This window comes from Bidens hawaiensis, unplaced genomic scaffold (assembly GCF_021521415.1).
Source record: "Bidens hawaiensis isolate Kalapana, Puna unplaced genomic scaffold, B.hawaiensis_p1.1 tig00000566_1, whole genome shotgun sequence".
Taxonomy (NCBI): domain Eukaryota; kingdom Viridiplantae; phylum Streptophyta; class Magnoliopsida; order Asterales; family Asteraceae; genus Bidens; species Bidens hawaiensis.
In genome coordinates this window covers 1,988,746-2,060,834 of record NW_027491035.1, presented here as the reverse complement: position 1 = coordinate 2,060,834, position 72,089 = coordinate 1,988,746, and positions in this window count along the sequence as shown.

Here is a 72,089-nt window from a genome sequence, read left to right as displayed (position 1 = left end):
GGTTAACAGTGTCCCCAGAGGTTATTAAATGTATTTCTGGGTTAACAGTGTCCCCAGAGGCTATTAAATGTATTTCTGGGTTAACAGTGTCCCCAGAGGTTATTAAATGTATTTCTGGGTTAACAGTGTCCCCAGAGGTTATTAAATGTGTTTCTGGGTTAACAGTGTCCCCAGAGGTTATTAAATGTGTTTCTGGGTTAACAGTGTCCCCAGAGGTTATTAAATGTGTTTCTGGGTTAACAGTGTCCCCAGATAATATTATATTATGATATGGATTTATCATGGTTTACTAAAATTGTGAAACTCACCAACTATTCGTAGTTGACCCGTTTTCTCATATGCTTTTCAGGTACAACTAAGATAAAGTGATTGATTACGTGCTAAGTGCTTGATGTGTGTAAGGTTTGCGTGCTGGACGTTAGGATACATTATAACAGATAGAATTATGAACCGTATTGTATGATGTGTGTATCACCTAGACGGTAATGAAAGATGAGATAATGTAATTTTGAAGTATATTAATGCATTCGGTTTTCTTTATAAACAATGTGATTGATATCAGAGGTGTCTGTCGCATCCCGTTTACGTTTCCGCTGCGGTTACGGGGTGTTACATCGGCTTCTTCCCATGTGCCCAGATTGTCTGGAGCTCCCTCCAGACATAGTTGTTGGTTCACTTCTAAGTCTCTATGTGTCTCTTCATCTGCATTAAGAAGTCAAAAATATCATCGTTAGACATAAGGATGGGTCTCGTGCTGGGGTCTTTGGACTGGCACGGCAGTAGAAGGCCAAGTTGTAGGAGGAAGCATGTTGCTTGATCCTCCACCTCCTGTTTTGTTAACGCTGACGTTAGTCGTCTTCCTTTGGACCGCATGTGGAGTGGAGGTGGTTGAGCGGCTTCGGAAACTATGGACGACATGGATGAAGATGTAGTATTTGACTAAGAGGACATTTTAGAGTGTAGCTTTGGAAGGTAATGGTTTAGGATGGATTTGAGTATGAAAAACACCACTTGCCCCACAGCGGGTGCTAAACTGTTTTGGTCAAAAATCACCAAAGGAATAACTGAACAAATTCTTCAAGTGAGGTAGAGTGTTCTTCGACAATTAGGTAAGAAAATGCGATAAAAATAAAGGTGGAAGTAGCGATAGGGCGAGAAAAAACCAAGGATCCCGGTGAGGATCTTCCAAAAAAAACCTTGGGAGGGGAAAATTATCCCGTGCCTCAATTTATTAATAAGAAAAATGGGTTACAGCTCAAGAACTGATTGAGGACAAATGCTAAGTACAATAGTGAGTGTTGTGTGTGTAGAGAATTGTGTGTTCTAAGTGTTCTCATCAACTAGTGGTGTTCAACAAGAGTATCCTTTGGGAACCCTTCCTATTTGCATTAGCTTTACACCCATCATTCATCGGGTATGAGATTGTTGCAAGCTACTTTTCCATGCATGGTACTTAGATGATGGCAAAACTATAGGAGATGCCATTGAAGTGGCTGAAGCCTTGGATATTATTAAGTCTAAGGGACCATGTTTGGGGCTTGATCTCAATAGTAAAAAAAATCAAGTTTTTTGGCTGTTTTGCGAAGCTACTTTTCCATGCATGGTACTTAGATGATGGAATAACTATAGGAGATGCCATTGAAGTTGCTAAAGCCTTAGATATTATTATGTCCGAGGGACCATGTTTGGGGCTCGATCTCAATATTAAAAAAAAAACTGAAGTTTTTTGACCGTTTTTTTATGATCTAAAAATAAAAATAAGTTTATTTTCTAGCGGGATTGGGAGGCCAAAGCTGGGTGTGAAACTCCTAGGGGATGTGGTTAGCCGGGACACCGGTTTTATCGGGATCTTATCCTTTAATAGAGCTTCAAACGCAGTGGACCTAATGAGATGCCTTACTCGTCTGCGTGACCCTCTATGTGAGCCCATCTTGCTTCTCTATAGTTTGGGGGTTTTTAAATTTTTATTCAGTCTCCGAATATGACGGCCAATGTTTGTTAAGGATGTCGTCTGTATTTTTGAAAATGGCCTCCGAGAGGTGATCGAGGATATTGCGGTATGTAGGGGTCTATTTTTTGGGGATTTTCAATGAAGGCTAACCTCGCTCCCAAACCGTTTTGGGGGCTTAAGTTTATATTCAGGTGAGGATGTTCCGACATATGCTTTCGTATCATCAAGAGCACAATCTTGGAAGTTACAGGACCACATTTTGCGGGATTGTGGTATTGATGGTTTGGATTCGGGTTATAGGTGTGCGTTGGATTGTTTGCATAGTTCCCTTTGAGATCTTGATCTTAATCTTGGTGGGTTCACTAATAAGAACAACCCTCTCCCCCCTAAAGCCCAACATGCTTTAACGAGTGCCTTTTTATAGTAAAATCAACCATAGTTTGGGAGAGGAGTTTAACTTATCAACTTGCTAGAGAGCGGTGTTAGAATGCTTTCATGCTCCATATGCTCAATATTTCTTGAACGGCATCCCCATCGAAGGGTTAGGTAGCACATGTATTGGAGTACCAGGCCATTCTTAAATATCGTTTAATGATCCCATTGTTCCAAGTTGTTGAGCCATACTCGATGTGCCGTAAATTTTGTTTGGAAAATTTGGTGAACGTGTCATTCATTGCAATGAGATTTCGGGTTCTAAATATAGATATGATTTTTTTCATAGATGTCCTTTGTGATGTATTAAAATGAGCAGGGATCTCGGCAAAAAAAAGAAGCTCCTGTGAATTTCCTGTCGGACCCCCATCAAGGGTGGGAGGTATACTCTTCGGACATCTTTTATTTGGATGGGCACGAGGAAGCATGCTTTGTATATACCTTACTGGAGTATTCCCCCTTATTGGATTTCGGGATACCGGGTTTGTTGTTAGGCAGGTTGTGTTAAAGACGGAATCAGGAAAAATTGCTAAGCATGAGAAAGCATGTGCTGAGAATCAACAATTCTTCATTCCTATTTCTTTTGATACATTTGGGACCCTTACCCCTGAATCTATTACTCTACTTAAAAAAGTTCAACGGGTCGTGCACATTAGCTTATCGACACCAAAGAACTATAACTTTGTTTTCAGTATAATCGTATTTGCCATTCAAAAGGGGGTGGTGGCACAGCTTTTTGCCCGCTTACCTAACTATTGTAATTGGATCCTTTTATTTAATATATGTAGATTATTAGGAAAACAAATAACAAACTAAGCTACAAATTAGGAAACCCTAGCTATGTGACCGTTGCAAGACTCATTCTTCTTTCACACGTACTCTTTAACTGAAACTCTGATATACGAGTGTTTTGGATAAAAATCACCCAAGGATAATGTATCCAAATCTGTAATTATGAGGTATAGTGCTATGATATCAACAGTGATTGTATGAACGAAATAAAGCTGTACACCGTGATTTGATCACGAGGGAAAAAACCCTTGATTATGATAATCTTACTTCGGTCAAAAACTAGCAACGTAATCTTTGGTCAAATTGCTTCGGTCAAAGATTAACAATGTAATCTTTGGTCTGGATAGTATGTGATTATAATAATCTCCGGCACAAAAAACCCTCGGACGGTGAAAACTGTCACCGTCAAGTTTATTAATATGAAAAATGAGGATACAAGGTTGGAGATTATGATCAGTGTTTACAATAATTCTAAGTGTGTGTGTATTGTTGTTTTCGTTGAGAGAGCAGAGTGTATTGGGTGTGTTTTCATAGCTGATCATAGTCTCTATTTATACATAAAAGATAATAACTCTATTGAGTTATGAATAATAAAGACTATTAATTAATAATCCCTAAAAATCCGCCATTGCCTTCAATATAATCGTAACTGCCACTTTGACCACGTTCTCCATCATTCAGGCTGCGAAATAGGGGGTAGACCAAGTCTTGGAGCCGTTACACTTGATAAATATCAGCCTTCATATAAGAAACAACCGTTAAAAGCACCAAATATCGAGGATCCATGATCCTGACATAGCTCTGGAACTCTTCAGAAGGATAATTGATCCAGACATGTCAATATCTTCTTGACTGCAAGTTAGTGGATAGACTGAGTCTTCTAACCGTTATACCTGCTAAATATAAGACTACACATGAGAACAACCGTTAATAAATAATAAGTACTGTGGATCCTTGATCCTGACGGGATCTGGAACACACGCTAAGGATAACTGATCCAAAACATATGCCAGGATAATATATCCACAGTGTCAAATTTCTGTGCACTAACAATTGCCCCCAAAATGGCGGTTGTGATAAGATCACAGTTGTCATTTTGCCTTTGAATTCAAACTTCCTGTAAAAACATATGAGATTTGACAAGCTGGATATAATTGTCACATATCAATGGAGTTTCCATGGGAACTTCCCTTCCGGCTGTATATCCTTCTCCCTGCAAATCATGAACAACTAGTAACACCTGATTAACCAGGGTAGATGGTCCATCTTTCGTACGGTGAAATCCGGGCTAAGGATTTTGGATATGTCCAGGTGACTTATGTTTAATAACAATCCAAAACTTTTGACTATTCGCTTGTTACTTGTTATTTTGAAAGTTTGTTTGATAAAGATTTATACTTGTTGAAAGTTTTGAGAAATATTCTTTAGTAAAAAGTTTTTAGGATAAAATATCCTTGCAAAAATAAACCAGGATCTTAAATCCTTATAAAAATAGATTGAGAATAATGAATCCTTATATCTATAAAGATATAAAATGAAATCAAATAAGTGTAAACCGATAAACAGAAATCATACCGTGAGGTCTGGTTAGACCTAAGTTACCATAAATATTGATCCTTTTGCAATCCTTATAAAATTGAATTAAAGGATTTTGAATCCATAAGTATTGATCCTTCGGTGATCTTCATAATCTAATTTATGATACCTGATGCAAACTGGGGACAAGCCCGTGCAACTGGAGACAAGCCCGTGTAACTGGGGACAAGCCCATGTAATCTAGGGACAAGCCCGTGAAATGGGGACAAGCCCGTGAACTGGTGTTAAACTGGGGACAAGCCCAAAAACTGGGGACAAGCCCAAACTGGGGACTGGCCCAAGGATACGGATGTTAACTGGGGACTCGCCCAAACCGGGATTTAGCCCAAACGTGAGTGACGTGAAAACGCCAAAACCTTAGCTAACATGAAAATGTTAGAAACCTTTGTCTTGAGATAACGTTAAAACGTTATAAACCGGTGGTATGGTACGTCTACCATAAATCGTAGGATTCTCCATATAGCCGAAGACAACGAAATTGTCAGCCACTAAGCGTGTACTAGTCCCGCTGCCCCGGACTATACGTTGGATAGCGTGCGCTCCAGGCGAGAGTGTAGAAACTCTAATTTATAAGAAAGGTGAAAACCTTTAAACCTTGGAGGGTATTACCATCGGGGGTCATATCCAATCGTGGTCTAGGCCAAGGAAAATATCAATGTACCTTAAGCGTGAGGGAGAGGTGTCCAACCTCTTAGACATTGAACCTTATATTGAAATCTGCATTGTTACTTAAAAACTTGGAACATAAAACGTTAAGAATATATTATCCTTGAATTAATAATAAGAAATTGAAAAGAATAAGTGATCAGATAGATATTACCAATTTTAGGATCCTTGACCCTTTTAGGATACTCGATCCTCTGAGGATACTTGATCCTGACTATAAAAAGTACTTCTTGAGATGGATAGCATTCCATGTTCTTGGTAACCTGTTGCCTTCCAAGGTGAGCAAATGATATGCCCCTTTCCCTACTTCTGACTCGATCAGATAAGGACCTTCCCACTTGGGTGCTAGTTTCCCATCTGCCGGATTAGTCGTGTTTTGGAAGGCTTTCCTCAAAACTAAATCTCCTTCTTGAAATCTTCTGATCCTTATATTTTTATTGTATGCCCCACCTATCCTTTGTTGATAGGCTGCCAATTTGATCTTGGCAATGTCTTTGAGTTCTTCAATAGAATCCAAGTCTTCGAGAAGGATTTGTTCATTGGCCTCAGGATCACGGATCCTTGTTCTGGCTGTAGGAACCACCATTTCTGTAGGGACTACTGCTTCTGATCCAAACACCAACGAGAAGGGTGTATGTCCTGTTGCATTCTTGGGTGTTGTCCTGTCAGCCCAAAGGACATAAGGTAGCTCTTCAGCCCACTTTCCTTTCTTGGATCCTAGTTTCTTCTTTAAGTTGGTGATGATTATCTTGTTGCTAGACTCCGCATGACCATTAGCTTGAGGATGTACCGGTGTGGAATTAATCATCTTGATGCCCCAACTGTCACAAAAGTTAGTGGTTCTTTTCCCGATAAACTGGGAACCATTGTCACAAACAATTTCAGAAGGGATACCAAATATAGTTATAATATTCCTTTTAATAAAGGATATAACTTCCCTTTCTCGGACTTGCACGAATGCTTCTGCTTCAATTCATTTAGAGAAGTAGTTGGTCATAGCAAGCATTAAGACCTTTCCGCCTGGTGCCTTTGGTAGCTTGCCTACAATATCCATTCCCCATTTCATGAAAGGCCATGAAGAGGATATAGGATACATAGGTTCTGGTGGCTGGTGAAGAATCTTTCCATGCCTTTGGCAAGCATCACACTTCTTTGAGTATTCCATAGCATCCTTCTTCATTGTTGGCCAGAAGTATCCAGTCCTAAGTATCCTGGAGAATAATGCTCTCCCCCCTGTGTGGTTGCCGCAATCGCCTTCTTGGAAGTCTGGAAGCACCTCTTGTATTTCAGGATCCTCAATGCATCTCAGATAGGGACCTACAAGAGATTTTCTATACACAATATCTTGTAAAATAATGAATTGTGATACCTTTAATCTGAAAGCTTTAGGATTTTCCCCTGTAGGGATCTCTCTATCTTGGAGGAATTTTTTGATTGGAAGGATCCAAGATCCTACTTTTGAAGAGGATGAAGGATCCGTATGTTCTCCTGTGCAATCCACTGTTATCTTCACAGATTCTTGTTCTCCAATTGTCGGAGACAATATATGAATGATGGGTATCTTTACATCATCCGGGATCTTCAACGATGATGCTAAGTTTGCTAAGGAATCTGCCCCAGCATTCTCTTCCCTTGGTACCTGTATTATACTAATCAATCCGAAGGATTTTGCCAATTCCTTCATAATTTCTAAATATTTGACCATATTCTCACATTTCACAGTATAAGAACCGTTAAAGTGGTTAGCTATTAACAAAGAATCTATATATATTTGAAGATACCTGATCCTCATGCTTTTGGCTAATTGCAATCTTACGATCAGAGCTTCATATTCTGCCTCATTGTTGGTGGCTTAGAATGCACATGCAATGGACTGAGGTATTATGTCCCCGTGTGGCGTTTTTAGTAGTATGTCCAAACCTGTTCCTCTTACATTAGACGCTCCATCTGTGAAGAGGATCCAAGGATCCTTGGTTTCTTCAAGTTGTTGGACCTCTAGATCAGCTTCATTTTGCATATCACTACTAAAATCAGCCACAAAGTCTGCAAGCGCTTGTGATTTAATGGTTTTTCTAGGCTCATACTGAATATCATATGCACTTAACTTCACAGCCCACTTGGCCATCCTACCTGACATTTCTGGTTTTCTAAGCACATTCTTAACAGGATAGTTAGTTCTCAAAATAATAGTATGAGTTTCAAAGTAATGTCTCAATTTAGTATAAACCATAATAAGTGCAAGAATTAACTTTTATAAATGAGAATACCTGGCTTCTGCATCTAGAAGACTTTTACTTACATAATAAACGGGATGTTGTTCACCTTCATGATCCTTTACAAGGACACCACTTACGGCATTTCCTGAAACAACTAGGTACAGATATGAGGATTCTCCATCCACAGGCTTCATTAGAGCTGGAGCTGAGGATAAGTAATCCTTGAGCGCAGCCTCATGCTTTTCCGTCCACTCAAACTTCTTATTCTTTCTAAGAATGTCATTGAAGTCTTTGCACTTCTCGGAGGATCTTGAGATGAACCTATTGAGAGTGGCTATTCTTCCCGTGAGCCTTTGGACATCCTTAGCATTTGCAGGAGACTTCAAGTTGATGATGGCTTCAATCTGCTCGGGGCTTGCTTCAATCCCTCTTTTGGTGACCATGTACCCTGGAAACTTTCCAGCCTTAACACCAAAATGGCATTTTGACGGATTCAGTTACATATTGTATTGATCCAGGATGTTGAACGCTTCTTCGAGATCCCTGAGATGATCCTCAGGTTTCTTCGATTTCACCACCATGTCATCTATGTAGACTTCCATGGTTTTGCCTAACTGATCCTTGAACATCATATTCACCAGTCTTTGATATGTTGCCCCTGCATTTCTTAGTCCGAACGGCATAGCAGTATAACAATATATGCCGGTAGGAGTCATGAATGTTGTATCCTCTTGATAAGATGGTTCCATCTGAATTTGTTGAAATCCAGAGGAAGCATCCATAAAGTTAAGCATTTCATGTCCTGCCGTTGCATCCACCATGGAATCTATATGTGGTAACGGGAAAGGATCCTTGGGGCATGCCTTGTTTAAATCAGTAAAATCGACACACACCCTCCACTTTCCATTCTTTTTAGAAACAACAAACACATTAGCTAACCATCGAGGATACTTAACCTCTCTGATCATACCGGCCTTAAGAAGTTTTTCAATTTCTTCTTGTATGATCGCGTTCCTCTCAGGAGCAAATTTCCTTCGCTTCTGATGGACGGGTTTAATAGATAAATCAAGGCCTAATTTGTGATTAATTACCTCCTTAGAAATACCTGTCATGTCTGAATGTTTGAAGGCAAACGTGGATTTTCTTCGCTTTAGGAAGGATATTAGATCCTCCTCGATATAGTCAGGGATACAGGATCCTAGGAACACCTTCATGTCTGGATCTTCAGGATCTAAAGATACTTCTTTTAGGTCCTGCTCTCGAGCTTCTAGTACATTCCTAGGATTTTGCTGTAATTGCTATGCTATCGTCTGTTTATCTGTCGGCTTCATGGATGAAGAATAATAATTCTTGGCCTCCACTTGGTCACCATCTATCCTTACTACTCCCCAAGGAGTTGGTAGTTTGATGCACTGATGGTAAGTAGAGGCTACAGCCTTCATTCCATGTATCCAAGGCCTGCTAAGAATAACGTTGCAACAAGAAAGATTGTCAATAACACAAAACTTTTGGTAGGAATTTAACCCTTCAATGTATATTGGAAGTTTAATCTCCCCCAATGTTTTCTTGGTTTCACCACTGAAATCCACTAGCACCGACGTTCTCGGGATGATTTCCGAGTCTGGGATGTTCATTTTCTGCAGTACATCATGTTGGATGATGTTGACCGAGCTTCCACCATCGACTAGGATCCTGCGCACATAATAGTTAGCAATAAATAAAGTTATAATCAAACCGGCGTGGAGAGGATCTTGGATGCTTGTCTTATCTTCTTCATCAAAGAAGATTCTTTTGTCAGTCGTCAAAGTAGTGGATATGACTAGTCATTCCCCGTTCTCCATCTTGGTTTCTTTGGCCAGTCTCTTAGCTGCGGAGAAGGAAGTACCACATATATCCGAGCTGCCGGAGATGAAGTTGATTACTTGTGCATCTGGTGGGGGCGGAGTTGCTTTTTGCGGGATATCCTCAGGATCCTGGATCCTCGACTTTTTCCCCCAATAGTTCTTTGAAATCGCCTTTGCTTAGGAGGTATCCAATTTCCCTCCTTAAACCAATACAATCATCGGTCTGATGGCCAAAGTCTTTGAAGGATGTTGTTTTCTCAATTTTCCGAGGCCACCTTGCTTTTTCTCCAAGATCCTTCATGGCACAAATCAAATCATGAGTATCAACAGAGAAGCAATATTCAGAAATACTTGGGTAGTCCTCATCATCATCTCCTTCTTCAACTGCCCAGACGTTTTGGTTGTTGAACTTGGAGTAAGGCTTCGAGTTATTGTTCCTAAATGAGGATCCTTGTTTCTGGTTAGGAGATTCTTGCTTCGTTTGGGCCCCTAATCGTTCTTGGATCCTCTTGTCATCCTCCAGCCATATGAATCTTAGTGCCCTGTTCCTTACTTCGTCTAAAGTCCTGCAACGAATCATCACAAGATCATCATAAAATGGGGAGCCCCTTTGAAGTCTCATCTTGAATGCTTCAACAACCATAGCCATATCAAGATTAGGTATTTCTAGGGCATCCCTGCCAAACCTTGTAACAAAATCCCTTAAGGATTCATTATAAGGTTGGACAACTGTATATTAAATCACTAGTTAACTTCTCAAATTTCCTACTATAAGAAAACTGGCTGTTGAACAAGTTAACTAAATGTGAAAAAGATGTAACAGAATAAGGAGGAAGACTTAGCAGCCATTTAAGTGCAGATCCTGTTAGTGTGGATCCGAAACCCTTGCATAGACAAGCTTCCTTAAGTCTTTCAGGAATTGGATTGATCTCCATCCTTTCCCTATACTGAGCCACTTGTTTTCCGGATCAGTGGTCCCATCATACACCTTCATGTTGGGGGTTTGAAAGCATTTTGGGATCTCCGCATCGCATATCGGTGGAGCAAATCTGGACAGCTTGTGGCTCCCTTCTGGTATTTCAGGAATTGGACGGACCACTCCTGGCACGCTGGATATCATATCCTTATGCTTCTGAAGTTCCCTAGCCATAGCCTGATTGATACCTTTATCATGCATAGAGCCAAGGTTAGTGTCTGAGGATATGTGATTATAGGCGTTACCTCTTGGATAGATGATCGTGGCTGAAAGAACGAGGATCCTTGAGTTTGTTGACCCACGGACCCTGGTTGAAGGATGGATGATCCTTGCTGAAGGATCGAGGATCCTTGAGTTTGTTGACCCACGGACCCTGGTTGAAGGATGGATGATCCTTGCTGAAGGATCGAGGATCCTTGAGTATGTTGAGCCACAGATCCTGGAGTAGTGAAATCCAGCACCCTAGGCATCAAGGGAGTCTGATCCTCCGCTGGCCTCTTTCTTTTCTTGAGATCTTCAATTTCATGTAGGATCCTCTGGTTTTTTTTGTTCTGCTGCTCCATGAGGTAACGCTTATAATCACATATCCTTATACACTAACCTTGGCTCTATGCAGGATACAGGTTGATATCAGGCTATGGCTAGGGAACTTCAGAAGCTTAAGGATATGATATCCAGCGTGCCAGGAGTGGTCCGTCCAATTCCTGAAATACCAGAATGAAGCCACAAGCTATCCAGATTTGCTCCACCGATATGCGATGCGCAGATCCCGAAACTCTTTCAAACCCCCCAACATGAAGGTTTATGATGGGACCACTGATCCGGAAGAACACGTGGCTTAGTATAGGGAAAGGATGGAGATCAATCCAATTCCTGAAAGACTCAAGGAAGCTTGTCTATGCAAGGGTTTCAGATCCACACTAACAGGATCTGCACTTAAATGGCTGCTAAGTCTTCCTCCTTATTCTGTTACTTCTTTTTCACATTTAGTTAACTTGTTAACAGCCAATTTTCTTGTAGTAGGAAATTTGAAAAGTTAACTAGTGATTTATATAGAGTTGTCCATCCTTATGATGAATCCTTAAGGGATTTTGTTACAAGGTTTGGCAGGGAGGCCCTAGAAATACCTAATCTTGATATGGCTACGGTTGTTGAATCATTCAAGATGGGATTTCAAAGGGGCTCCCCAGTTTATGATGATCTTGTGATGACTCCATGCAGGACTTTAGATGAAGTCAGAAACAGGGCACTCAGATTTATAAGGCTAGAAGATGATAAGAAGATCCAGGAGCGGTTAGGAGCTCCAGCAAAACAAGAGTCATCTAACTAGAAACAAGGATCCTCATTCAGGAACAATAACTTGAAGCCTTACTCCAAGTTCAACAACCAAAACGTCCAGGCAGTTGAAGAAGGAGATGATGATGAGGACTACCCAAGTATTTCTGAATATTGCTTCTCTGTTGATACTCATGGTTTGATTTGTGCCATGAGGGATCTTGGAGAGAAAGCAAGATGGCCTCGGAAAATTGAGAAAACAACATCCTTCAAAAACAAGTCCAAGTGGTGTGCATTCCATGATGACTTTGGCCATCATACCGATGATTGTATTGGTTTAAGGAGGGAAATTGGATACCTCCTAAGCAAAGGCCATTTCAAATAACTATTGGGAAGAGAAAAGTCGAGGATCCAGGATCCTGAGGATATCCCGTAAAAAGCAACTTTGCCCCCACCAGATGCACAAGTAATCAACTTCATCTCCGGTGGCTCGGATATATGTGGTACTTCCTTCTCCGCAGCTAAAAGACTGGCCAAAGAAACCAAGATGGAGAACGGGGAACGACCAGTCATATCCACTACTTTGACGACTGACAAAAGAATCTTCTTTGATGAAGAAGATAAGACAGGCATCCAGGATCCTCACCACGACGGTTTGATTGTAACTTTATTTATAGCTAACCATTATGTTTGCAAGATCCTAGTTGACGATAGAAGCTCGGTCAACATCATACAGCATGATGTCCTTCAGAAGATGAACATACCAGATTCAGAAATCATCCCAAGAACATCGGTGCTAGTTTGTTTCAGTGGTGAAACCAGACATTGGGGGACATCAACCTCCCAATTTATATCGAAGGGTTAAACTCTAACCAAAAATTTTGTGTTATAGATAACCTTTCCTGTTGCAATGTTATTTTAGGTAGGCCCTGGCTCCATGGAATGAAGGCAGTAGCCTCAACTTATCACCAATGCATCAAGCTACCTACTCCTTGGGGAGTTGTAAAGATAGTGGGTGACCAAGCGGAGGCCAAGAACTATTATTCATCATCAATGAAGCCAACAGCCAAGCAAACTATAGCATAGCAACTACAGCAACATCCTAGGTACGTGATGCAAGCTCAGGAGAAAGACCTTAAAGAAGTATCATTGGACCCCGAGGATCCAGAGATAAAGGTGTTCCTAGGATCCAGTATCCCCAGTAAGATTGAGGTGGATTTAATATCCTTCTTAGGGCGAAGAAGATCTACTTTTGCCTTCAAGCACTGAGACATGACAGGTATTTCAGGAGAGTTAATCACTCATAAGCTAGGCCTTGGTTTATCTGTTAAACCCGTCCATCAGAAGCGAAGAAAATTCGCTCCTGAAAAGAACAAGATCATACAAGAAGAAGTTGAAAAACTTCTTAAGGCCGGTATAATCAGAGAGGTTAAGTATCCTCGATGGTTAGCTAATGTGGTTGTTGTTTCCAAAAAGAATGGAAAGTGGAGGGTGTGTGTCGATTTTACTGATTTAAACAAGGCATGCCCCAAGGATCCTTTCCCATTACCACATATAGATTCCATGGTGGATGCAACGGCATGACATGAAATGCTTACCTTTATGGATGCTTCCTCTGGATTCCAACAAATTCAGATGGAACCATCTGATCAAGAGGATACAACATTCATGACTCCTACAGGCATATACTGTTATACTACTATGCCGTTTGGACTAAGAAATGCAGGGGCAACATAAAAAAGACTAGTCAACATGATGTTCAAGGATCAGTTGGGAAAGACTATGGAAGTATACATAGACGATATGGTGGTAAAATCAAAGAAAGCTGAGGATCACCTTAGAGACCTCGAGGAAGCATTCAATATCCTCGACCAATATAACATGAAATTGAATCCGTCAAAATGCCACTTTGGTGTTAAGGCTGGAAAGTTTCTGGTATATATGATGATTAAAAGAGGAATTGAAGCAAGCCCCAAGCAAATTAAAGCCATCCTCAATTTTAAATCTCCTGCAAATGCAAAAGATGTCCAAAGGCTCACGGGAAGAATAGCTGCTCTCAATAGGTTCATCTCAAGATCCTCCGAGAAGTGCAAGGACTTCTATGACATCCTTAGGAAGATTAAGAAGTTTGAATGGACGGAAAAGCATGAGGCTGTGCTTACAGCCTTGAAGGATTACTTATCCTCAGCTCCAGCTCTAATGAAGCATGTGGATGGAGAATCCTTATATCTGTATTTAGCTGTCTCAGGAAATGCAATAAGTGCCATTTTGGTAAAGGATCATGAAGGTGAACAACACCCAATTTATTATGTAAGTAAAAGCCTCTTAGACGCAGAGGTCAGGTATTCTCACCTTGAAAAATTAATTCTTGCTTTGATTATGGCCTCAACCAAGTTGAGACACAATTTTGAAACACATACTATTATTTTGAGAACTAACTATCCTGTTAAGAATGTGCTTAGAAAACCAGAAATGTCAGGTAGAATGGCCAAGTGGGCTGTGAAACTGAGTGCATATGATATTCAGTATGAGCCAAGAACAGCCATTAAATCACAAGCACTTGCAGACTTTGTGGCTGATTTCAATAGTGACATGCAAAATGAAGCTGATCCAGAAGTCCAACAACTTGAAGAAACCAAGGATCCTTGGATCCTCTTCACAGATGGAGCATCCAATGCAAGAGGAACAGGTTTGGGCATACTACTAAAATCGCCACAGGGGGGACATAATACCCCAGTCCATTGCATGTGCATTCCAAGCCACCAACAATAAGGCAGAATATGAAGCACTTATCACAGGTTTACTCTTAGCTAAACAGATGAGGATCAGGTATCTTCAAGTTTATATAGACTCTTTACTTATAACTAACCACTTTAACGGTTCTTATACTGTGAAAGGTGAGAATATGGTTAAATATTTAGAAATTGTGAAGGAATTGGCGAAATCCTTCGAATTGTTTAGTATAATACAGGTACCAAGGGAAGAGAATGCTGGGGCATATGCCTTAGCAAACTTAGCATCATCGTTGAAGATCCCGGATGATGTAAAGATACCCATCATTCATATATTGTCTCCGGAAATTGGAGAACAAGAATCCGTGAAGATAACAGTGGATTGCACAGGAGAACATACGGATCCTCCATCCTCTTCAAAAGTAGGATCTTGGATCCTTCCAATCAAAAAATTCCTTCAAGATGGAGAGATCCCTGCAGGGGAAAATCCTAAAGCTTTTAGATTAAAGGTATCACAATTCATTATTTTACAAGATATTGTGTACAGAAAATCTCTTGCAGGTCCCTATCTGAGATGCATTGAGGATCCTGAAATACAAGAGGTACTTCAAGACTTCCACGAAGGCGATTGCGGCAACCACACAGGGGGAAGAGCATTATTTTCCAGGATACTTAGGACTGGATACTTCTGGCCAACAATGAAGAAAGATGCTATGGAATACTCAAAAAAGTGTGATGCTTGCCAAAGGCATGGAAACATTCTTCACCAGCCAGCAGAACCTATGTATCCTATATCCTCTTCATGGCCTTTCATGAAATGGGGAATGGATATTGTAGGCAAGCTACCAAAGGCACCAGGCGGAAAGGTATTTATGCTTTCTATGATAGACTACTTCTCTAAATGGATTGAAGCAGAAGCATTCGTGCAAGTTCGAGAAAGGGAAGTTATATCCTTTATTAAACGAAATATTATAACTAGATTTGGTATCCCTTCTGAAATCGTTTGTGACAATGGTTCCCAGTTTATCGGTAAAAGAACCACTAACTTCTGTGACAGTTGGGGCATCAAGATGATCACTTCTACACCAGTTCATCCTCAAGCCAATGGTCAAGCGGAGTCTAGAAACAAAATCATCATCAACAATTTAAAGAAGAAACTAGGATCAAAGAAGGGAAAATGGGCTGAAGAACTTCCTTATGTTCTTTCGACAGATAGAACTACACCTAAAAATGCAACAGGCCAAACACCCTTCTCATTGGTGTTTGGATCAGAAGCAGTAATCCCTACATAGATGGTGGTTCCTACAACCAGAACGAGCATCCGTGATCCTGAACTCAATGAAGATATTCTCTTTGAAGACTTGGATACTATTGAAGAACTTAGAGACCTAGCCAAAATCAGAATGGCAGCATATCAACAAAGGGTAGCTGGGGCATACAACAAAAATATAAGGCTCAGAAGATTTCAAGAAGGAGATCTAGTCTTGAGGAAAGCCTTTCAAAACACAACTAATCCAGCAGATGGAAAGCTAGAACCCAAATGGGAAGGCCCCTACTTGATTGAGTCAGAAGATGGAAAGGGGACATATCACTTGCTAACTATGGAAGGCAACAGGTTACCCAGAGCATAGAACGCTATCCATCTCAAAAAGTATTTTTTATAGTCAGGATCTAGTATCCTTCGAAAATCAAGCATCCATCAGGATCAAGGATCCTAAAATTGGTAATATCTATCTGATCACTTATTTATTTCATATTCTTGTTAATAATTTAAGTATAATGTATTCTTAACATTTATCTTTTCCAAGTTTTTAAGTAACAATGCAGATTTCAATAAGAGGTTCAATGTCTAAGAGGTTGGCCACCTCTCCCTCACGCTTAAGGTACATTTCTATTTTCCTTGGCCTAGCCCACGATTGGATATGACCCCCGATGGTCATATCCTCCAAAGTTTAAAGGTTTTCACCTTTCTTATAAATTAGAGTTTCTACACTCTCGCCTGGAGCGCACGCTATCCAACGTATAGTCCGGGGCAGCGGGACCAGTACACGCTTAGTGGCTGACAATTTCGTTGCTTTCGGCTATATGGAGGATCCTACGACTTATGGTAGACGTACCATACCACCGGTTTATAACGTTTTCACGTTATCTCAAGACAAAGGTTTCTATTATTTTCATGTTAGCTAAGGTTTATAAAGTTTTCACGTTATCTCACGTTTGGGCTAAATCCCAGTTTGGGCGAGTCCCCAGTTAACATCCGTATTTGGGCTTGTACCCAGTTTTGGGCTTGTCCCCAGTTTTTGGGCTTGTCCCCAGTTCACGGGCTTGTCCCCAGATTACACGGGCTTGTCCCCAGTTGCACGGGCTTCTCCCCAGTTGCACGGGCTTGTCCCCAGTTTATTTTTTGTGCTTGTCCCCAGTTTATTGGGTCTAATCCCAGATAATATCATAAGTTATTTGCATCAGGTATCATAAATTAGATTCTGAGGATCACCGAAGGATCAATACTTATGGTAACTTAGGTCTAACCAGACCATACGGTATGACTTCTGTTTATCGGTTTACACTTATTTGATTTCAATTTATATCTTCATAGATATATGGATTCATTATTCTCAATCTATTTTTATAAGGATTTAAGATCCTGCTTTATTTTTGCAAGGATATTTTATCCTAAAAACTTTTTACTAAAGAATATTATTTCTTAAAACTTTCAATGAGACTTAAGCTATATCAAACAAACTTTCAAAATAACAAGTAACAAGCGAATAGTCAAAAGTTTTAGATTATTATTAAACATAAGTCACCTGGACTTATCCGAAAATCTTAACCCGGATTTTACCATTCAAAAAATGGACCATCCACCCGGGTTAATCAGGTGTTACTAGTTGATCATGATTTGCAGGGAGAAGGATATACAGCCGGAAGGAAGTTCCCAAGGAAACTCCATTGATATATGACAATTATATCCAGCTTGTCAAATCTCATATGTTTTTGAAGGAAGTTTGAATTCAAAGGCAAAATGACAGCTATGATCTTATCACAACCACCATTTTGGGGGCAATTGTTAGTGCACAGAAATTTGACACTTTCGATATGTTATCCTGGCATATGTTTTGGATCAGTTATCCTTAGCGTGTGTTCTAGATCCCGTCGGGATCAAGGATCCACAGTACTTATTATTTACTAACGGTTGTTCTCATGTGTGGTCTTATATTTAGCAGGTATAACGGTTAGAAGACTCAGTCTATCCACTAAAATGCAGTCAAGAAGATATTGACGTGTCTGGATTAATTATCCTTCTGAAGAGTTCCAGAGCTATTCAGAATCATGGATCCTCGGTATTTGCTGCTATTAACGGTTGTATCTTATATGAAGGCTGATATTTAATAAGTGTAACGGCTAGAAGACCTGGTCTACCACCTATTTCGCAGCCTAAGTGATGGAGCACGTGGTCAAAGTGGCTGTTACGATTATATTGAAGACATGGCGGATTTTTAGGGATTATTAGTTAATAGTCTTTATTAATCATAACTCCCTTGAGTTATTATCTTTTATATATAAGGGAGATTGTGATCAGTTAGGGGACACATGTATTCTCACACACACTAGAGCAGAACCATATATTCTCTCTACACACTAGCTTACTTTGTAACATCGATCATCAACTCCACAACACTTATAACCACCTTTTATTTATCAATATACTTGACGGTGATAGTTTCACCGTCCGAGGGTTTTTTGTGCTGGAGACCACGATAATCACATACTCAACGACCAAAGGTTACCTTGTTGATCTTTGACCGAAAAGAATCGACCAAAGATTACTTAATAAATCCTTGACCGAGGAAGTTCGACTAGAGATTACCTTGATAAGTTTTGACCGAAGTAAGACTATCTTGGTTAAGGGCTTTTTCCCTCGTGATCAAATCACTGTGTTCACACAAATTACGATTACGCATCCAATATTATCGAATTAGCACTATACCTCACATTTACGAATTTGGATAGTGGATCCTTAGCAGATTTTTGTCCAAAACATAAATAAAATAAGGCTCAATATTACAAACCTGCTAATGATGACGGGTGTCATGATATCGTCCTAGTACTATTGAGGATCTTAGTTGAGAGATTGACCCTTAACATGTATGATCATACTAGATGAGAATAGAATATATAAGGATGAGATACTCACCTACAAACATAAAATTATCATTTAAGCACATAAACATAAATCATAGAGCATGTAATAATCACACATAAACATATATTGAATTGTATTACGTATAGATGTAGTAGTAAAACATGAGTAAAAGTGAATAAGGTATACATGCTACCCCCACCCCCACCCCCCAAATATAAAAGATGGAAAAAGAGGTATGTAAACTCACCTTAACGAGTGGATTACGAAGTTGATATGGCGATAAAAATTAAGATGAAAACGATCGAGCTCCTCCGAATGCGATGATAAAAGTTCCTAGTTAATATTAATATTAATTAATTAAGATTAACGAAATAATAACAAGGTGTTTGATGGACTTGGGATTTGATAGGGGATTAAGTAAATTTTTTAATTAAAATATTATTAATTTAATTATCATAAATTTTGTAAATAATATAAATAGAGGGTATAAACAATTAAAAATAATACGACATGACATAACAGTTACAAATCAGTTTAAAAGAATTCTGGTGTCCAGAGTTTACACTATTACTATTTATAGATGATGATGATGATGATGATTATTGTTATTATTATAAGTATTATTATTATTTACGCTATATTTTTAAATAAATTAAATAGATATTAATATATATATATATATATATATATATATATTAACGGGAAAGTTAAACTAAAGATTTATTTTGAAAGAAATTCGGTTCGTTAATTGAGTGGAAAAAGGATCTTATTTTAAATCTTATTATATATATGTGTGGGGGGGTGTGTACATTTCAGATTAATTACGAATCACAAGTTCAAAAAGACAAGAAAAAACAAAGTCGGGTGGTTCAGTTTATCAAGATAACGTTTATTTAGTGATACATAATTTTAACCCACACGCACCAGCCATGAGGTTGATGCTATCACTTGTGAATGATATCAATCAGAAAAGTATATAAACACACAGCCAAAAACATAACCCAGTTCAAAAATAAACCCTAGATCCATTTCGTTCCAATTGATCAACAACACGTCGATGATGATTAAACTTGGTTTAGGGTTAATGATCCTCGATTAAAAACGAACTAGATGCATGTTTTAATTGCCATATTAGGTCACGAATGGGTATAGATCGACAAACTAGGGCTTTCTGCTCAAGTTCCTTATCAAAACCGACCTTGATGGCTTCATTTGTTACAATTAGGTTTGGGCTTAGAGTCGTGAAGTTAAGATGAGTGTGAGTGCAAGTTCAATTGCAATGAGGTCGTGTATATATGGGCTAAATGTCTTAGGTTAGCCGCGATTCTTAGTTAGTCGAATTAGCTATCAAATCATTGTCATTTACCATGTTTAATGAGTCGGTATGACGCGTTTAAGGGTCAACAATGATTTGGTAAGATCAATTTATGGGAATTAAGGATTAAGGAAGGTGGGGAGGGGGTGTTACAGCCGACGGTGGTGAAGGGGAAAGAGGGAAAGATATTTTGTTATTTTTTTTTTTCAATTTGGTCATTTGTCTTTTGTGGTGGGCGCAAGAGTGGTTAGAATGTTAATTTAAGTGTCATTGTTGCGCATATCTCATACTTATTAGTAAATAAAATAGATAAAAGAAATTCCTATACTTAAACAAATGTGATATTATACTATATATTTTTAAATTTTTTTATGCATTGCTCTTTGTACCTTATACAAACTGTGTTATACTTCTGTCTTTGTACAATGGGTAAAGCTTTTGGTATTACAATTTCTATTCAGTTGTAGCTACTCCACGTGTTAATGTAGTGTTTACACGTATCTAACTTGGGTTTACACTTTATTCATTATAATAGTAAAAATATTAATAATAATCAATCTATATTTGTAGTGGTATTTACAGGTGTACGCTTCCAAGATGATTCCGACCCTTTTTCTCTCTCCATAATTGTCTCAGTTTCTCTCGGCGGCTTCACTATCTGTTCCTTTTCCGGTCGCTGTGCCAGCACCGGTGAGAAGGTAACGTTTTCTTATTTTGTAGAGAGAAACAGATAGAGGAGACGTTAGTTTTTAGAGAAAGGCAAAGGAAGAAAAACGAAGCGTCTACCTGCCATTGTCGGTGGCTTTCCGGCAGTGGTTTCATTGGCTTTGGTCGACGAACAGCCATTTCCAGCCGTCAATGGCGGCGGCGGTGGGTGTGAGACATGGCGTGTCAACCTATGTTGCAGCCATGGTGGAGATTGTGCTTTGTGTATGGCTTTGTTGTTTCTTGCAATCTTCTCTCTTCCAATTGTGACCTTTATGTGGCTGCCGCCAAAGGGTTAACGGTTTACTGAGCTTCGGCAAGTATATAGCCAATTTTTAACCTTTTCAATAGTATTTCTACACTTTGTTTCGAGCTATATATGTACATGTTTACTTGATGGTCAGTAGCTTGAAAGCATCGGTAATTAAAACCCTATCATTTTTGTGTTGATAAAGGCTATGATGATGAAGTTCGTTTCATCTGAGTCTCTATACTTGTGTCTCTGGCGGTGGCTGAAACCCTAGGTACGTGTTTGAATGGTGTTTCCGTCCATGATTTGATTCGTTTGCTATGATGATCGTTTGACATTGATCTAATTAAGCACGTGCTTTTCATATTTGGGGTTTTTAATTCGGCTTATATGATATGTTACACTTGATTAAGCATTTAGTTTTCAAAACCCCAAAGATCTTAACGGTTTTAGTTGATATTACAGCAATTTTGTTTAAACCGTTGTTGGTTTGAGCTTAGGCTATGATGACGGCCCATTATTTGGTTCCGCAACTAATGTGGCAGCGATAGCGAAGATCTGAGCCTTGAGTAATTTTGAGTAGTGTTGAGATTTCGGTACAAAGTCGGCGCCAAACTGTTTTGTAAACTGCAGCAATGTTCAGCTGTAAAATTATCAATTTTCATTTTATTGGCAACTGTATAGTAGCAACTGGCTGGCTGCATATCCCACTACTCGGTTCAAAAGGGTTGGTCTGCGGCTTATTTTGGCAATTTGGCTTGCATATCATACATAATAATAGTTGACAAAATACGTACGAGATGAGCAAGATCTTAAATGAAACCCTGAATACAAAACTTGAACTCTATTGGGCTGCATATTAACAGTTGAACTGCATGTTTGATGCATTTTGAAATATAGTTTGAAATATAGCATTTTGATACCCTGCATGCAAAACTTACAACCAACCCTTATAAACTAACATAGCAGAACCATATGGCTTAATAAGCAAACTATAATAATTGTCCACAATAACCAATTACCTTTAGTATAGGCTGTTTTTTTATTGTAGTAATCACAGGTTTTTCTGTCACCTACCCGTCGCAACGTGTGGGTTCTAAACCCTATATGTATTAATTTACAACTTAACAAAATTTTTGCTTTTAAAATTGTATTAATGGTCGCTTTTGTTGTTCTCTAAACTTAAATGTGTGTACCTTATGCTTTGAACATGATCCCTTTCCATATTATGTACTCTTGAGCTTAAAAGTTTGCCACTTATGCTTTGGACATAGTCTGTCCCTTATGCTTTGAACATAGTCCCTTTACATATTATGTATTGGACACCACAACTTCTTTAATAACTCCTCTACTAAGATTAAGTATACATTAACACTAATAACCAACTTATCGATCTAGAACTAAGTTTTACTAGAACTACTAGACGAATAGCAAACTAAACATAACTACTTATTTAATAGCACCTCTAATAAAATTAACCACCCCGCCGCAACGCGGCGGGTCTAATAACTAGTTTTCTTTAATAATGAACGTTTGAATAATAAATTAGACAAAAGAAAAAAAATTAAAGGGTCTAGTTTCGGGTTTAAAAAATAACGAATGTAACAATATTCACAACTTTTTGGAAATTTCGTCCCAAAATTAAGGAAAATCCATAACATAAAGAACAAAACTAAGAGTCAAGAGATTATATATATATATATATATATATATTAACTAATTCTTTAAAAATAGTTAAAAAATAGTTAAAAATAATTCTTTACTAGGGAGAGGATCATGAGAGTACTCCATTTTATAGAGAGAACTAATAATGAATTATTTTTAATTTAATTAAAAAAAAATTTTAAAATTATTTTTCTTTCATCCTTCTTATATGTTGGTATTTTTTACCACAAAAAAATACAAAAATGAAAAAAATTAAAAAAAAGTTAAAAAAAATTAACATTGTAATGCATATATGCAATACATCGACTTTTTTTATAATACATTTGTTCAATAGTGTGCATTTTGATATTTGAAATAGTGTAGAATAACATATATATAGTTGTTTGTATTGTATATTTGCAATAGTGTTATATTATATACAAAATAAAAAAAATCGATATAGTGCATATGTGCATTAGTGTTGTATTACATATATGCAATAATTGCAATAATGTGTTTTGCATACAATTATTAGTGTTGTATTTGCATATATTCAATAGTGTGTATTAGATAATGTATTTGTGTTATATTATATGCAATAAAACACTATTTTATATATACAATACACATTAATGCACATATGCATTACATCGATGGTTTTTTTAGGAACAATGTCATCTTATTAGAAGGAGGAAAGAAAAAAATCACAAAATAATTTTTTAAAAATAGTTAAAAATAATTCTTTACTAGTTCTCTAGTTCTCTCTTTAAAAGGAGTTCTCTATAGATCTCACCCTTTATATACATATATATATATATATGTTCAAGAAAGAAATTAAATTATTGCAAGAAATAAGAGAAGTGGATTCAACTAATCATGTGTTTTCTTTTTTCTTTTCCATTTATTAATTATAAGGGTACATTAATAAAACCATTAAGATTTATTTTTGGCAAGTAACATTAATCTTGAAGAAGTCCAGATCTATACTTCTTTGTTTTTTATTTATTTATTTGTTTTCCTAATCATTGTGAATCCATCATTATTGTTTTAATAACTCTAGAAAGAAATTTATAAGATATAAATATTATTTAAGCTACATGATCTACTATTTTTTACAATAGCTTAACCACTAGAATAATGCTAATTATATTACACGATCTTAGTTTATGTTCAACCACAACGTATGACTTGTTATACTACAACAACCCATAAATTCAATTTTCTTTACAAACATACTATGGTGACAACTTTGTATCATTAAAATAAATCGATCCAAGACATTAACCAAAGGATTTGACATAACAAAATTTTTAAACTTATCTAAATTTCAATAGCGGTTCCTTAACACATAACTAAACTATTTTAGCTTAAACAAAACACTAATTATGTTAAACAAAACAAACAGGTTAAAGCCGCCGATCAATTTGTTATTATTTGAACACTCCTTGATCAACCAAACATTCATTTTGAACTGAGAACATCTAAAATCTTTAATCTTTTCGTGTTAAGTTTTGAAAGCAAAATCTTCGATGTAACACCCGGCCTCAAAGGCTTGAACGTATGACCATCAGCCGGACCGCTGTTGTCAATTCATCAAAGTTTAGTTACGCTGCGAAAAAATGTTTGAATAATATATTAGTATATATAAGGAGGGACTTAATAAAAATATCAACCTACCAATAAACGCCAAATGTTGCTCGTTTTGTTTACAAAACAAAATCAAAAGAGAAAAAATAATTAATGGTCGAATGATCTTAATGTCATGCACGACCGATGACTTCCATTACAATAAAAATATTAATATACACCATAAATCAAGTTCCCTCCAAAACAAAATCCATCCCAAATTCCCCTATACTTCAAACCAAATTAACCTGCACAACATGCAAACATCCCTACACCACTAAAAACTATTGTCTACACCAGATACAATTACTTATATCCCTACACAATAACCACTTTCCTTCATAGTGGCTTTCATACCATACTCAATAAAAAAACACTACAATGTTTCCTACACACATCATATGCATATCAAAAGCTGCACAATTACATATTATAGCATTGCAAAAATAATTATAATATAAAAAAGATACCACCAATACCATACACAAACCATAAGTTACATTCACATATTAAACAAATTAAGCTACATAATGCATAACAATATGAAGTCTTGCAAAAATTCCTACTTTTTTTTTACAAATATAATTAACAGACTAGATATCATCTAGTTTATATCCTACACTATGAATTTTATCTACATTTTATGTGGACAAGTATCCCATGCAAGTTCCCCTATCGGTCTAGCACACACATACAAATTAGTAAATTCTTGGCTGCAACTATTGCAATTGCTTCTTAAATTTTAGGAATGCACAAGTTGCAGTGTAGGAAAATTTATGTTACAGTGTAGGAATTGCTACTTAAATTGTACGAATAACCTGTATGTCTACACATTAAATATAATGTCCTTCATACAATGAACCTCGAATCCAACAAAATAGTCATAGATAGCTAGCTCTAACATATACACACAAAATTACTTCATACACAACAAACATACCATACACCAGCAACACCACAACAAGTTTCCTACACACCATAAATCTGTCACACATTGAATCATGCTTAATTCCTTCACAACCATATTCGTTATACACAACAAACATGATATGCTACAAATAAAACATTATATCATACACAACTGAATCTTCTACACAATAAGTATTATATAGATGATATAGCCTCAGATATCTATAATCATCAACTTAATTGTTTCATATTCAATAGCTATATAAAAAATATACATCTTACACAACAAACTTGTTTGTAAGGACAACATTAACAACTCATACACCCATAAAATTATTCCTACACATCTAGCCTAAAGATGAAAAAAACACACTAATATATAAAATACAAGAAATTTGAACTACCAGATAACAATATCCCAAAATTCTCATTAATTTAGGCAAACATTAAACCCTAAATTTTTTTACCCAGGTTAAAAAAAATTAGGAATCCATTGCTGTAGGTATTTATACTCAGAAGTGGGTATTGTATTCAATTAGTTAATTATAAAACTAAAACAAAAGAAAAAAATACATAACCTGGTCCATGATACGTACGACCTTAACAAATGTCCCAAAAACTTGCTTTATTTAAACTGTGTAGGTATTGAAGAAAGTGTCGATAGATTGCAGGCTGGGATGATTCTCATAGTCATGGAGAATTGATATCATCATAATTGATTTAAGCACTAATTAAGGAATTAGATAAATTGATTACATTTTATTATATGCAGCTTAAAAATAGAGAAATACCAAACTACACTTAGTTTAAATTCCATTAAAACCAATTAAGCTTACTTACAAAACTGTCATTTTCAATATATACCATTGATCAAGCACCATCTAGGGCCAAGATTTATTTCTCACACTTCTTACAATAATATGATTTCTCTCTTGAACCATCCCATATATATATATATATATATATATATATATATAACAGACCTTCGAATGACCCGAATAACGCTACAAACGAAAAATATGATAAGAACACTTATATATATGATGTACCAGCGGTGTATCCACCATGCCTTTATCACATTGATATTTGTATTTTTACCCAAAATCACCCTAGGTTCCGAGTTAAACACACAACCGTATTCACCATGATTCCCATGCAAGAATTTCGATAATTATGCGTGCACTCGTAGTTATTTAGATCATCACATGATGCACATGGTCCATCCCGTTGTGCGGGTTTGAAAAGAAGGTAAAAGAAAACATTTTAAATCGATAGTTAAATGGAAATTATTTGATCAAGAGTAATGAAACTAAGTTAATGCGTGAAATTTGATGACCATAAATAACTAATAAATGAACTTGGAAAAAAAAATTATGAAATTGTTGAAGTTAACCATCAAAAGTAATACAACTAAATGAAATAAATAGATGAAGGAAATTTTGAAATTAAATAAGTAACTTACACACTCTATGTATAGAAATGCTTGAGATGATGACAAAATTCAAGAGTTAATAATTAGGTACACAACAAACAAATCACATGACCAAAAATATAATAGTAGGTGAGGCTTGAAATCAAGGTTGTAAATCGGGTAAGATGAAGAAGTGAGTTTTGGGGAAGTTGGGTAGCCATGTATTAAAATACCAATCTAGAATTTGTAAATATGACTCCTATTATATTAGATAACCATGTACAACACATGTTCATAGTCCTAATTTCTAAAACAAAACGTTTGTAGGAAATCAGTCATAGGTAGTTCATGATACAAATACGTTGCTATTAGATAACCATGCACATAGTTTGGTAAGTAACCGAGCATGGACCACTTGAATTGTGATGAAAAATTGCGTAACAACAAATAGTGAGTAAACGACATAATAGGAATAGATGAGAGATTTAATTCAACATAAATAATCGTGATTTCCATTTATAACAAAATTGAAAATTTAGAGGAGTCATTACAATGGATAAAAAAGTAGAACAAACTAGGAAACTAAAATAAAATAAACGTCTCTTGCATAGCATGTATTCTTGAAAGGTGAGGCTTAGACTTGGGACCGTTGATGTAACACGCATGTCCTTTAGTACCTTGAGTAGCTTTGTTACTTGAGGTTGGTTGGTTGGTTGGTTAGTTATGGTTTGGTTGACTTGAATTGGTTGAATGGTTAGGCTTGAATTGCTTGAATGGGTTGTGCTTGGATCGGCTGAAGTTGATTCACTTGGGCTTGGTTGAATTGGGCTTGGGTGACTTGGGTTGGATAGACTTGGGCTTGGTAAGCTTGATATTGAGTGGCTTGGGTTGGGTAGGATTGAATATGGTTCATGTGTGCGAGTCTTGGGAATGCATTGTGATAATGGCTATGGTCTCCATAATTGTAACAAGCTCTAATAGTTAAGGGTACTTGAGTAAACGATTGAGCATAAGGTAAAGTTTGGGGTTGGGTAAAAGGTGAGGTAAATTGTTGAATCATGGGTTGGTTGGGTTCACGGCATGTGGTAAAGATGTGACTAAAACAATCTGCATTGACGACACTTGAGGTTAGATGAATTGTGGATTGTACACCTTTCACAATAAGGGTGGGATCTTGTGTAGAACTTTTTGGTGGGTTGGGCGTGTTGGGCTTGCGATTAGGCCAAGACATAGTTTTGGGAATTGGACTTTCTTTTGTTGTTGCGGTAATGGGATGAGTTGTTGTTGTTGTGCTTAGAGAATTCGGGCTTAGAGGATTCGGTCTTGGATTCTTTAGTGGGATCGGGTGCAGGCTTATCATTGGGATTCTTGGAACTCTCCGCGTCAAGGTCCTGGCTTTAACTCTTCCGCTAGAGTGATGGCATCATGAAGGATTTCCGGGTCACGGCTCAGGACAGAATCTTGAATTTTCATAGGCAAACCTAAGATGTACTTATCAATGGCACTCTCTAGAGGAGTATATGCAAGATGAGGAGGCTCAATTCGTGGAACTGATAACTGTAAGTTGTATTGTCACCACCTTCTTGCATCAAATTCTAGAACTCTTCTTCCAACTTCCGGAGTTCATGTTGCGGGCAAAAATTTTTGAGTATGAGTTGTTTGAGGTCATCCCATGGCAAGGTAAAGGCAACCTCAGCCCCACGAGAGTGTTTCTCATGGGCACCCAGTTTGAAGACGCTTGAGGCATAGGTGGTCTTCTTATCCTCTGGTCACACAAAATGGAGGAACGCACTTTCCATCTGCTCGAACCACTGGAGGAGGGTGGTAGCACCCTCGGCCCCAATGTAATCAGCGAGGTTAGCATTCGTAAATTGTTTGAAGGAACAAGAAACTTGGTTTGGATTCACGGGTTTGGTAGCAGCATTCACTGTTTGGAGCTGAGCAATGAGTGTTGGAAGAGCTTCAATGATTCTCTTTGCAATGTGGGACGACATGCTACGGCCAGAGTTGCTGATGCGATTGTTACGGTTGATGAGGCGGGAAGAAGACATGCTACAAAGACGAGATGTGAAAATTTATTAGGTTATGGGATAAATTGTATAACCATGCAAAATTTCAAGTTTTGTGAAAATTCATGAGTGTATAAAATGAAAGCATTATTAGCCTTAACTTGGAGTGTTGATGAAATTGATAATTGGGTAATAAAACTTAAATCGAGGGTTGGGACATGAATCATCGTGAGATTGTCCCAACAAAATGAAAAAATATACCACTCAAAAATTTAAATAAAAATCTCATCGTTGAAATCTCCATGTGTCATCATGGCTTAATTCTCCAACAAAATATTTAAAATTGATTAAAATCGAATGAGAGTGTTGAGGTGAATAGTTGGGGTATCCATGTATCACCATAGCTTTTCCCACCAATTATTTCAAATAAAACATCATAAGGAAGGACCGAGTGTAGCCACGTATTACCGTGAATTCGGTTGTGATTTAAGGGTGTGGTCGTCACTTGACCACGTTTGATATAATGAGGTTAGTATATTCGTGGACATTTGGTGTGATATGCTTTGGCTTATTAAGTTCCACACCCTCGCCGATCCCTCCAGGAAAGCAATCTGGTCTCACGGTTGATTCAAATTTATACGCATTGCATTTCCTTAGGCTCGCAAGCCTTGGTGTCAAGGGTTCGGAGAACAAGTGTGTCCCCCTTACAGTAGCTACATATCCGTCGCACGAATCATCCTTGGTGAGAGGGGAGTAAAAATAAAAATGGTGGGAATTCTTAAAGAATTTCCATATTTAAAATAACATCACAGTTTTGAAAATGATTTTGAGATTGAGGCATAGCCTCGGAGTTGTGTGTGTTTTTGTTTACAAGAATAATATTAATACGTTAAATAATATTTAAACTACAATAATCAATAATACGATTTAGGGTGCAAACACGTAAAGGCATATCACATATAGGGTCCCTAAGCATGCAACTAGGCTGTTATATCTAACCACCTATCTTATAGACTTCGGCTATGATATCAATCTGTCACACCCCGCCAAAGGAGGCGGAACATGTTGGGGCATAACGTATTCATTTGACAGTAGCTCAAAAGACAATAATTAAAGCGACAATAATTATTTAATTTCATTGATATTAGCAAGTACACAAGTTCAATAAACGAAACAAATACATCATACTTTTGTATTTTGAATAAATACCCTAAAGTAAAACTAATATCTTCGATCTTGAACAATATCTATTACGTGTGCCTGTAGCATGTATAAAAATATAGTTTGTCAACTCGATTTTTGGTGAGAATAGATAAGTTCTCGTTATATATATATATATATATATATATATATATATATATAACGAGAACTTATCTATTCTCACCAAAAATCGAGTTGACAAACTATATTTTTATACATGCTACAGGCACACGATATATATATATATATATATATATATATATATATATATATATATATATATATAGGTAAGTCACTTCATATAGTAAATGGTGAGAATTACAAATCTCACGAAAATGTAAACAACTAAATAGATGTGAACCCGTTCCTATAGATACAAAATCAATATACTTGGCTAAATGTATGATCATAGTATATTAGCATAGACGAGGATAGGATACCAACCACCAAACATAAAATAAACAATTTAGCAAATAGATCATAATCATACAGTATACAATAATCACACATAAACATATATTGAATTGTATTTTGAATAGATGTAGTAATAAAACATGAGTAAGGTGAATAAGGTATTCATGCAACCCACAAAATATAAAAGACGAAAAAGGGGTATGTAAACTCACCTTAACGAGTGGATTAACAAGACGAGATTGCCATAAAAATTAAAATAGAAATGGTCGAGCTCCTTTGAATATGTCGACAAAAGTTCCTAGTTAATATTTATATTAATTAATTAAGATTAATGAAATAAAAACAAGGCGTATCACGGATTTGAGATTTGATAGGGGTTTAAGTCCAATTTTTTTAATTAGAATATTATTAATTTAATTGTCATAAATTTATAAATAATATAAATTGGAGGGTAAAAACAATTAAAAATAATACAACATGACATAACGGATACAAATCGGTTTTAATGAATTTTGGAGTCTTTTAGAGTTTACACTATTGAAAGAACGAGTATGTGTAGGATCGATACAATGTACAATCTACTCTTCAACATAATGAGCGAAATCATTATGAGATAAGAAAAACAAGATAGATTCACTTTTAATATGCGTTATATTCCTTAAAAACATATAATAGCACAGAGTATGACAACTTTTAGCTCAGTGCACAATTTGGAAATCTAGAGTACTAACTAAAATGGATGGATATGCCTACATATATAGTCGAGGACATATCCGTCGAATATGTCATATGCAGCGTATGTGTACATATCCGCTCGATATGACTTATACGCCCATTGTACATACAAACCTATTTCCAAACCTGTTTTCAATACAAAATACAAGATCCTAGCATTAGACATTATGTACTAACAAACTCCCTCTTGGATATTTCTAGATCTTGATTGTCTTCACTATGTCATCCCAAACACTCATGCCATGTATGCTTTACGTGCTTTTTCAAACGATGGTTCGGATGAACCTCCCTAAGGAGTAGGTCTTGAAACACCAACATGCATATAGTTAAACATCTTCCATGAAGCTCTAGTTAATCTGTCTTTATGCTCAGCTTCTAGCTCAGCCTCATTCTTATCTTTTTCTTTTCCAACACCAATCCACTTTGTTTCCCAGACTCTACCAGAATGTACCTTGTTAACAAAACAAACATTCACGACTCGTTGGTATTGTTGAGCCTGTTCCTCACCCTTATCAAAATAAACTTGAATTTTGTGAGAATGTAGGACTTCAATATTTTTCTTTGAACAGTTAATCAACCACATCAGATCAAGCACCGCAATCACATCATAATTCTTGTTTCCTCTATCCAAATTGATTATGGCTCCACCCATTGATTCATCGTAATACCACCAAAAAAAAGAACTTATGAACTCTTTGCTCCATTTGATATAAAGTTATAACCTTCAACGAATCAGGTCTTGTATGTCACACCCCGAAAATATTAATTTAAACAGCAGAAGACTTTGACCAAGTCTTTCGGGTGGTAACAGACATCGTTTCATCCAATCACATTTAACAACATGTTTCTAATGAAAGTTGAACTTTATTTAACTATCAGAGTTATTACAAGTGTCATATTACACGATTTTTATTCAAATTATAAGTTCAACATAAAGTCAACATTTTTCATTTAAACACACGTCACTATTTTCCCGCGCTCTTCACGAAGCTTCAATACTTACTTATTTTCCTGAAAAGCATATTAAAAATCTTTTGACAACACATTGTGTTGTTGAGTTTCCCTTTTTAATCAAAATAGTCCGTATATACATATATATATATATATATATATGTATATATATCAAAATCCATATAATGATCTATCGTCATTATATAATAGTATCAATCCCGTGTGTAATGATCTATCGTCATTACATCACACCAAAATCATATAAAAATCCATGTATAATGATCTATCGCCATTATATTACTAACCCGTGTATTTTGATAATAGCATTTTATCTTTTAAACAAATCGTGTTGTTGTAGACGAGCAAAGAATACACCATGCGTATGACTATCATAATTGATAACTCAATACGTACCAGACTCAAAATATACCCATTTTTAACCCAATGCGAATGGAAGTGGGGGGAGTCACCCTGATAGATCTACCAATATTTATGTGCCCCTTTATAGGGTTAACAGTTATTTAGCCAACTAGACTCATCTCGTATATGACACGGTTTGTAAAATAAAGTTCTTTAAAGAAAATCTCTATGAAATCCATGTATAAATAAAGAATATGCTCCCCCCCCAAAAAAAAAAAAACAATTATACAATTTCATTTAAAAACGAGGGGGTTCTTGGAGAAACTCATGGTTTGAAGCTTTTTGTTCCAAAATTTGTGTGTCCTATATTAGTACGCGTTTTGTTAATAAAACTTAGTTTGAGTTTTTTTATAAGAGTCTTTTATTTGTTAACCCTAATCTAATGTCCACACAAGCACATAATCAACTAAATTCCTATCAAGTTAACGAGTACGTATAGTTCGGGTTTCGTTAACTATTATCTTAATAACTAAATTAATTAATAAAATAAATATATAAATATAATAAAATATTAAAGTTTCAGTTGCTAGAATGTTTTAAGAAAATATTAAATTATTAATTTTAATGAATCTTGTGGGTTTTGTCGGTTTTGTCGGTTTTGCATTTAAAACCGAACCGTTCGACTTTTCGTATAAAATATAAATTTTTAATCTTAAAAAATACTTGTTGCATATATATTAGTTAAGTTTTAGGAGTTACTTTACAAAAATATGTTATTTTTCATTTTCGTTAATATTTTCTTAAAAGAGCAAATTTTAACGTTTTCGTGTCGGTTTTCGCGACACGAACCGTTCAGGACTAAGTTTTGTTATCTTGTCCTCTTCTCATATCTTAAATTATGTTATATATGAGTATTTTATAACTTTAGGGGTTGTTCTAAAACAATCCCTAATCGTTGTGTCGGTTTGCGTTTAAAAACCGATTTTTCGACCCTTAAAGTTCCCGACATGTAAAATAAACCAAATAAGTCCATACCAATTATCTTATGAACTAAATATACACCTTATAACCTATAAATTAACTATTATTTCAATATTTGATCAAATAATTTCATATAACACTTTTCAATCAATTTAAGTTCTAATTCATATCTTAAGTTTATTAATAATGATAATAATCAAACTTAGCAATTCATATATGAACAAGTATCATAATAACACTTAAAAGTCCATATTCAAATAATCAAATTATATCATCATCTATGCACAAATTCAAGGATTTCATTATTAACTAATCAACCTTTTGAATTTCCTAAGTGTTCAATCAACAAAGTTTCATATTATAGTAACTTTTAATTTTTTAATAATTCTATCTATTTCAATCTTTCTAATAATTATTAAGTATGAATCTTGTTTATCTCATTCAACTAGTTTGATATAATTTCATGCATCCTATTGTTTTATTCAAGTTTTGATCTTTCAATATTCATGTTTTCAAAGTTTCTATTTCTAGCAAATAAGTGGCAATTGATCAATATGCTAATCCAATCTACGCTTTAACAATGCATCCTATGTTAGTTCAAGTATGCAATTAATTATATATCAAATACATATATGCTAAATATTCATATCAAAATAAAAAAATCAACTTTTCATTCAACAAAGTTTCCTTATTTAGCAAGTTAACAATTTCAACAATCATCTTCAAGTATTGTTCTTCAAACTAATAGATTATGAATCCCCTAAATTACAACCTATCCTCAATCTTGATCAACATCAATCAATATCACTTTCCATCTTTATCAATTCAAAAAAATCATCAATTTACCCAAGTAATCCAAAAATCCCTAAATTGCAAAATTAAGAGCAAGTTCTTGCCAATTTCAATTTCAACACTAGCAATACAATAGATTCATGTTCATATCATTAATCCTATTGATTATTAACTACCCAAATTCACCCTAAAATCAAACTCAAGCATCAAATGTATCCATGATTTTACCTAAATATCCAATATTCTAACAATACTTTCAATCAATCTTAATAGTCAAGTATGAACTTCAAGATCAACGTGTGCATGTGTAAATGGGTTCAATACTTCCTCTTACACACACATACATACACACGGCTCACATACACACACATCAACATCCATAATTTCAAATTTTTAAGCTCAATCTCAACTCAAGAACACCTAATCTAACAGATTTAGTCCTAGAAATTAACTCATAAACATAACTTACTTGTGTTCTTGAGGTATTTTAGGATGAAGATGAGAATGTGATGGGTGTGGGTGTGATGATCCTTCCTCCTAATCCTCTTCCTAGTTGTTAATCTTCTTTATTCTTGATCAATCTTGAATGTGAGTGTGTGTTTGTGATTTGAAATTTTAATGTGGGTGTGTGTAAATTGTGTGTGTGTGTGTGTAGATATAGAGAGAAAGATGGAGTGTAGAGTGGTCACTTGTTGTGACAGGGTGCAAGGTGGTTGGTGTAGGTTATTTACAAATAATACATAATGATTAGGTTGTAATCATTGGATGGCTAGGTTGTTAGGAATTGATTGGTGGAAAATAGAGGTGAGGGGTGAGGTGCCATGAGGGTGTGGCCGGCCAAGGGGAAAGGTGGGGAAAAGGCTTGGGTTGGTAAGTAGGTGTTTAAAAAAATAATCTTAAGTTTCCGTTTTAACGTCTAACGAATTTTAGCTAATCAAATGAATCAAGTTTCTAATAATTTTTGTCAGGTATGAACCAATATTGAATTCTCGATAATTCGAGCTAAAGAAACTTAATTTTTGTGGTGGTTGGTTTTCACTTCATACGGTAACCTACACTAGCTTTTGTTCTCTTATTTTCTAAATTTCACGATTTGTATCTTCTAAAATTAAGTGTATATATTATCTCTAATATTCTAATATAAATTTAATTTTTCGAGGCCATTTAGACATGTTTAGGATTTTATCCGTTTCTAAGTCGTCACCCAAGGTCATTTTGCGCAGTGTTCTCTACGCGACAAAATTGGACTTTTTCAAACTTAATAAAATAATTCTTAAATATTGTTGGAGTTTTTGGACTAAAATAATATCACATATTTATTATATTATTTTATTTACGTAAGTACGGTTATTTTAGTCACGGATTTAGGCTAATTTTTAGCCGGGTGTCACATTGTATATCTTAACGTCTTGACAAAATCTCTAGTCTTTGGATCTTTCTTAACACTTGAAACATGAAGCTTTGGTTTATGTGGTGTCCAACTTTTGAATCCACATTTTAATTGACAAACAATAAAGTCTCATATGTCCAAAATCTAACCTTTCGCAGGAACATATAGAAACTTTTTTTGACATATGTCATACACATCATGCCACGGTAACTTTTTCGATTCCATCAAGCTTTTAAAATATTGCATTCCAAACTGCCTTCTAACTGTAATCTTTCGAATCTTCTTAAGATATGCAATACTATTACACTTCCCCTATGTAGTATCTTTCTTCGTCTTTTTATAATATTTGACTGGTTTGAGACATTGTTTCTCAGGTTCAACATGATGATCTTTAAACTAGTCATTCTTTCTTTTACTAGTTACCTCATTTTCCATTACCTTACCATATTAATCAAATTATTGACTGATCATCTCGATTTCCTTGTCAAAATCTTCACTAAACTCACCAAATTCCCGATTATCATATGTTAAATAAGTTATAGGTTCTTTCTCCAAGACCTCTTCTAACACATAATCACCAATAGGCATGAATTCATGTTTATCATCACATACACCACCCATTTCCTGTTCAAGGTCAATGTTGAATTCATCATCAGTAACATTCAATATTCTTGCCAACTCAGCTCTATCCATTACAATTCACCCTCTCCAACCTCATACACAACACCTTTTGTCTGAAACAAAGTTGCTGAAATAGGATCAACATTATATACTTCAGTATCTTCAACAGACTTCTCACCAACACTCTCGTGCTGTGTTTGAACATCAGAAATACAACTTTCATAAACATTATCACCACGAATCTTACTTCCTTTAGAACTAATCAATATACCAGTTCCTCCTTCAGTATTGTCTTCATCATCATCATCCAAATCTTCATAATCATCACAAACAGACAAGTCAAGCTTTCCTTCATCCTCTTCATCTTCATCATCTTCTTCTTCAACAATTGGTTCATCAATACCCATTGTTACCAACTCCAATGATTCGACAATTAAAGGTTCATTAACCTTTGGTTCATATATAACCATCTCCAAAATAGGTTCTTCCACCACTGGCTTTTGTGTAGTAAACACAATAGAAGATGATCCAACATTATGCTCAGTAAAAGTATCTTCAGATAAATCGATTGGTTCTTCAACTACTTTTCCTTTACCTTTTAGATCTGCTTTCTCTTTATCGTACATAATACGAAATTCACATTCTTCTAGACAAATATCTCCACCATACACTCTTTGAAATATTGTGTCATCCGCCTTTTCTGTTTCAGATAACAATCGAATGCCCAGCTTTTCTTCTATAATCACAAAATACTTCATGTGTCGGTTTAACAAGTCAGCTTGTATAGAATGTTTTTAACTCCACATTATCCAGCCTCAATCTACTATTTTCTTTTGACAAGCTTTCAATGCAAACATCTTGTTTTTCCACACGACCCTTTAACTGATTAAATTCTTGTCTGGATGGTCCATCTAAAAAGATATTAGCATTATCAAACTTAGGAAAACTCTCATATTATTGACCTTGTGAAGTAAATTTTGGAGTTCCTTTTGGAGTAGCCTTCTTTGGAGTTTTCTTATTTAGTGATGGAGTAGCTTGTACTTCAAGTGTTTTTAAAATATTATCATTACGTCTCAAATTCACAGTCGGTTCATTTTCAAAATCCATTTTTGGAGTAAACTTACCAACAACATCCGCTGGACCACCTATATTTTCCTCCTCGGGGTTAGATTCTTCATCTATAAGCTTCAATGATGATTCAACACGTTTAGCCATGTGCTTCCTTCCCCTTTATACTTTCTTTATCTTTTCTTTAAAAGTATCAGGCACAAAGGTTTTATCATACTCCTCCTCTAATTTCCTGTGCTTTGTTTGTTTTCTCAAATCAGTCATAGCACGAGTATCAGCATATAAACATTTTTCTTCAATTCTGAACCTGATTTAATATCTTCATCATCTTTCCCCGATGTAGCCGAATATACAGGTTGTTCTACAACAGGAGTAGTCTTTGGAGTAACCTCTTCAACTTTAATCGGTTTCTATCCTTTACATTTCCCAATCTGTGATTCTATCGCAACGTCATCTTCAGTTTTTATGAACCACATGCTTCCACCAACAGCTTTGAAACTTTCCATAATCATGTTTTCATTTTCACGATCAGAATAGTTGTTATCATGTCTTTAGTTGTTACCCTCAGGTGCAACATAATCATCATTCTTCAAATAACCAATAACCCACGAAACTTTGGAATATCTTTTTCATCCTTTCCTTTGTATGACGCCAGTTTAGCACAGTTATTCCCCGCCATATGTAACAACTGTATTGTGTCACCAATCTTGTTAACACCAGGAAACTAATCTTCAACAATCAATTGTATAAATCATGGGTGCATCAACCACTTCTCTTTTCCAAAGTGATGTTTCATGTTGTGGAAAATCACCTTTGTAAAAATAAACTTCAAGTTCAAACACAAAGTTGCGGTAATGCACATCTGATAGTCTAATATCTCCTCATAACCACCTTTCTTGTGCCCCAAACATTTTACAACCACATGAACTAAAAACATGTACGGTCTTGGCAAACATGTCTTTAGATAAGGTCCTTTCTTGATAGCGTTTTGATATTTCATTCTAACCAAACATCCTTTAACAAGTCTTTCATACAAAGTAGAAATGCTCTGTAAAACATAAAATGATTATGGATGTAGCATGGAAGTATGAAGGTTTAAAAGAATATATGTATGTAACAATGAACGTATGAATGTATGAATGTATGTACGTATGCAGGTATGTATGAAAGAAAGGTCAACAGGTTAGTATGTAATAAATTTACCTTCGGGTATGTATATATAAAAATGTGATTGTTATGTATATTATCTTATTAACTAGAACTCACACAGTGTAGCTGGCTTTTAGTATGTACGCAGGTGAGTAGAATGAAACAGCTGGCTTGAGGAGGGACACATGACAGGAGAATAAGAAGCTCACATCTGGAGAATGATAATTATCTTATTTTCTTGTATTTGAACTTAAAGACATGTTTGAATGTTTGCTTAAATCTAAAACTTATGTCTGAATGATTAAATTTTATTTATTCCATGAAAAGTTTTAATTCACGATGATATTAGAAGTGTGTTTATGAGAAAATCCAACACTAAAGTAGGGAACCAGTTCCGGGGCCTTACAAAAAGCTAAACATAAAAACTTAACTTTATCATTTCAAAAGTTGTTACCAAGGATCCCTAAGATTGTAACATCCTACTTTTTGAATAATAAATAAAAGAGTTTTATTTATATAATCGTATGTTATTATTTAATTATGTTGAATAATATTAAGTTAAATGTGGTCTTGGAAAATAAAATATGGATTAGGGGAATGAGATATGGGCCTTAAGGTCCATGGGCTTAACTTGTACAAGCACCACAAACCTCCCTAAAACCCTCAAACCCTCATTTTCATCCTCCTTACCTCCATACACCTTCAAAATACACACACAAACACTCACCTACAATTCGGATTCAGATCTGGGCTAAAAAGAACAAGATTTCTTGATTCAAGCATCATCAAAAAACAAGAAATGCATCTAGATCCACGTGCCGGTCCCGATCCTAACCAAATCGAAACCCTAAAAGGTATGTTTTTTATTTAAAGGTTGGGTTTTAGACCTCAATTTGTCTTAACATTTGATACGACGGTAAATCGGACCTTATAGTGGTATAAAACCTAAACTTGATCGTAAATAAGATATTTGGATAAAACGGGACAAACGAGTGACGTTTGGACCGAGTTAAAGTAAGAAAATGAAGTTGTTATGGCCCATAACTCGTTTTATCAGTAAATCGGGCATAGTGGGACGTAAGAAAGTGGTTAAAATGGAAAGATATGAAAAACCATTTTCGAATCGAGTTCCTGATAAACTCGATTTGTTTGGAGGAAAAACGAATCGAATTGAAATGAATCGAATCGAAATGAAACGGACTGAATCGAAATGAAACGAATCGAATCGAATTAAAACAAACCGAATTGAAACTCAGTTCAATTAGAACTGAAACTCGTTTCTATTAGAATTGAAATTCGATTCGATTAGAAGTGAAACTCGATTTGATTAGAATGAAACTCGATTCGATAAGAATTGAAACTAGTTTTGATTGGAATGAAACTCGATTTGATTAAAATGACACTCAATTAGAATGAAACTCAATTAGAATGTTTTAGTGAAAACTTAATTCATTTGAAGTTGCATTTTTCAGATGAATTTTTAACCCCAACTAGGGGCTCTGCCCCTTGGACCCCGCAAGGGGATGCCGCCCCTAGAATCCCACCCATAACTCGTTTTATCAGTAAATCGGGCATAGCGGGAGGTAAGAAAGTGGTTAAAATGGAAAGATATGAAAAACCATTTTCGAATCGAGTTCCTGATAAACTCGATTTGTTTGGAGGAAAAATGAATCGAATTGAAATGAATTGAATCAAAATGAAACGGACTGAATCGAAATGAAACGAATCGAATCGAATTAAAACGAACCGAATTGAATCGAATTGAATTGAAACTCAGTTCAATTAGAACTGAAACTCGTTTCTATTAGAATTGAAATTTGATTCGATTAGAAGTGAAACTCGATTCGATAAGAACTGAAACTAGATTCGATTAGAATGAAACTCGATTCGATTAAAATGACACTCGATTAGAATGAAACTCAATTAGAATGTTTTAGTGAAAACTTAATTCGTTTGAAGTTGCATTTTTCATATGAATTTTTAACCCCAACTAGGGGCTCTGCCCCTTGGACCCCGCTAGGGGATGCCGCCCCTAGAATCCCGCTGCCCCGGACCCCTATCATTAGGGGTTTTACTTACTTAGAAAGTGAACTAGTTAGGAAAAGTTAATTGATACTTATTATTGTGACACAATTAGCCATGCACAGCTAAGGAGGGGTATTACGGTTAACTCAGAGAGAAACAGGACATGGGTGAGTTTCTAGCCCCATTTCCCTGTTATGTTTTCGGGGTTGTGTGCATACTCGATCTGTTTAGTTAATACACTTACCTTAAGTGGTAAGCGTATGATATGTGAATGTTTTGTATATGCTATATGAATGTTATAGGAAAGGCTAAGAGTATGCATGAAAGTTTATATATATATATATAAAGAAATGTATGTATGGTTGTATGTTTATGAGGGTGGCATACCCTAATAATATATGTGAAAGGAGGGTGGCAGGACGGATGGCAGACCCTAATAATATATGTGAAAGGAGGGTGGCAAACCCTAATAATATCTGTGAAAGGAGGGTGGCATGCCCTAATAATATATGTGAGGATATAGGGAGAAAGGCTCTTTTAAACGTATAAGTATGTTTGCGAAAGTAAGTTAAAATATGAATGTAAGAAAGATTGAAAGTATGAAGGTAAGAATGAAGGTATGTACTTATGTATGTACGAAAGAAAGTAAAGCAGGTTAAGTATGTAGTATGTGTCTTTAGATACATACGTGTAATGATGTGAACTTAATGTATGTTTCCAGATTAACTAGAAATCACTCATCGTACCTGACTTTTAGAGTGCACGTAGGTAAATAGACTAAAGGAGTTAGCTTGAGGAAGGCACATGGTAGGAACTGCATGGCTGGCATCTAAAGAAGGAAGACATGATGTTTTATTTATGATGTTTTCAGTAAAGACAATTTGAATGTTTTAAACAAGAACGTTATGTTTGTAACTTATGGTTTAAGTTTTATTATTCCCACGAAAGTTTTAATTGACTCTGATATTGAGAACTGTGTTTGTGAGTAAATCCAACGACAATGTAGGGCACCGGGCTCGGGGATTTACAAGGATCACCCTGTTAAAATAGTAATCCTCAAAGGATATCATGCTAAAATATTTCTCAATGACTATTTTCCTTAAATTGGATTTCACCAAGATTAATATGACTATATAACGATCTTAATTCTTACAATCGGTTTTGGAGTAAATCTCTATTTTTTGGCCATTCAAATATTTTTGATAAACCTGTTTGCTCATTTATTTTCTCATAAATTAAATTACAACACTTTTGTAAATATAAAATCAGTAGACCTGGCCAAAAGATAGATATTTTATAAACTAAAAGTTGATATCCCTGACTTCGTCCTAAAAGCCAGGATCCCTCCATCAAGAATATCAAAAGTTTTCTTAATAATATAGGAATGGCCTTGGCTTCTTCCTGAAACTCAGGATCCCTCCACCCCATCCCTTTATTGTTTTAACATGATAAATTTATTATTATTCACTCATCATCAAAGCTGGCAAAATAAATTGTTTGCAGCCATGAATAAAAGGAGGCTCGGGCCATGTCTTTATTATCCTTCAAGCACGGATACCATCACAGCTAGCTCTCCTTTATCCTCCTTGCCAGCTTCACCTACAGCCTTAGCCACACCATGCACAGAATCCTTGTTCTTCTCAACCTCTAGCGCCACAGCCCTAGCATGCCAACCTTCATGAACCCAAGAGCTCTTATCAAAACCGGCATTAAGGGCTTAATCTGCCATCTTGATTTTATCTTGGCAGATAGCAAGCGCAACATGGACCTTCAGATTATCTCTATAAGCCTCCATTACCTTAGCATGACTTTCTATGAGACTTTAACATTCTTCATTTACCCGAGCAAGTTCCCTGCATAATTCATCCATAAGTTTGTTCCTGGTGGCAACAAGTTCTCGTGACTCATCAATCCTCTTTTGAAATACCTTGAGTAATCTTCCAATGCAGCCGGGTAAGATGATACTTGTATACAAACAACTTTCATGATACTCACCTGAATGAGGAGTGGCTTAGCATTACTAAAGTAAAGATTGTTAAAGGAAGTGTCAAATGATCCCAATCTTACTTTCTTGCGAAAAGAGGAAGATTTGGATTTAGGTACAGTAATGGAAAGCTTCTGACTCTCAGCAACTAACTTACCCTTCTTCTCAATAAAACTCTCAAAATCACCTAACACAATATCATCAGATGAAAAACTAGCAGTTGATTAAAAGTCAGGGAAAACTAACAACCGTTAGAGCATAAAATGATTATCGCTCAGGTCTTGTAGGTTGTGTATTAGAATAGTAGTGTTTGGAATGTATTTTCATGTTTTGGAACGTATGAGTAATACAGCGGATACGTACTTAAACGGTGCATATGTTATGCGCCGGATAAGACATATACGTCGTTTATGTTTTGTCAAGTCTATAAATAGTGGTCTAGGCTTATACGTTCAATACCTTTTTAGTCCAGAAACTACTTGTACTGATATTTGTCATATCTTGTTGTACTTCACTCCTATTGATGGAAATATATGAGAAATAGAGAGAATATAATGAGTAATCTGGTTGGTTTCGATAACATTTAAGGATTCCGCACCTTCACGTAGATTCTAGATATCGATCTACGTCTTGTTCACTACATGAACACGTTCCTACATGTGGGATCAGAGATTTGGCCATGTCTTTATTATCCTTCAAACACGGATACCATCACAGCTAGCTCTACTTTATCCTCCTCGCCAGCTTCACCTCCAACCTTAGCTTCACCATGCACAAAATCCTTGTCCTTCTCAACCTACAGCGCCACAGCCCTAGCATGCCAACCTTCATGAACCCAGGAGCTCTTATCAAAACCGAAATTAAGGGCTTAATTTGTCCTCTTGATTTTATCTTGGTGAATAGCAACCGCAACATGGACCTTCAAATTATCTCTATAAGCCTCCATTACCTCAGCATGACTTTCTATGAGACTTTAACATTCTTCATTTACCCAAGCAAGTTCCGTGCATAATTCATCCATAAGTTTGTTCCTGGTGGAAACAAGTTCTCGTGAATCATCAATCCTCTTTTGAAAGACCTTGAGTAATCTTCCAATGCAGCCGGGTAAGATGATACAAAATCTGCATCACATGTATGAAAACAAATTGTTATGCTATATTTGTATACAAACAACTTTCATGATACTCACCTGAATGAGGAGTGGCTTAGCATTATTAAAGTTAAGATTTTTGAAGGAAGTGTCAAATGAACCCAATCTTTCTTTCTTGTTAAAAGAAGAAGATTCGGATTTAGGTACAGTAATGGAAAGCTTCTGACTCTCAGCAACTTACTTACCTTTCTTCTCAATAAAACTCTCAAAATCACCTAACACAATATCAGCAGAAGAAAAACTAGCAGTTGATTAAAAGTCAGGGAAAACTAACAACCCTTAGAGCATAAAATTATTATGCCTTAGATCTTGTAGGTTGTGTGCTAGAATAGTTGTGTTTGGAATATATTTTCATGTTTTGGAACGTATGAGTAATACAGCAGATACGTACTTAAACGGTGCATATGTTATGCGCCGGATAAGACATATACGCCGTATATGTTTGTCAAGTCTATAAATAGTGGTCTAGGCTTATATGTTCATTACCTTTTTGGTCCAGAAACTACTTGTACTGATATTTGTCATATCTTGTTGTACTTCACTGCTATTGATGGAAATATGTGAGAAATACAGAGAATAAAATGAGTAATCTGGTTGGTTTCGATCACATTTAGGGATTCCGCACCTTCACGTAGATTCTAGATATCGATCTACGTCTTGTTCACTACATGAACACGTTCCTACATGTGGGATCAGAGCTTTGGTGCTCGATATCGGAGGAAGCAAAGACATGTCACACTTGTATCACATCAAGAATTGATAAATTTCTCAATTCGTTAAAAGTTCTTTTTGGATTCGTTAAAGTCAAATCATCTGACATTGTTCTTTGTTGTTTATAGATAATGTTTTGAAAGTTTCATTTGTTTTCGAGTTCGTTTACTTGCTTAAACGTAAAAAAACGTTAAAAACGTGAAAAAAGGGCCCGTTTTAAAATCAGAACTTGATTGCACCAAAATTTTCGGTTTTATGTTGGGAACATTTCTGAAAAATTTCATGTTATTTCAAAGTCAGTTGATAGGTCAAACTTTGAAAAGCGTTAATTTTTTTGGCTTGTTTCGACATATACACTGGATACGATTTTGGAAATATACACTGCAAAGTACTTGTACACTACAAACGACTTACATGTTGCCAAGAACTTGTACGCTTGAACTTATATGCTGATGAATCTATTTTAGATTTTCAAGATAAGAATTTGGATAAGATTAGTTCAGTCAGTTCATGTCTAAAAGCTCAGAGATTGTTTTTTTTTGTTTATAGGTCAGGTTTTGAAAGTTTCATTGGTTTTTAAGTTCGTTTACTTATTTAAACGTCAGAAATCGTTAAAAAACGTGAAAAATTGGCCTGTTTCAGAATCAGAATCCGATAAATTTTTTGGTTTTATGTTGGGAACATGACTGGAAAATTTCATGTGATTTCGAGCTCATTTGATAGATTAAACTTTGAAAAACATTCATTTTTTTTTGCTTGTTTGGACATATACGCCGGATATGATTTTGGACATATACACTGTAAAGGACTTATACCCAACAAAGGACTTGCATGTTGCCATGAACCTATACACTCGAACATATACGCTGACGAATCTATTTTTGGATTTTGTAGATAAGAATTTGGATTAGATTGGTATAGTTTATCACTTGGATTGGTGAGTGAGTAAGGGATGGATAAAGCACAATAATCTTAACGTTTATTTCACATGTGCTTTGGGATTAATCTTTTGGATGTGTGTGTTAGACCATGTGGAATGAGTTTAGCAGTGATAAATAATCCTTGGGATTGGTTCATGAAAGGTGGAAGACTTGATTATCAGCCGACAAAGATTTCTTACTTGTCAAATTGATTAAAGATGTTCGGGAGGCATAACGTTCACGGGTATTTTACCTTAATGATTGAAGTTTTGGAAAACCTAGTCTAAGCAACATCCAAGAGGGATTTTGTTGGAGCATGAATGTCTATTTCTTAGACACCAAGACGAAGCAATATCCGAAGGGGAGATTGTTAGAGCATAAAATGTCTATCGCTTAGGACTTGTAGGTTGTGTATTAGAATAGTAGTGTTTGGAATGTATTTTCATGTTTTGGAACGTATAAGTAATACAGCAGATACGTACTTAAACGGCGCATATGTTATGCGCCGGATAAGACATATACGCCGTATATGTTTTGTCAAGTCTACAAATAGTGGTCTAGGCTTATATGTTCAATACCTTTTTGGTCCAAAAACTACTTGTACTGATATTTGTCATATCTTGTTGTACTTCACTACTATTGACGGAAATATATGAGAAATGGAGAGAATATAATGAGTAATCTGGTTGGTTTCGATCACATTTAGGATTTTGCACCTTCACGTTGATTCTAGATATCGATCTATGTCTTGTTCACGACACGAACATGTCCCTACAACAAATGATGTAAGTAACAACATGATCCTTACCAAACATACTCTCAAAAGTTTGGCTGGTAGTGGAAGATGCATTCGCCTCCAAATGGAAAAGTTTGTTTAGCTTCAGGGATCCTTAACAAAGTCAAGATCCTATTAAGCGCTTCACAAGTGGGAGGAGCACCTTTCTGCAAATTTGGAGCTGCAACAAACCAAGATAAGTATTAGCTAAAATTTTAATCTAATAATTTATTTAATTTCTGTCTTTGTTAACCCATAGCAAAGGAAGCCTTTCGCCATTGGGGAAAGATCCCTCACTACGAACTAAAAGTAACAGTTCCCATCATTTTTATTTTTTGTGTCAGGAGAGCTTAACCAAGTGGCTATTTGGAAAACGACTCTACTGGAGCTATGATCAAACCAGTGATGAAAGGAGAAAAAGGATAAGAAATACCAATCAAAAAAAGGGTTCCTACTAACAGATAAGTAAGGATATCTTAATTAAACGAACTCGCCCGAATAATTCTCAATGATAGAAGAAGATGATCTTATCATCTTTCTGAAAATACCCTAAGAATGAAAGAAAAAAGTAGAATACCTTGAATCTTGTGCAAGAGGAGATGGATGGAAAGCAAGGATAGAAGACGAACAATTATAGGCAACCATACCCTACACTATAGGAATGGCAGTAGAATCATTTGGAAAATTACACCAAGATCCATTGGTTACGTTAAAGGATGAAGAAAATATAACAGTTGTAGCATGGGCTACATCTGCTATATTTTGGGGACAATTGTTGTGGGTCAAAATCCCGCTTAAGGATCCTGAGTCTCAGTATCTTGCCAGCAGGGATCCAAACAGGTTCGGTATCTTGAACCTATTATTTTGTTCACTAACGGCTATATATTTTGCAGGTATGGTCAATAGTGGGTTATAAAAGATTGAAAGTTCATTAATTTCCTGGTTAAACATCTGGAACAAGTTGTGTAACTGGCAAGACTAATGATTGCATTAAAAAAATTATTAATGCTCGGATCCTTGTTGTTGGTTACGATTGTGAAGTTATCTCAGCTGAAACAAACATATTAACGACTCTCAAACGTCTAGTGGCTTGTTGCTTGAACATCAAGAGCATGGAGACAAAGCAAAACAAAGTCCAATGGCTCTTTCATAGGCGTAGTTAATAGATTTTATTGTCAAGATACTTAGTGTTACTATATAATGAGGCTATTATGAACAACATATGATACTTACGTCTACTCACACTACACTAGCACTCTCTGTACTCTAGACTTGTTCATCAGTAGTTCTTGAGTTGTAACACTTTTTTCTTATTAATAAATTTGACTCATGCGTATATTATTCCCCTTTCGAGGTTTTTTGTCGGAGATCCTACTTAGGATCAAGGGTTATTCCTCGCTAAATCACTGAGTCATTTACTGATTTACAAACACATTTGAAATATTGTGAAGAACACGCTACCTTACTTACAAAGTTTGATCACTAAATTGCTTAGGTAATTTTTTATCAAAATAAATACCAACTACCAGAGCTTCCGGTAAAAGAGCAAGTCCTGAAACCAGTGAAGATATGCGTAAAGACTTGTTCTATGATTCTAAAGCAGGTACTCTAAAGATTATCATGTAGAATGGAAGAGCCAGAACTGTGATGTTCAAGGATGACTTTAGAGATTTTTCTTTTGAACAACTCTCTAAACTTGCATAATTAAAATTGTATGACTATCAACAAAGACACATATTTGCAAGATCTCAACGGAATGATTTGTCTAAATATTTGAAAGATCAGTTCAAGAAGGGTTTTCGTATGTTTAAAAGGAAAAGAATATTGAAGCCTATAGAAACATAAAAGAAGAGAAGCCAACAGAAAAAACTTGACCTGGCTTCCTCCAAGCAAGCCAAAATGGACCATGAAAGAATGTATCAAAATGAAGAGGTGATGCAAAAACCAAATGTTGGTGTTCAAAAGAATGGAAGAATTACGGATCTTAGATATGAAGCAACAACAAGAAGTGTCAATCTTATAAGCTTATTTTGGGTGTTATCAAATATGACTTTGAGCTGCAGTACTTGTGCATTGTTGATTTATGGGATGTTGTTGAGTGGGACTTACCAAAAGATCATCCATTCTATTAAGAGCTCATAATGTTCCAACAAAGAGCATTTGTAGTTAGAAATGATAAGCTTGACAAGATGATTGAAGAATCTGAAAGAAGGATTGCAAGAGACGTACATTGAAGACTATCTTTAGTTTCTTGTAATGCATTTTTTGTTTTAATTTTGATGTGTAATGCTCATTATGCAGAATTTGAATATGTAATCATTTCCTTTTGTGATGAACAGTAATTTACTGTTTTAAAGGATTTGATGTGTATTTTCACAAAGTGTAAGTAATCCAGGTATGTTTTGGTGCATCTGAGTTTGTTCCAATCTAGAGGAGATTGTTGGGTCTAAAGGAAATATTGGAATCTTCTCGAGTAAGTATGGAACTCGAGCAATCTCAAGCACTCCAAGCAAGGATTTTACTTCCTCGAGTAAGATAATCTTCATGAAATCTTCTAGGTGTTAGCTTCGAGCAAGGTACACTTCGTCGAGCAAGGTTAGTTCTTCTATCAAGCAAGGTATCTACCGAGAAAACCCTTGATATACCTTTGCTTAAACTAATTTCACGAGTAACCTAGTGGGTCAAGCAAAGATGGAATAAATATGGATCGCAAGCTTGCTGGTAGGGAGTTTATGAAATTATTTTAAGTGTTACTCCCAGCAAAGTTAAATCTCGAGCAAGCTACAATACCCGAGTATACTTAGTTTGCTTCAATAAGCCTTAGTGAAGATTGAAGAGATTAAGGAAGAACTTGTTTGCTCGTGGGATCCTTCCAAGAAAAGTTTGGATTGATCATTAAGATTGAAGCTTGCTCGAGAGGAATATTTTCACGGGAAATATTCTAAGTAAAAGTCTACTCGAAGTAATTTTCCAAGCATACTCAAGGATAACAAGGTCATAGGAGCTCTACTCGAAAAGGATAAAATCTGCTCTAAGACCTGTTTTACATTTGTATTATTTTTAGAATATTTTGTAGTAATTAGGGTTTTTAGAAGGAATTTCAGGGCCTATAGATAGAATGTATAGGTCACACTGGTGGGACACATCTTACACACCGATCCTGAATATTATTGACAGCCACACCATACATTTGTTCTTCCTAAAACTCTAAGTTTTCCTTGTATCTTTCTGAATAAAAAATGCTAATGAACATGAAATTGAAGAAGCACGGAACTAAACCCTAATAGGTTATATTGATGATTCCATGGGATATGGGTCAGGTAGCAATTAATATATTAACACGAGTAACTTCTCAATGATTTAGGTAAAATATTTGAAGTGTGAATGAATACCTCATGATGAAGAAGTCGGGTAGGACAACTGGCCATGTGCACGGTTATAACAACCTTTCCAGATGTTCTTTTCTATTTGGCTGCTACGTCACGTGCTCCTCATGAGGGAATCTTTACGTAGATCTTCTAAAAGGAAGTTAATTACAACTGATTTGCTGACGTCACCCTTCTGTCATCTCGCGGGTAGTGGAAGTACCCAGCGGACGACTTCTAAGGAAGTCGTAAGTGACCCGCGGATCTTATTTCCTGATCTTTGGAGCTTTTCGCTATCTTTCCTCTTAATTATGTTATGCGGGTGATGACGATGTTCCTCGGGTGGCTTTTGAGGAAGCCTTGGATGACCCACGGATACTCTTTTATGGGTTATTGGAGCTTTTCGCTATCATACCTCTCAAAGTCCCCTCAGTCCATTGTTTCTTCTACGTGAATTTTTATTTGAGTTTGGAGATATTTCTTTCATTTGAAGATAAGTATAAGGGATGTTGTCACACCCCGACTAGGTAGTTGTGGAAGCGTAATACGGGAATGTAACAGATAACACTGGTATCAACTACATTGTTTATAAAGAAATTCAACAGCTAAATTACATCATATTACATTGGTAGGTACTATGTTTACAAACTAGGTGAAAAACACATAACCGGTTTACGAGCTTCTTATTCAGTATTATATCAGCGTCTATTCACAGCTATTCAACTTTCCTTCTAACACCAAGCATGTAAGCAAATCATTCCACTTTTGCTTTACCTGAAAAGCATGTTAAAACGGGTCAACTACGTCTAGTTGGTGAGTTTCAAGTTTCACGAGTGTCAATGAAATCAGTACACGAGTTCGTAAAGTTTACAGTGTGTATGTATATATGTATGTGTATGATGTATTATACTAAGCCACAAGTGAAACCGAAACGAGCTAAAACACATGGCCTCCACTGCCCATGCACTCCCGTTGGCATTTAACAGCCACCTTGCCCCAAGTATGTACTATGTCTAACACCACATAGCAGTATGTAAAAATATAATGACAATGTGCAACTGGGTTTACATATGTTCCGGCATACCCCTCCGGCTCTGTCAGTTGGGTTTGTCAAACCGATAGTACTATCCACACGTCACCGGCACGAAGTTAATCACTTGTGTTTATGGGGACTTGTCAAGTGTTAGTACTTAGATAATCCACATCATCACACGTTTTCAAGTATATCAGTATATGTAAACATGCTTTTCACCCCAAAAGTTCGTAAAACAGTTTAGAAAGTGGGGGTCGTGAAACTCACCTTATCGTAGTTCGGACGGAAATTACGTATCAATAAGTCAGATGCCTCGTTTATAGCCTGATTCCTATAAACGGTATCGTATCGTTAATACTAGTACAGTGTTCAAGCTAAGTCGGGCTGTATAGATAATCTGGGTATAGCTGTTAGGCCCAGAACATGACCATAGTCTTAGATTGTGACGTTGTATACTATGAAATGTTTAAAACTGGATTTGGCTCTGTTTCACCGTTTTCCGAGCCTAGCCCAGTTGATCGTTTATACGTTTCGGGATTAGGTAAGATCACATAAACTTAAGTAAATATATTGATTGATAAAATGATTTGATTTATGAAAGAATTTTAAGGTTTCGGTGTCTGGTTTGATCGCAGGGTTCGTTTCCGTTTTCACACGGGTTTGATTATACAAAACGCGCACAATCCACCCGAATTGTCCGGAATTTTCGTAAAAAGTTCGTTTTTATCAATATCATTCAAAAATATGATATTTGACCACTTTTGACATTTTGACATACCAGTCAGTCCGTTAAACACAAAACTGCCGGTTTCGTTAAAACAATTATAATTTAAATCTTTGATTAATCATAACTAAATATGTACTTATATATAAATTATGTAAATTTTTGTAAAAATACATTAAGACATGGAGAATTTTATAAAAATATTTTCAGAAATTTTATGATTATTTATTTATTTATAAAAATTCATTTAATAGGTTATAATCGTGTAATAAATGGCCCGTTTATATCAAACGACCTCCGAAAAATCCGATAATTTTTACAAATGGCCTCAATGTTATTACATAGCCCCTGCAAAATTTCCAGAACCTAACTCTTTTGACAAAATGCCTTTTTGTGCGTTTTTCGGCTGTTAAAATTCGGTTAAACCATGATTGCACAAACCATACATAGGCATTTCCAATGATCCCCAAACTTTACCAGTTATCTTACCATCACATATTAAACTCCAAAACCAAGTTTCAGAATTTTTCAATATGTTTAGCTATTTTTCCCAAATAAACGCTCATAAACGGAAATAAATTCACCAAATATTCTCCGTTTATCGAAAAATTACCAAATTTGAAAAGGGACTCATTTATATGATCCCTAATGTTCCTGCAAGTTTTCACAAGCTAACAACAAGCACGTCACAACCTAATACTAAACTGCCCCTAAACGAGTGTTACGGGTTTACCTTGTCGGTTTTCGATGAATTTTGCTAGCTTAAACGACTCTACGGGTCTCGGGTTTCAAACTCAGTATATCTACATATCATATAACATCAAACCAAGCATAAATCATCCATGTAACAGCCTTGATAATTAGGGTTTCGGTTTTGGGTTCAAACCGAACTTTCTAACCGTAAAAATGCCGTTTCAACCCCTTAATCCGTGTTTATGGCCAAAAAAGATTATATTTCTGGTTTGAAACTGTTATTAGCATCAAAATATATTTTTGGATGATTTTAAAGAGTTTTGCATGATTAATCATGGTTTTTAATAATTAAACATGTTTATATGGTGTTAATTAAGGTTACACAAGTACAAAATCTATTTATTTAAGCCATTTACCTTAAGGTTTTTGAAAGTTTCTGGACTTCTACTTTGCAGCTGCTTGGACTTCAAATTTTTGAGAGTTAAAATGAATAACAATGCTTAAGGAATAAGTTATATATAAAATATGTGAGGTTTGGTGGGCTGTTCCGATCGGAACCAAGGATGGCCCATAATGGGCTGTTTTGGCCATTAATTCTGATTATACAAGCCCAAACATGAAAAGCCCACTTCAAATTTAGTTCGGGTTTGGTTTTTCGCAAGAAAATTAATTCGGGTGTGAGAAATAGCGCAAAAACGAGTGTTTTTCAGCTTATTTTTGTAAAATAAGAAAAACGTACTGACTCGTTGTAAAATTCCAAAATATTTTCACGGATTGCTTAGAACATGTCATATAAGTGTTTTATAAATCTTTTTCGGCTTAACGGATGCTACAATGCTTGTTTTGATATTAACGATTGCGTTTAAGCCTATAGCGTATCGATAAACGAAACCTTTTTCGTTTAAAGAGTTTTAAACGTACTGGGGCCTAAATATCAATATGTTAGCCTCTATAACATATATATAACTCGTATATGACCCCTCAGTATGTATACGGGTCATAATTAGTATCGGTCGGTTACTCGTTTAAGCACTACGAATTAACCGATTTATCGTTTACTTGTTACGTAATAAATATAGTGTACCTCGTTTTGTCGCGAATGTCACAGATGTTGATGTTACAATATTGCAGTCGCCATATGGTGATGTGAAGTATGTGCCGGCTGTCAACTATACCTTCTTTTTTGCTTTTTTAGTTTTGCCGTCTAACATGTCGTTTTATTACTGGACCGGTTAATTTCTCTCTCCCCTGTCACCTGTTCATCACATTTATTGCGATGGGTATAAATATGGCTTTTTGTTTGTTTAGAGAGTTTTTTATCACCATTTCCTCTTCATTTCCATCTTTTTCTCTCAAATCCGAGCTATTATTAACTAGAAAACTTATGTTTACTATCATCCAGTCACCATAGCTCGGTTTTCCCTTTACCGACACCATAACGGCCCATGAAAAAAACCTCACCATTTTATCGAAATTAACTGGAAAAAGACGAAATTCGAGACACTCGTAACCACCTATGGTATAGAGCCGGAGCGTGAGCCGGAATATCCGGCTACCGGATCTACAGCCGACAAGCCTCCGGCTAGCAAGATGGTCATATACGCCGAGTACTTTTCCACTGGGAACCTCCAGTTTCCAATAACCAAATTTCTTAGAAAATATATTACCGGCCATTGTATTCACCTTTCACAGATTCATCCCTTTAGCCTTATGAGAATTTGGCATTTCGAATTCATCTGTAGAGCCAACAACATTGTGCCCACTGTGGAAAAGTTCGACGTCTTCTATAAGATGCATGGGCGTGGAGGTTGGTTCAACTGATCTACCATTTCCAAAAGGATCATTGGGACAGAGCCTTCACACAGCGCCTACGAGTTGATAACAAAGTTTTTCTAGATCCACGAGGAGTGGCTCTTAGTCTGGTTTAAGAGAAGCCTCCAGACATGCGGTTTGCACCATTTGAGGACCAAGTATGGTTTAAGACGTTGGTCCTGACGCCAACTCCCATGCGGTCAGTTGTTGAAGAAGCCTTATTCTGGGCTGGTTTGAGCCGTCTATGGCCATACCCGGAGCTGGGGCCATTTTCCAAAATGCGGACGAGAGTAAGTTTAGTCCACTTTTGTTGTTCATACCATCTATAAGTTTTTGTTATATTCCCATGTTTTTTTAACTATTTTTATGTTTTAATAGGCGAGGGACCCATTCTGAACGCTCTCCTTGACAAGACTGTGGGTTGCATGCAGCGGCGTCGGCGTGACCCGAAAGCTCTACCTATTTATGATAGGACGCGGGATCATTTTTTATTTCCCAAAGATCTGTGCACCGAGCCCATGGTGTCAGAGAAAATTTTTGAGCTAGATGATTTCTTTCTCAACCCTCATCCTTTGAATGCACTTACTTCTGATGGGGTGATTTTATTTTATCATCGAGTGACAAATCATCATCCCAAAAAGAAGAAAAACTTATTACTAATACATTCGAACTTTCAGAAACTGTGTGTGCATTAGCATAACTTAAGCGCAAGAGGAAAAAGCGATATTCTAAATTTGGGGACGCAGACGATAGCCAGGTTGACACGAAAGAGGTTCAGGCCAAGAAAAGGCGAACAGCTAGGCCCAATAAAGCGGAAAAGATACGCCTTGAGGATCGTGTCAAGCGCGTGGCCATGCAAACATCTCCTTGTAACATCTTTTAATTTTGTTAAGTTTTTCTTCACTTCTTTCTTCTATTTTATGAAGATATATGCTTTTTTGTTCATCGGCAGAGAAACCAGCTGCACCTCCTCAAGGTGTAGTTATCCAAGACCCACCACCTCTCCGCCAGTGATCGTCATAGCTGATGATGCTTTAGCTTCCAATAGGAAACACCTGGTGCAAGTTTTTGATAAACCGGAGTCCGAGGATGCCCCGTAGAATTCTCCACACTCTCCACCGTATTTTCCCATTCTTCCCCGGTCCACCGTGCAGGCGAGGAAACAACTTCCTACACCCAACGATCTCCTCAGGGATAGCGCTTTCACCATCCTTCTGATTCTAGCTATTATGGGATGGCCAATCCAGGAGAAGATGACCATCTTCACATACCGCGTTAGACCTTAGCTCAAGGTTCATGTTTCTCATATGCGGACGTCTGTGCTGAATTTCTCAGCCATGGAATCCCACATGTGGAACGTGCGTTCCAGCGTGGTCTATCACACCATGATCTTGCCCATGGTTTCAACTTCAGCTTAGCCAATACAGTGGCCAGTGGGCAAGAAATATTTAGAGAATTGATGGCGATGGGGAGAAATGGGGGATTATGACCAAAAAAGTAGAAGAGGCGCAGAAAGTCGCTGATGAGCACCGTCTTGAAGCTAACACTGCTAAGTGGAAGCTTAAAGATGCGGAAGCGGCTTTGGCGGCCGAAAAATAAAGGCAAGCGACTGCAGCCAAATCTTGGGAGCAGGCCTACAAGAATCAAAACTCTATTCTTGCAGCTGCTCGAGAAGAAACCCGTCACAAGGAAGCTGACCTTGCCAAAGATTTGGAAGCCAAGATAGCCTTGGAGAGTAACGTAACCATTTAGGATGATCTGATCAAAATGTATGATGAAGAGGCTAAGCAGCGGAAGGAACAAGCGGAGGAGATGGAGAAGCGTTCTTGTGCGCTTAAGGCTGACAATGTCAAGCTTGTGAAAGCGTTTGACGAGTTAGAGGAAAGGCGAAGCATGCCGAGGAAGTCAAGCAATGTTTAATGTCTGAAGGGCTTCTGCTGGTAATCAAGTTAATCTTTATTCTTCCAAGCTCCTTCTAAGTTTCTTCTTATGAATACTTATCAATTTAATTAATAAGTAATCGATCACATTAAGGATCAAGAGCTGGGAGATTGTCTTGCTATTCTACTCAACATTTCCTCACTTGTTGGCTGCAAATTTGGTTTCAAGGAAGGGAGTGAGTTTAGAAGACCCAACGTCCTCTTGAAGAACATCCACTGCATGGTTGCAACATGGAAGTGGAGTATGGTGAGAAGTTGTGAGACTTCGATGAACTGTCCTTTCCTCTTTAAGATGTGATACCATAATTTTCCGCAGACACAAACGGAGTTCAATTACTCTAAGATTATTTTTGTGTACCTTCAGTAGATAAGCCACATACTCCTCCTGCCCCTCAAGACCCAGAGAATCCGCAGGCTCAAGGTCATGAAGACCCGCAAACCCAAGACCCACCCATAAAATAGGATCTTGTTTAACTCTTCTTTGTTTGTAGTGATGGTTTAGAAGAAACTTTTGTGATCATATTTTGTAATCCTCTTCTAAATGGTATATATAAAGTAATATTCCTTTTCACTTTGCTTTATTATCTTAAACAATATAAGTGTAATTTAGGATCTTCATATATGTGTCAATAAAGGATTATTGCGTTAGATGTCACGCACATCAATTAAAAGTTTAACTACATGCGGGTCTTTATGGCACACACACTAAATAAAGTATTTATGATCTGCAGATCCTTATGGAACGCACACCAAATAAAATACTTATGATACTCAGATCATTATGGCACGCACACCAAGTAAAATACTTATGATACTCAAATCATTATGGCACGCACACCAAATAAAATACTTATGATACTCAGATCATTATGGCATGCACACCACATAAAGTACTTATGATACTCAGATCATTATGGCATGCACACCAAATAAAGTACTTATGATACTCAGATCATTATGGCACGCACACCAAATAAAATAATTATGATTCAAATTACAAAACTGTAAGTCATTTCTTATAAAGAAAAGTGGTATGCAAGCCTTCTTTACAATTTTATTCAATATTAAGTAATACTCATATTACTTTGTCTATGAGTGGAATGCAGGCCATAAATGTAATTCAGACTAAGGCATGCAGGCCTCTACTAATGATACGCAGATCATTACATGTAACATTTATTCAATTGTGGTATGTTCCATGTTCGTGGAATCTCCGTTCCATCCAGCTTTCCAACTTATACACGCCTTTACCCAAAACTTCCTTAATTCTATAAGGTCCTTCCCAAGTTGGAGCCAGTTTTCCTAGAGGCTCTTGTCCTGAAGCTTTATTATTGCGGAAGACAAAATCTCCCGCATGGAATTTATAAATTTTGACCTTAGAATCATAGTATATTTGAAGTTTTCATTTATAATTATCCTCCCTAATGAGTGCCAATTCGCGTCGTTATTCAAGGAGATTAAGATTCAAGCGCAACTCTTCATCATTATCAATGATAGATAGCATTCTTGCGGATAGGATTCCTATCTCTGCGGGGAATATGGCCTCGGTACCATATGTCAAACTGAATGGTGTTTCTTAATTGCTTGTTTTATTCTGAGTTCTAAATGCCCATAACACATGTGACAACTCATCAACCCATACAGTGCGTTTTGTCCCCAACCTTGATTCAATCCCGTCTTAAATACTTCTATTGGCCCTTTCAGCTTGTCTGTTAGCTTGAGAATGGGCTACTGATGTGAATACTTGATTTACTTGAAGTTCTTTTAACCAGGCTTGCAATCCGCTATTCGCATATTGAGTTCCATTATCACTAACTAGTGTTTTCGGGAGGCCAAAGCAACAAATAATAAACTCCAATATTGTTGGTACATGATGTCAGTAGTTCAGTATCTAGTGTCTGTAATCGTGTTAGTTGGTTTTGTTTTGTTTTAGTTAAGTTGTCTCACAAGTTCGCCTGTTATAAGCGAACTTGTGGAACAAGCGAAGTTATTGACAACTTCGCCTAGCATGTTAGGCAAAGTTGTCGAAGGGTATATATGTTTAGGCTACGGCTTGTTTTGAAGACGGTGGTTCAGTACGTATAATTGAGATTTGGCTATCACGTGTTAAAGGAGTTGCAATACAACGTGTCTATTGGGTACTGTAACGTGTCTTTGTACTTGGGTTTAACGTATATCGCGTCTAACACTCGTATCGTCTTACCTAGGGATTCCGCACCTACGTAATACGAGAGATATTTCCGTGTAGATCCGGCTGGGAACCTACAATTGGTATCAGAGCATTTGCTCGTGATTGTGTGGTTCAGGATTATCACACGAGTGTAGAAATCGTTCCGTTCGACTATTCGTGAGACGAGTTTACGTTAAAATACCGAGTTTTTGTGTCCTAACCATCTCCCACTATCAAATACAACCCATTACATCTCCACATACCTCGCAATACGTCAAATTAAAACCTGCAAAAATCTTTTGTTCATCAGGCGAAGTTGCCGTCACTGTTTGTAGGGTTTAGGCGAAGATATAAGTTTAGCCGAAGTTATCTTTAACTTTGCCTGTCTCACAAGTTCGCTTGAATTAAGCGAAGTTGTCATTAAGCGAAGTTGTCATTAAGAAGTTAACATCAGGCGAAGTTAAGAAGTAAGCGAAGTTAAGGCTTTAGCGAAGCTGAGTGTAAGCGAAGTTAAGCTTAAGCGAAGTTAAGCGTAACTTCGCCTACTGGGTACTGTTCAGAATAATAAAATATTATTTTTGGGTTTCTTTGTGTTTTCGAGTCGTATTTTCAAATATGACTTCTATAAACATTACGGAACTGGTGAAAATGGAGGTGGAAGCAGGTTCAGCTACTAAGGCTCCGAAAATGCTTAAGGGTACCGATTTTGTTGCTTGGAAAGATCGGTTTGAGCAGTATGTTAAATACCAAGATGCTAAGATGTGGGTGTGTATACAAGATGGATACATTCCACCAACGGCCTTGTTAGAGGGTCGTGATCAAATAAAGAAGTACAGTAAGATGGATGAGGAGGAGAGGAAAATGTATGAGGCAGAGAGTAAAGCTCATGCGGCGATCACTATGGCTCTTCCACAAGAGATTCTTCACACCTTCAGGAAATACAAAACCGCTAGAGAGCTATGGGAAGCGTTAGAAAATCGATATGAAGGTAATGTGGGGATACGTGCATCCAAAATTAAGCTACTAAAAACCCAATTCTCGGTATTCAAATATTTGAAAATGAATCACTTGATGATATCATCACAAGATATTATCACCTAATGACCGAACTCAGCAATTACTCCATTGTATACAAAGAAGAGGAGATAGTATAGAAACTCCTTGATGCTCTTCCACCGAAATGGGAAATGTACACGGTTTTGATGAGAGAAGATAAAGAGTTTGCCGATTTTGATTTGGAAACAACAGTCATAAATTACGAACTTTTGAACTTAACATGGTTCGGAAAGAGACACCAACTGATCAGGTTTAGGATCCGGGTATGTACGGTGCAAAAGTTAGTTCAAGTTCAAGATCAGAATCATCTGCTTACTACTCAAAGGGAGACTCAAGCTCAAACTCGACTCATGATGGTCATGTGACTCTCAACATGGATGGTGATGTATGTTTTGTAGCTGGAGGAAGTAATTCAAAACCTCAAGCCACTACTGGTAACTTCTCATCAAATGCTCAAATCAACAAATACTCACAGATGCCCATGAGTGTTAAATCAGCTGAACAACAGTTTGCCCTCTATGCATCTTTCATTGCATCTTATGAGAATTACATCAAAGGTAAAATAGTCGATCCCGCAACTTTGGATGAAGACTATGATCAGATTGATGCTGATGATCTGGAAGAGATGGATCAGCAGTGGCAGATGGCGATGATAGTAAGAAGAGTTAAAAGGTTCATGAAGAAAACGGGTAGAAAGTTCGTTGGCGAAAGACCAGGGTTTGATAAGTCAAAGGTTCGATGTTATAAATGTCAACAGAATGGTCACTTTGCTAAGGAATGCACAAATGAAAGAGTCGAACGTAGTCAGAACAGGACTACACAACAGAATGGGGGAGGTAGTGAGAATAGGGCGATGGTATCCAGACAGAATGGTGGATACAACTGGAATTTGCAAGTTGAGGAAGTGTTCGAACAAGCCAACTTGGTAAACATCGAAACTGGAGGGAGCGACAGAGAGACGGGAGAAGATCAAGCTTATATGGCAGAAGTGAATGATCAGCTCTCTAAGGTAAGTTCTGAACTCCATTGTATACAATGTGAAAATCTGTCTGAATAATTAAAAACAGTAACTGATCAGTTTGTTAGTTTGGACGCTCAATTTAAAACGTTAAAAGAAGATCACCATTACACTAAAACTAGAGAAAACAGTTACACGGTAAAAATAAAAGCTAGTGAAAAGGATATCAGAAGTTTTAAAGCCAGTCTAGCTGAAAAAATACAAGTAATTGATCTTAGTTATGAAGTGTTAGAAGAGAAAACCAAACTAATTGCTGAAAGGGATAAACAGATAGCTGATTACCAGGTAAAAGTGGTGGAACTAAACAGAAAAATTGAACAGTTTAGAAATTCCTCAGCAATGCTTGATCACATCGTAAGTGTTCAACGTTCCCCAGTTAAAAAAGGGGGAATTGGATATTCTGAAGTTCCACCACCATATAACCATAACTATACATTTGATCCTAGTAATCAAAAATCTGTTGATGTTGAAATTAGTCAGACAGTTCCTGTCAAAGTTTCGATTAAAGAACCTGAAGTTAGTAAAAGCGAAACATGTAAGCCTGTTTCGAATGTTAAGATTTCTGCTCCTAGTTCTGTCTCATCAAATTCGGACAAGACATCCGAATCTAGTGAGATAAAAGAAGAGGTAGTGTTACTAAAACGTGGGGAGGAATATAAGCCAACTGAAAAGAATTCTCCCCTAAACCCGTTTATCCCACCATATGTTAGACAAACGTGTAGTAATGCAACCTCAACGTCTGAAACAACTGTTGAGACGAAGGTTGAACACTGGAGTTGTTTCAGATGCAATCAAATAGGACACCTGATTGCGAATTGTCCTCTTAATCAGAGATTCAGAGGTATGAGGCCTCCGAAAACTGAGAATAAAAGGAATAGTAATAACTCTAATGGTAAGAATGCTTACTCACCAAAGTTCAGATATTGGACTAATCCAAGAGTTCAAAGAAATCGATCTCAGTTTTTCCCAGTTAACAACCAAACCAACAATTATAACTCAGTTAATCCACTAAGGTTTGGATGGCCTCATAGTCAATTCTCAAGAAGGTATCCTTTCAGAACTTACAGAAATCACTCTCAAACTAACTTTGGGCAGTCAAGGTACGGGATGCCGTTTAACAGATTTAATCGACCCAAGACCAGTAGGTCTTGGGTCCCCAGATTTTAATCTTTTCGTTAACTGTGCAGGAACAGTTGAACAGGATTGTAAACAATCGTTGGGTTGCGGATAGTGGCTGTTCCCGGCACATGACTGGTAACAAGAATTTGTTACACGAATGGAAACCTGTTCAAGGAGGTAGGGTAAGTTTTGCTGGAGAGAGTGGTGGTAGAATTACTGGTATTGGAACTGTGACAAATGGTAAAATGAAGTTAGAGAAGGTGAATTTTGTTGAGGAGTTGAAGCATAATTTGTTGAGCGTGTCTCATATTTGTGACAAAGAGTACACAGTGCACTTTACTAAAAATGAAGCAATTGTTCTGTATCCTGGTTTCAAGAAACCAGAGGCACGGGTGGTGATGAAAGCTCCAAGAGAAAGAACACATATGTAATGGATATGAGGTCAACTGAGATGGCAACAGAAGAATCATGTCTTCTGTCAAAATCAACTGAATCAGAGTCCGAGTTATGGCATCGAAGAATGGGGCATATCCATCTTAGAAAAATGAACTACATTGTCAAGAATGGGCTGGTGCTTGGTGTTCCCTTGAAGAATTTCAACTTTGAAGACCAATGCTTATCGTGCAAGAAGGGAAAGCAACACAAGAAACCCCATCTCTCCAAGAAGGTTAATTCAATAGTCAGTACCCTAGACCTACTTCACATGGATCTCTTCGGTCCCGTGAATGTAAAAAGTCAAGGTGGAACATCATATTGCTTGGTAATAACTGACGATTAATCTCGATACTCTTCGGTATACTTTCTGAAGGCAAAAGATGAGACGGTTCAGTTAGTAATTAACCTGATTACCAAGGTTGAAAATATTGTTGGGAGAAAGGTTAAGTACATCAGGAGTAACAATGGGACAGAGTTCAAGAACTACCAGATAGAGATGTTCTGCTTACAGAAAGGGATAGACCACCAGTACAGCGCCCCGTATACTCCGCAACAAAATGGAGTGGCTGAGAGGAAGAACATGACGCTAATTGAAGGAGCCAGAACCATGCTGGCTGATGCTAAACTTCCCGTGGTGTTCTAGGCTGAAGCAGTTGCCACAGCCTGTTATATCCTTAATCGTGTTTTAACTGTTAAAAGGCTAAATAAAACTTGTTATGAACTTATGCATGGTCGAAAGCCAAACTTGAATGGTCTCGAACCGTTCGGGTCCCCATGTACGATATTAAAGAGAAACTCAAAATTTGGTGAGAAAGCCGACGAAGGTATTTTAGTTGGATATGTTGTTGGGACACCCAACAGAAGAGTCTTTAATATATCGAACAACAGGGTTGAAGTGGTATGTAACACTGACATCACGAGTTACAAACCACCAAAGCCTAGCATGGGACCCGCTGAGGCTTTTGACTATGATAGACTGTTCAAATCTTTTAATGTGCCTTACATGGATTGAGCAAAAGTTGATGAGAAAATTGCTTCACAGATCATGTATGACGAGGAGGAAAATATTGTGCAACGTCCACGATATGATTAAAGTCAACCTTCTACATCAAGTGCCGTTAATGCTCCTGCCGCCTCTACTGAAGAAGAATTTTACAACCCTTTTCACTCTCAACATCAATCACCCATTGAAGAACTCTCTTCGAATTTGGAAAATAATCTGGAAGTCGGTCCGGTTCAGACTACTGCTATTCACAAAGATCACCCAATAGAGAATGTGATAGGTGATCTGTCTGACGGTGTTCAAACTAGAAGAAGTTTGAATGAGCACACTTGTGTTTACGCAAGCATTAAAGACACGGGTATCATAAATGAATGCTTGTACACCTGCTTCATCAGCCAGATTGAACCAAAGAATTATCAAATGGCTCTAAAGGACAGCTCGTGGGTTGAAGCCATGCAAGAAGAGTTAGCCCAGTTCGAGAAGATGGAAGTATGGAAATTGGTTGCAAAACCAAAGAATGTGCATGCAATTGGCACTAAACGGGTTTACAAATGTAAGAGAGATGAGAAAGGGATAATCATAAGGAACAAGGCAAGGCTGGTCGTAAAAGGGTTTAATCAGCAAGAAGGGATCGACTACAATGAAGTGTTTGCTCCTGTGGCTAAATTGGAAGCGATTCGACTATTTTTGGCATTTGCTGCACACAATGAGATGAATGTGTTCCAGTTAGACATGAAAAGTGCTTTTCTGAATGGTAAAGTCGATGAGGTAGTATACGTTGAACAGCCTCCGGGTTTTCCTGACCCTGACTTTCCTGATCATGTGTACAAGCTGAGTAAAGCGCTATATGGACTACATCAGGCCCCTCGTGCCTGGTACGCAACCTTATCTGATTATTTACTTGAGAATGGGTTTGAAAGAGGAAAGATCGACAGCACACTATTTGTCAAGAGAAAGGGGGAGATTTTCTTCTAGTTCAAGTCTACGTGGACGACATCATCTTTGCTGCTTCAAAAGTCACCATATGTCAGGAATTTGAGGAAGTCATGAAAAGGAGGTTTGAAATGAGTGCAATGGGTGAATTAACTTTCTTTTTAGGATTGCAGGTTGATCAGAAGAAGGAGGGGATGTTCATCCATCAAACTAAATATGTCCAAGACGTTCTCAAACGCTTCAAGATGGAGGACAGCACTCCATTTGATACTCCGGTTTGCGTCAACCACAAGCTGGGTGCTGATTCAGACAGTGACGCAGATGTGGACCCCACCATATCGAGCAATCATAGGTTCTTTAATGTATTTAACTGCAACTAGACCTGACATTATGTTTGCAGTTTGTCTCTGTGCTCGATTTCAGGCAAGCCCAAAGGAATCTCACATGAAGGGAGTGAAGAGAATACTGCGGTATCTCAAAGGCAAGCCTAAGCTGGGATTGTGGTACACGAAAGGGGGAGACTTGGATTTGGTCGCTTATACAGATTCTGACTATGGAGGTTGCAATCTGAATAGGAAGTCGACGACCGGTGGATGTCAGTTTCTGGGAGGAAGATTGGTTTCGTGGCAGTGCAAGAAGCAGACCTCTGTAGCCATTTCTACCTGTGAAGCAGAATACATGGCAGCATCAAACTGCTGCTCCCAGGTTCTTTGGATACAACAGCAATTGCGCGATTACGGTCTGAATTACACTCAAACTCCTATTTGCATTGATAACACTGCTGCAATCTCAGTAACTAACAATCCCGTAAAACATAGCAAAACAAAACACTTTGACATTCGTCATCATTTTATACGGGATTGTGCTGAGAAGAAATTAATAGTGCTCGAAAAGGTTGATTCGTTAGATAATTTCGATGATCTCTTTACTAAGGCGTTTGACAGAACTCGTTTTCAAAACCTTGTTGAGCATAATGGGATGATCAATCTCGAGTAACCGTATTTTTCGCATTTACTTAAAAAAAAAAAAAAAAAAAGGACCCCACTATCGCTTAGAATTATGTTGGTTGCTTCAGTTTGAAGGACATATCTTCGAATGTGGTTGGTCCTCACTTCTATCAGTAGATTATGAGGATAGCCATTAACCAGATGACTGAAAGCGACTGGGGCGGTTTATGATGTGTTTTTATTCTGTCGCTGAAAAATAGTCGTTCATACTTAGTTGAAAGGACGCAATTCGTATGTGGTCGGTCCAGCTGATCCATTGGATCTTCAGGATAGCCGTTTACCTGATGACTTTGACTTGATCGGGGCGATAAAATTTAAATTTTTTTGGGAGATGATATAATTTTTCAAGTCTATACCTTCGTAAGAAGTTTCAATACAATGTTTCTAAGAAAATTGATCCAACTGTGGAAAGTGATAGACAAGCTAATTCTGTGTGCTTAACTAGTGAAGTTATTAGGCCTAAAAGACTCTAGAACAGTCATTGTATGTTATGGTAGTTTTTTATGGTGCGTAAAAGTTTATGTGATACTAACTAAATCTTCTCGATTTAAAGGGAAAACTCATCAAGAGTTGTGTATGTCTCCATTTACATCTTTCCGAATGATAGACAGAAAAGCGATTACCCAGTCATACACGAGCCCGTGACTGTTCTGATTCCCGAGAAGATAGTGTGTCAAGAAACTGCAGTGATCCAGATTCGGGACTTGCATTAGTCTACTGTGTGAGGCTATGTAAATCGTTATTGAGTAAAAAAAAATTAAGCCTTCTGAAGTCTATTATGTAATACTTATCAATCAAGAGGCAAGAACGAGAACAGGACGAAGACTCTAAAAGATCAAGATGTGTTTACAAGTTAATCAGACACTACGGGTCGAGGTCAACTCGTGGTGACTTGGGGAAAGCCAAATACGCTTTGAGAATAGATAGGAGACATCACTTCTCTGATGTGTTGTCCGTCTAAATTTTGAGCTTAATTGAACCTAATCCGTATCACAGATGCGATGAAAACCATTCTAAGTTGTTTACCTGCTTACAACCTGTTCCTTATGTCATAATACATCTGAACATTGATCTATGTGACAGTCACTTAATTAGTATGATTCCTGTTCGGATTTTTTCTAAAAACATTCTTGTCCCTGTCAAGACTGAAATTTGATCCCGTATACTTTATTTCTAATTTACTTTACGTATTTCATTTTACGATTCAAAGCTTGGTTACTTGGTTCTTTGATTTTAACATTTAAATCTTTAACGGAAGTTATTAAAAGACATTGCATAATGTTCAAGATTATGAGGGTCTATTATTTAAATTTAATGCTAAGCGAAGTTGCTATAGGGCGAAGTTATGGATAAGCGAAGTTATCCTTAACTTCGCCTGTGCATATTTAATCCTATATAAAGGTCAACTTGGTCAACTGTTTACACATTTTCTCAACCCAGGCGAACTTATCACCCATCAACCTCGGCGAACTTATTTTCTCGAATCAAACCTCATTCTTGTTCGTTTCAAACCCGTGTTAAAGGTGTGTAGGGTCGATATTACGTCTAATTCTTGTCGATCATGTTAATCAGAGGTCGTTTTGTCCGATTCGGGGCCTCGTTCATGCTAACCGTTATACACCCGCTTGTCAAACTCGTTTTTAACGTGTTCGTAAACAACTTGATCGTCTAGATCTCCATAAAAACATGTTTTTTAGTGTCTACAATCATCAAATTATCCAAAAGACATCTCGTTTGATCGTCTAAACCTTTGCCGTTTCAGTTCAGGCGAAGTTATAGTTTAGGCGAAGTTGTTCTCAACTTCGCCTAAGGCTTAACTTCGCCTGTTACTTTAAATTTTAATTAATCAGGGGCGAAGTTGTTCAAGGGGCGAAGTTATGATTAGGCGAAGTTATCCTTAACTTCGCCTTAGGCTTAACTTCGCCTGATGATTTGAATATTGTTTAAAAGTTAATCTGTTGTCAGGCGAAGTTATTGTATAGACGAAGTTGTGCTCAACTTCGCCCTATATCTAACTTCGCTCGCACACCAATGTTTATCTTAACTTCGCTCATGGTAATAAGCGAATTTACGATCTTCCTTGACGGTTCTCTAACTTAGACCGTTTGTGGTGCAGATATGGCAGCTGTAGCAGGCGCCGGTGGTGCTGGTGGTGACGAAGGTGGTGATAACAACCGCCAATTCTTTCCGGGGCACAATATGTACATAACACTGGACCTGGATGCTAGTGATGTTGATGATTATCGCGAGATCATCACTTTTCTAATTCGCTCGCGTATCTTCCATACGATTACTACAACTCTGCCCATTTCTCTGCCAAACATAGAAGACTTATGGCAGACGGTTGAATACGATTGTAGAGTCGAACCCCCAGTAATGCGCGCCACCGTTCACAATCAGGTGGTGCAGTTCTCATCGGAACAGATAAGGGTCACTTTGCAGTTTGGGAACGAAACGAGAGATGACCCTACGGACTTTGTTGCTCCATTAAGAGATGGTGCCTTTTTAAGAATGGGCTATTCTGGTCCATTGGGTGACACTCAGAGGCGCAAGGGATTTTTGTTGGATCAATGGCGCTTTCTCATGCACGTGATGATCGTGTGCATGTCGGGTAGAAAGGCTGGTACGGACGGGATGGGTGCGACGATGCAGTCGGCAATGACAGCACTGACTTACAACAAGCGTTACAGCTTCAGTCAGATGGTGTTCTATGAAATAGACCGTCAGAGACGTGAAGTAGCTCGTGAAAGATTCTTGATGTATCCAAGATTTTTACAAATTATCTTGAATCATGTAGCTCCTACGCTACCTCAGCGCCGTCCGATTCGTTATGTGGAGAGTGTCAGCAAGAGAATTTTTGCACAGTGCATAGCGTCGAGTGCTAGAAGTAAACCAGAACTTCGTCCACGACATACTCCGCTATTTAGGTATTTGATAAACCCAGCGTATGTTCCTCCTCGTGGAGACGAGTTTCGGGATCCGGCACCGCAACAGGCTGCTGTTTCTCAACCACCACCTGTGGTACAGCAAACACTACCTGCTGCTCCTGTTTTGGCACCGGAGGAACACGTAGACCTTGAAGCTGCTTTTGGTGGCCAAGGATTTTTTGATATGGAACGAGTCGATCCTGAGGAAGAGGTTCAGGTTTCAGTTGCACAGGTTTCTAGTATGGATGTGCCGTTGGTAGCTACGTCGGTAGCTGATTCTGAAAGAACCGATTCTGACTCCTCAGCTGATGAGGTTGCTGAAGCAAGACAGATACTGGTCGCTCAAGAGAGGATTCTTGGAAAAAGAAAGAAAGATATTGATGACAGTGAATCTGATTTTGAGGAGGAGTTGGGTCGGTTGATTCGTAGATCTAAAAGGGCAAGAACGGGTGAAGGATCGGGAGCTGGTGAAAGCTCGAGGGTGGTTCGTTTCTCTCCACCTGCCTTATCTGGAATGACTATGGTCCCTGCATCGATGACTGTGACAGGACCGATCACCTCAGATGCCCCCGTGTTGACAACATCATCCTCTTTTGGCATTCCACCTACCACATTTCAGCTTTCAACTCCGGAAATTGTTTCCTTGCCACCTCCTACACTTACTCCATCGGAGGTTGTTGCAAGATTCGTTGAGTCGATGCTGGTTGCCACCGCAGGGTTATCTGTTACAATACCACCTGCGGTTACGTTTCAACCTGTTTCTAATGTCCTGGCTACTTTGGGAATCCCTTCACCGTATGCTCAAGACACCTCTCATATGAGTTTTGATTTTGATGCAACCTTATCAGACTCGGACAGAATAGAAGCTCTTGAAAGGGTCGTGGCGGAACAGTCGAGAATAAATCTGATCCAGACTCACGCTATTCAGCGCCTTGTTGCAGAGAATCAGATTCAGTCGTCCCTCCTGATTAAGCACGGTAAACTTTTTGATGCCTTGAAACAGTTCTTGGCATCTCAAGGGGAGACGAGCTGCAAAGGCGACGAGTTGACGACGAAGAAGAGGAATGATTGAGACGATGATCCCAATGCATCGAAAGGTGCAGGTGGTGAGTTGCCAAGAACAGAACAAGCTCTTGGGACTTCCACATCTCAGGGGGAGTCTACTAGTGCAACTGGTGAATCGGGGGGTGATGACGTGGTGGTAGTGGATGATGAGGAGATGGTGGATGTTGATATTGAAGGTGACGACGATGTGTTACCGATTGAAGAGATTGAGAAGATAGGGGCTGAGATTGTGATTGACAGTGAGGTTGAAGAGGGAGAGATTGTGGAGGATAACATTGAGCATGAAATTCCAGAAACTGATAAGTCAAATTTGGGTCAAGATACGGGAAGCGAGGAGACTGAATGGGAAGAGCAGCCAAGATGGAAAGATGGCTATGCTAAATGGTTTGTAAAGATAAAGAAACCAGCGGTCCCAACTATGTTTAAGAAGAGTTACAACATCAAAGGGTATGCTAAATCGAAGAAGGGGATTATATGCTCGTTATACGATGAGCAGTTGAGGCTGTTTGTGATTAAACATTTTGATGGAGTTCAGTATTTCAAGAGATTGTTGAGATCGTTTAATACCTTGCCGGAGTGTGAGGTGAAGGACTTAGCCAAGTTGGGGTTGATAAACAGGAGTGATGATAATATGGCTAGGATTATTGGGAAGATCGTTTGGAAAGAAAGTATAAAAGATAAAAAGTTCGAGTTATTAAAGCCGCAGAAAGGAAAGCTCGTTGAAGATAAAGACAGAGGTATGAGAGATGATGGCAAACCTTGGATGATAATGAAGTATAAGCCAATCCGGTGTTTAAAAGAAGTGCCAATGAAACAAATGCCCAAGGATGTCTTAAAGTATCTGAAATGGTGGTATGTTGATAGTGAAACAGCTGAAGCGGTGATGGAGGATGAAGATGAACAAGAGTTGCTGAGAGTGTATGATCCAATGCACTTGGTGAATTTGTCTCAAGCTGACTTGCAGGTGCTGAACAAGAAAAAGATATTCTATATTCCGGCATGGAAAGAAGAATGCAAGAAATATCAGAGAGTAGTTTCCGTTTGTGTCAGAGAAGGAGTTCATGCTTAAAGACGGGTGACTCGAGTTTTGGGGTTACAAGACACGTGATTGAAGTTAGAGATATGAAGCTACTGCCAAGGGGGAGTCTGTTGGTACATGATGTCAGTAGTTCAGTATCTAGTGTCTGTAATCGTGTTAGTTGGTTTTGTTTTGTTTTAGTTAAGTTGTGTAACACCCCGTAACCGCAGCGGAAACGTACACGGGATGCAACAGACACATCTGATATCAACAGCATTGCTTATAAAGAAAATACCGCTACATTAATTTATAACATATTACATTATTGCGAGTTTCATTACTGTCTAGGTGTTACACACATATTTTACCGATAAGACATTAATAAATTCATTACAAAACATAGAGCAGCAAGCTTCCAACAGGTAGCACAGATAGTTAAGCACACATCAATCAATCCAACTTGGGCATACCTAGAAAACATGTAAAGAAAACGGGTCAACTACGAATAGTTGGTGAGTTTCACTAATTTAAATAAACACTGACAAATCATTTTAATAATCATTTATTAGCAATATAATCATGCTGGGAACTATGTTACCCCAGAACATTTCCATTAACTTTCTGGGAACTATGTTACCCCAGAACAATAATAACCCCTGGGAACTATGTTACCCCAGAACAATAAATACCCCTGGGAACTATATTACCCCAGAACAATAATAACCCCTGGGAACTATGTTACCCCAGAACAATAAAAACCCCTGGGAACTATGTTACCCCAGAACAATAACTACCCCTGGGAACTATGTTACCCCAGAACAATAATAACACCTGGGAACTATGTTACCCCAGAACAATAATAACCCCTGGGAACTATGTTACCCCAGAACAATAATAACCCCTGATAAACAATTTATATATTCTGTGCATCAAACCATATATATATAAATATACAAGTATTTCCATACGATCGGTATGTACTTAAATACTTTAAATAAGACATGTTTTCCGCCCCGGGAAAATATAATTAAAACAATTCATTAAAAGGGGCTCGTGAAAACTCACCTTTTTGTGAGTCGGTGAGTAATATAAGGAACAGCTACGTGCCTGGATCTGTAATATAATATCTAGTCGTTACTATATAATTCCCATAACTTAAATACGTATCAATCGGTACATCTGGGAACATTGTTAACCCAGTACTGTACTCGATTCGGGGACAATGTTAACCCCGTGACACTTCTAAGGACTCAGATTGTGACATTGCTTAGAGTTTGACAGTCAATTTAGTTAAGGTGATGAAATTATAGCTCGGTTTGACACCCCGTTTGGCCGTGGGGCCCGTTTCCGGTATTTCGGTGCCGGAAACGGTAAAATCGGGTAAAATTACCCAAATCATCCGAATTATTTTCGGATGATTTATTTTTACTTAATTTACTTAGATTTATGAAATAGTCCATTTTTAGAGTTTTCATGTACCAGTCAGCTCGCTTATGCGAACTTTGCCGGTTTACACGTTTTAAGCTTTAAAAACTTGTTTTTATGTTCTTTTTAGCACAAATAATTACCCGATTAGTCTCGGGTCTTGAAATTTTGCACAAAACTTAATTTGACAGTAAGGAATTTTGTAAAAATTTTCCAGATTTATTTTCCTATATTTACATTTATTTATCTATTTTTAAATCTTATTAAAACACTAAATATATCAAAAATACCAAAACACTTTAGAAAAATCCCAAATTTTTCTGGGATGATCTCTATCATCCTCATAACTTCCTGGAATTTTTCCAGATTTATTTTCCTATATTTTCATGTGTAGATCATCTCTGTGAAATTTCGTGACCCAACTCTAAGCACACGAAAATCTGTCCAAATTTCATAAACACACGAAAACCGAACTATTTTGTGTTTTCTAGCTTTAGATCGCAAGGATCTCGGTTTCTAGCCTTTGCTAGCCGCTAGATACAACACTTACAAGCACATCAACACCACACCAAGCAAGTTATACCACAATCAAGCCATTTCTTTCCTAGTGTCGGTTAAAACATCAAAACAACGATTTTGACCGTAAAAATCCGTTCTCGACTCTTTTTACTCATTTCTTGGACCATGATCCCTTGTATAACATGTATACATCTCTTGATCATGCAAGAGTCGGTTTCATCTCGGGTTTTCACCCGTCTTTCACATGGAAAACTCATTTGACAAGATTTCAACCATAAAAATTCATTCTAAACACTTTTAACTAATTACTTGGATCAAGATCCTTTGTATAACTTGTATACATCCTTTGATCACACGAGAATCGGTTTCATCTCGGGTTTTCACCCATTTTTCACATGAAACTTCCTTTTCTCAAGATTATAGAGTTATAAACAAGAATTTAAGCCTTAAAACATGAGTATACCTTGAAGATTTTGGTTAGAGATCAAGGAATTAGATGGTTGCTTGAAAGATATTAAGAGAATTGAGAGAGTTGATGTGAAAAAAAAGAAAATGTAATGTGTAATGGGGTGTGGGTGGCCGGCCTAAAGGTGGTGTGGGGGGTGGGTCCCACAACTTCAATATTAGCCACACATTTGGATTGTGTAATCCGGATAATGTTGTGGATAATCTGGTTCAGTTCGTTTCTCGTTTAAACTCGTAATTCGGCTTAAAACGAGCCTAAAATTGTTGTTTTTCGGGTTAACATAAAATTTATATAAAACTGATTTAAAAACTTTAAAAACTTAACCCATGACATTAAAACATCATATTATTAATAATTACGCATCTTTTTCGGCTTGATTGATCGTCTCTTGCTTGATTTGGTGTTAAAGGTTTCGTTTAGCGTACCGACGTACCATTAAATCGAAATCCTTTTTCTGTGCTATAATTCACCTATCCCGAAGCATTCATACCTCGTAAACATCACTAAACATTATATACTTCGTCTATAATGTAATTCCCGGTTCGTTCGGGTTTCAATAATCGTTCATTGATTAATTGTAATTCCAATACGATTCACTATATATATGAGTATGATTCATATTGTGAATCATATATACTCGTA